The sequence below is a fragment of the Vitis vinifera genome, chromosome 4, assembly GCF_030704535.1.
Source record: "Vitis vinifera cultivar Pinot Noir 40024 chromosome 4, ASM3070453v1".
Taxonomy (NCBI): domain Eukaryota; kingdom Viridiplantae; phylum Streptophyta; class Magnoliopsida; order Vitales; family Vitaceae; genus Vitis; species Vitis vinifera.
In genome coordinates this window covers 22,862,529-22,933,579 of record NC_081808.1, presented here as the reverse complement: position 1 = coordinate 22,933,579, position 71,051 = coordinate 22,862,529, and the positions used below count along the sequence as shown (strand labels likewise).

Below are 71,051 nucleotides of genomic sequence, written 5' to 3'. Positions count from 1 at the left end.
GACTACAAGAATTGGAAAATTGCGCAATGTCACCTACATTGATGAGCATTTGGTTAAGTACATGATGCAAAAACTCTAAGAAGGGTTTGTTACCCTTTGGGTTTAGAGTTGTCTTTCTTAAGATTAATGTCCTTGAACATCTGAGGAGAAAGATTGCATTAAGGCAATATCCTATGTTTTTGTAAAAGGTAACCTTAAGTATGTTATATATGTTAAACTAGATATTTGCTTTGTTATAGAAATAATGAGTGGATATTAGTCCATTTCAGGATTAGAGTTTTGGGCAAATGTTAAGCATATACTCAAGTATCTTTGGAGAACGAGAGATTCTGTGTTTATGAATCTTTGCAATGAGTTGGTACTCTATTTGTACTAGGAGTTGGACTTTCAGTTTGATATGGACTCATACAGGCCTAACTCTAGGTATGAGTATACTTTAATTGGTTTTTGTTGCTTCTGTAGCAACAAAAGAAGCCTTTCAGCTTATGGGTAGTTCCCTTGGTTATATCGTCTAAAATCTTATTATGTAATAACAGTGTGATGGTGGTATAGTCTAAAGAACTGAAGAACCACTAGAACAAGAAACACATAGAGAGGAAGTTCTACTTTATTGTGAGATAATACGAAGAGGTGTAGTGATTGTGGAACAAAATCTTTTTGTGGTGCCTAGTCTGCTTTTGGGGCTAGTGGGAGTTTGTTGAGATTAAGCCCTTAAAAGTAAGACATGATATAATAAAGTTAGAATTCATTGTCTCCTTACTATCGTTTTGATGTATTGACATTGATTTGAGTATTCAACTCTTGTCTCTTACATTATACATCACTTAGGTGCATTGGGAGTTATATAAAAGATACAAGTCATGAGTTTCTTGTAAGTAGATAAATTGTCCATAGTCGGTTCATAGATTTGGGCACTCTAATAGAAACTATAGTGTACTACTTCCTAATTCGAGGGATGGTTTGTCTTCGCCGTCAAGATGGGTTTCCCATGGTGAGTGATTTAGTATATATGATGCACACTAAGCAGGACTTATAGTAAATCATGAAGCAAAGTTATCAATTATCATGATTCACCAAGTTACTATACTACATGAACTCTCAACCTTGAGAGGATATTGATCATGTGCCAAAATCAATAGGAGGCTTTGACTTATGGGTAAGATCCTAAATTGGTCATATATCCTTATGAATTGACTCACTATTTATGAAGGCTAGTGGCAACAAGTATTCTCAATAAAGACACCATGATATCTCATGGAATTGAGACAATGTGTCCTCTTAAATGGTCTAAAGGACATGTGATCATAAAATCTATGGTGCGATGGTAATTCCTTTAATGGAATTTGATATATGCTCCTTGAAGTTAGAGTATGTCAGTTGATCACATAATAAGTGAGATCTATAACTCAAATATTGGAGAGGTGATCTTGATAGGTGATAACACTATTTTGTTATATTACATACATTGGTTCATAGGGAGTCTACATGCAATGAATAGTAGGTCATGGACTTGAGTTTCGTCTCGTTGTTATTTACATAGATTATTGGAGTACAATTGATTCTCTTTAGTGAAATGTTGAATCAACTTTAGAATTAGATTTTAAGAAAACCAGTATTCCTATGGGTTCCAATGGTCCCCATTCTAAGCTCATATATATATCATGATGACAAGGTTTATAAGGGTTGGATTGGCTCTAGGTTCATTCTTGTGCATAAAAGGGTTTTGAAAATTAGCAAGATTGCATAAGGGATAATGAACAAAGTCTCTGGATTGAGCTAATTCACTAATTAGATGACCTTCTGTAGTTAATTAATCAATTAAAAACTATTTAGGGCAATATTAAGTGACCCAAGCCTTGATAGGCTCAAGTTACTTAAGCCTAGTGGGCAACCCTATAAAAAACTCCTTATGGGTTAAGGTTTCCTAATGACTTTAGTTAGTCATCTTTCACCTCCAGAAAGAAAGAAAAAGTCAAGGTTTCCACCCTTCTAAAGCCCACACCAAGATCATGGTTTAAGTCATCGAGCGGAAGATCTTAGGTGTACAAGACTTTTAGACTATTCAAACATGTTCTTCACCGCAAGGAATTTATATGAGAACATCCAAATCCAGGTATGGGATTCAAAACTCTAAATCTTTATTCTAAAATAGTTTTTATTGTCATTTTATTTTGACACGATAGATTTAGAGATGCCTAGGAATAAATACATGCACCCTACTAGATTTAGGGTATGATAACAAAGTAATCCAGAGTTCCTAATAATGGTAACACTACCTTATTAGATTGGGAATATCAATTCATAAGGAATTTGCATACAGTAGATTAGGTCATAGACTCAAGTTTTGTTTCATTGTAATTCACATATGGTATAATGGAAAGATTCTCTTTCATCCGTAGATATAGGCATGGTTAGTTGAATCACGTTAAAACCTTATATGTCATTTGTGTGATCGTTTTATCTTTTCTATTCATAATCTAACATTGTTTGCATTAAAACTTTCATTGACACAACAGATTATACTGTATATGAAAAAGAGTTGAGTGGCAAAAAACAATTTTTCTCTACATTTTGGCTTGAGAGAGAAGAGGTGTCATGCATGACGAAGAACATGCCAAGATGGGTTTGGAAATCCAATGGTGAACTCATGCATATTTTTAGTAAAATTTGGAAGGGTCACTCTCTTCGATGTCTCAAACACTTATATAGAGTTAAAATTTCAAATTCAACGGTTGGAGTAGGTGCAAGACAATCACTGAGCAATGTGGTGTGTTCATTCATTTCCTCTATTTTAATTTTAGATATAAATATTGGTCTTGGGAGCAATGGATTGCATTTTTTTATCTTCTTATTGACTTGAGTTAACCAAAATTTGGACAATTAAATTTTTAATAAAACATTGGGTTAACTAGCTGATCGTCAACTTCAAATCAGTGTAATGCTAATGATTAAACCTTTGACTTGGAATCATGATGCGGGTTTCATGTCACCCCGAATCTGAATTGTGGCAATAGATATTTTTCTCTTAAAGAGAAAACTCTTATGAAAGCTTACAATGATAGTGATGTGCACGAGGATGAAAGACTAATTAAACCATCTACTAATCGGTTCCTCCAAAATTTCTAAATCTCGTGAGTGACTTTCATTGCGAGCTAACGTTGCATGTTGGCAGGCCCTTTCAATGATAACATCATGTCAAAAGTTTGTGGAACATCATGTTGGCAGGCCACTCTCTTCGACGTCTCAAACACTTCTACAGAGTTAAATTTCAAATTCAACAGTTGGAGTAGGTGCAAGACAATCACTAAGCAATGTGGTGTGTTCATTCATTTCCTCTATTTTAATTGGTCTTGGGAGCAATGGATTGCATTTTTTATCTTCTTATTGACTTGAGTTAACCAAAATTTGGACAATTAAATTTTTAATAAAACATTGGGTTAACTAGTTGATTGTCAACTTCAAATCAGTGTAATGCTAATGATTAAACCTTTGACTTGGAATCATGATGCGAGTTTCATGTCACCCCGAATCTGAATTGTGGCAATAGATATTTTTCTCTTAAAGAGAAAACTCTTATGAAAGCTTACAATGATAGTGATGTGAACGAGGATGAAAGACTAATTAAACCATCTACTAATGGGTTCCTCCAAAATTTCTAAAGCTCGTGAGTGACTTCCATTGCGAGCTAAGGTTGCATGTTGGGAGGCCCTTTCAATGATAACATCATGTCAAAAGTTCGTGGAACCTCAAAACATGACAACTTTTGGTGAGTGGCACATATTGCGTGCCAAGATCAAGGCGATGATGTCTCCATAAGCACAGAGACAACCTAGACTAGGGTTGCCACCTCCGACGGTGTTTATGCATGATCCAAGTTGATAGATGGACCAGCTCATCACTCCACATATGCTACTGTGGTGCCTCATCAGTCTCACAGCTCAAAAGACCTATTCCCCTTTCCCCTTTTTCTTTTATAAAAAAACCTGCTCCCTCGTTTCCCTCATATTTAGATATTTTCTTTTCATAGAAACTCATTTCCACATGTATAGATATTGTGGATATAGAGTTTAATAATTAGTCTCATGCAAAAAGAGTTTACCATATATGAAGTACTACAATAACAACCTACACCTCCATTGTGTTGATTTTATTCACAACCTGCTTTTTATCACACTATGTTTTGTATACCTTCCTTCTCTTGCTCCCCATGAATGGAAAATTCTCACATGTGACAACAAAGTCAAAATTCCCAAGGAAAAAAACAAAGATGGATCTCTTTCATCAAGCAGTAGAGCACCAATATCCTAGAAATAATTCTAAATAAAGTGGAGCACTTAAAAGGCATTTGATAAAATATAATACTTATTATTTAATAATTTAAATTGATTTTAAATTAAATTATTAACTTAAAACTTATTATAAATATATTTTATAAAACATATTTAATTAATATAATAACTTAAATTAAATTATTAAATAATTTTAAATTATTAAATAATTTTAAGTTATTAAGTTGATTTATCAAACACCCACTTAAAATCATGATTTCAGTTAAATCCTAGCAGATCAGCATAGTCCCCAAATAGCATATGGAACCATGAAAAAACGGTGAAAGAAGTGGCAGATAGCTTGATCGGTGAGAGATGGAAGACATTAGCTAGAAGAAAAGAGGTATACAAAGAATGAAAGAAACCCTTTGCATCATTCTTGCGAACAACAATGTGGTGGGTGTGGAATGCTTCACACGACTGATTTATGGCAGTCTTCTAAGTAAGCATTTACTCATTTACAGATCCAAGTCTTAGCTTCATGTTCTTGCATTCACAAAGTGCCAATCCATTGGATGCTGAACAGTTAAAATTTTTGAAGGGAGGACTCAAAATTACTTGATAATAAGTAGCCTCTCAGATGAAGAAAGCAAAACTCATTCATAACAAATGAAAAGGTTTATTGGGATGAGTGTGATATTGTTTTAGAAATATAGATATTGGTATATACTATGTATATACCATTCCCATCTTTAAACGAGTCACGATGAGCAATCATAGAGAATGAGAGAGAGAACGAGAATTATACCAGAAAGCCTCTGAAAAAGGCAGAGCGTAGAAAGCGTTGTCAGGAATGCATTTTCAGAGAACAAAAACAGAGCACACCAGAACAATATGATAAGTATTTGTAAAATCTGTGGTTTAATGGTTGGAAGGATAACTCCTTTTCTAATTTGGGAATTGGGATGTTGGTTAAATAACAGGCTTATACTACTATTAAACGTGTCCAAAAATCTCTGGTCATTCCATAAATTTATGAAATTTGCTGCCTTTGACTTGTTGGCAACAGGCCCCACATTTCCCTTGAAAAGTCAGCAACGGCCCAACCACCATCATCTACCATACTATGCCAAAATCAACATATACAGAAGGAGCAAGATCAAAAATTTGTAATGAAAACAAAAGCAACTTCAACAATAATGTGGGTGAGGAGTCTGCGAAACAAGAGAACTATCAGAATCTAGAGATCATTCTTTTTCAACCAAAGGCAAAATGTAACAAGCTGATGAGGAGTCTGCGAAACATGAGAACTATCCAAAATAATGTGGGTGTGCTCCATTGTCTAGCCAGAAAGCCAGTTCATCGTTATCATCAACATACAAAGTGTACAACTGTCCTCAATCAGGTGCAGTATATATTTCCATGATTAGACGCTAGTGCTTTACTCCAATATCTACTAGCCCAGCCCAACAGCCTCAATCTGAGATTGGGAAAGCCCCCTGATCACTGACATGACTTAGAAGTTAGAACTAAAATATCAATGATGGACAAAAGGAGGGTCATCCTGACATGCTGTAGTCTTCTGTCTGCTGATATGGATTATAGCTCCCTGGAACTTCCATCTTCCCAATTTGGTGATCATTTCCTGCATTTATCAATTAGGAAGGCAATCAAGGCTTTCATATTGGTGGTTCACAATTACAAAGCAATAATAATACCATCAATATAACAGTATATTTTTGTTTCCTAGTTATGAACCATTTTTTGATAGGTTTCCTAGTTATAAACCATGTGACCTCAAAAGTAGATGGTTTGAAAATCTGTTAATACTGACAGAATATGGATATATGCTACAAATGGCACTAGACATGAATTTTCCTAAAGATGACCTTTTTGTGAATAAACAATCTATTTAATGGTCCACTTATTTTGAGCACATATAGAAAAAATCATACAACAGAAAAGATTAAATGAGACATGGCAGCAAAGCCTAATGACTGCATTTGTAAATGCTGATTTTTGGTACAAATACAAGAGGATGGTAAAAAAAATTGGGGAGGAAGGTAAAAAAAAATTGGGGTTGAAGGTGTGGGAAAAAATGATTTTTTCAAAACTATGACTTATGCAAAAAATGATAAAACATAGAGTAGGATGGGCAAAAAAAATCATGTAGCCAAACCCTAATAAATGGATAAAGCATTCTAGGATTGAGTCATTGAAAATATAATGATAATGCCATGGATGGGAACAAGGGCCATTTTTTCATTTTTGTGCAAAATTGGGGGCAAACTGTGACATTAACCATGCATCATTAATTATTATTGAATGATATTAGATAGACAGGTCAAAACTGCTAAGTGGTAACAAGTAACATTCTTTTGTTGTACATCAAAAACACTAAAATCATCCCCGCTAAGGAAAAACACCCTCTTTGAATTAATTTCCCAAAAAGTTTATCTATTATATTTTCTCTAATGTTTCTACAGCTGCATTCAAATAGTTACTGGTATGAAAATTTAAACCATGTATCTACATGGGTTTGATCGAGTACCTGCATAGAAAGCTACTGGGCTCAGATTTCCAGAAGGTTTTATTCCTCCATCTGATGGAAATATGGCTTCTTCTTTATGGGTCTGTTGGTCTAAGAAATCCAATCTGGAGCCTAGCTCGGGGTTCTGAAAGCAGAGATCCTCAGGCCTTGAAGCTGAGTTCTGTTGGGGGAGGAAATTCTCAGACTTTGTTTTCTTATCCTTAGGTGACTCAACTTCTGTCTCCACTTCTGAGTCAGCATTGTTAGGTGCTGTAACCAATTGCTTCCTTTTTGACCGTGCACGCCTATTCTGGAACCAATTATAGACATTTGTTTCAGAAATTTGGCCATGCTGGCTCAAATCAGAGGTTATCTCTTTGATCTTCTGCTTGCTTGGAGTGCCATATCCTTGATCAAAAATACGCTCAAGAATTTGAAGCTGCACTGGTGTCGGTGTCCACCGCTGTCTGGCAGTAATTTTGTGACCAGTAGATGTCATTAATGGGTCACAATATAGATTTCCCAGTCTGACTCCTGAGAGGGCAAAGATATGTTAAAGTCAAAAATGGAGTCTTAACAAATGATGCAAACCAATAATTATTAAAAAAATTTAAGTCTAAAGAACATTCATGATTATAGTTTGTTGGTTTTTTAACTTTGAATCAATCAATCAATCAAATCTTGAAATGAAAAACTTGACAAGGTTTAAAAGAGAAAGTGTTCATAATACATATGACAAATGGATCAAACATTAGTTGCAAACAAAAAACAGAATTGCATGAAGTATTCATCCCTCTGTGAGGGCCAACAGACAAAACAAATTAGCTGAAGATGTTTCGGACATGTGACATGTTTCCACCAATGAAAGTCTGTAGGACAAAACAATTGAAACAACCAGAGGAAAGGGCCAATTGCAATTGGCAATGATGGCACTATATACAAGCCATGAGATTATTGGCAAGTTTTTGGGTACATCTTGTGCAATTCCTTTTTGCACCACATAGGATAATGGGTATATCGTCCATTCCAATGATTCCAGTGTTGGTTGATTATCACATGGATACCCATCAAATGAAACAAAAGACTCCAGACATCCAACAATGATAAACCAATCTGCATCTCCCACTATAATTAATTTTCATGGCAGGTGGAAAAAATTAAAATCCCAGTCCTAAAAGAGAAAGAATAATTCATCAACTTGCCCAAATTGGCTATTGCACATTGAGCCAATCAAATTATCATCCCTTCCATAATAGAAAATCGAACTTTTCTTTAAATATACTGATTCAGAATTCAACATTTGCTCAACTAACATAAAGAAGAAGCAGCAATAGACTCAAGGGAGTTTCTCCCTTTGGTATTTGATGCCGTACAAGTGCTGCTTGAATGCCAAGTAATGTGCTAGATCGAGTTAAAGCAAATAAAAAACAGAGTTGTACAGTCAAAATGAAACCAAATTCAAGCAAAACTTTTCATAGACACTAAATCCACAAAACCCAACTGAAGAACAGAAAAGGTATAAGAAGAAAGACAGGATCCTCATGGCCAATTTTACCAAACTATTATGAGCACAAGACCCAAATCTTTGATAACAGAAATAATTTCTCCAGACAAGTCCAAAGTCTCTGGGTCAAATGCGAGATCAAACTTAAAAGGCCAAACAGAAATATGCAATAGATAATTAATTATGTAGAATTAACCCATAAATGAGATACAAAACTACCCTGAAATATTTCCAGGAAAAAGAAAACCATGAACATACAATATATGTTGATTTTTCTTTCAAAAAAATAATATCAAAGCGACAATAACCCAGAAGAAAAATAAAGAGATAACCAAAGCAAACCCTAAAAGAAATCAGAAGAAAAAGAAACCTGGTAAAGTAGGCATCATAGAAAGGATATAGAGAGAGAGACAGAGAAAAGAGAGGGGGAGACCTGCAAGATCTTGGTGAGAAGTGAGTGATTTATGCATCTCAACGAGCTGTTCACATATGGTGGCATACACAGATATCTGCTTCCTCAGAATTTCCATTTGGGCGTCTGTCATCACCTTCATGTACAACACACCCCCATTTCCGTTTCCATTTCCACTTACATTTGCATTCTGCTCCAGTTCTTCTTGTTGTTGGTGGTGGCGGCGGTGGTGGTGGTGGTGGTGTTGTTCTTGCTTCTCCCACTCCATACTCTCTTCTTCTCCTCCTCTCTCGCTCTCGTTACTCTCTCTCCATCTCTCTAACAAAGTCAGCACTGAGTAGTGTTTACACACACCAAAAGGTAAAAAGGAAACCACGAAAAAGATGGTGTATGTTAGTGTACTCTCCTCCTGGGGCGTACTTTAGCATGGGCATGTGTCTCATGCGCGTTTTCACACGTCCATTTTCTCGGTTCATGATAAAACAACCCACATCAATCTTCCAAAAAAAACACACACGCACTCACGCTTAACCTACCATATATTAATTTTTATTATTTTTTTATTTTTAGTTTTTTATTTCTCAAATTCTCAAAAAATAAAATAAAATTAAATTAAATTAAAAATAAAAACAACACATAAGCTTTAATATTTATTTATAAGGGCTTTGAGAACTTAGATTACACTTTTGCCATGCAGCTGGACCATTCTTGATTGCAGAACTCAAAATATCACGATATTATGCAAGTAATATTCAAAGATACACAGGGCTTGTGTCTTTGTAAAATTGGCCTGGATACGATGGGACACCACGCCTTCCCATGTCTCTCAATCAAAACCTCATCCTCTGCTCCTCACCACCACCCCACTCCATGTACCCTCGTTTTAGTTCATTGGCCCCCATTCAAAGCAAAGCGTCCCATCATGTCCATGTGGGGTTTAGGAAATAAAAAAATATACATACTGAATGATATGTGGAAGTAGTGGGGCATGGAGAGGGGGCGGAGCAGGTGATTAATGGGGTTGCGTGAGAATGGATCATGGCTGAATGGATGTTTGGGGCAGTGGGTGTCTGACAATCTACATAAATGGGAAAAACTTCAGATTCAGGTGCTGTTGGGAGCACCATTCTGGCGTTATTACCAGGATTTTAATGGCGCCTGCTTTCATTCTTCCATTTCCACCCTACCCACGTGCACGTGCCTCTCACCCTTGCTAAATTTCAAACCTACACTTTTAATATACAAGATTTGTTATATTACTTAATTAAGAGTTTGAATTTTGGCCGAATTAAGGTTCCCATGTTGACATTTCATGTACATGAGCTACTGAGCTACTGAGTGGGTATCCAATGTATGTATCCAGTGTATTGTAGATTGATTTGAAGCGGGTCAAGAGTACAAAATTCTTGGCATGGAATCATAAACTCACATGGGAAGATGCAACTTTCCACCTTGTACAAAGTGAGAAATCTTTAAAGAAGAAAGAGTTTAATAAGAAAGTTGTCATTTAGAAACAAGAAGAGATGCCCTTGACTTACATGCATTTGGCAGATGAGACGAAGAGGAGAGTGATTAATGAACAGGGTCCTTGACCTAATGATGTGTTTATACTATTGGGGTGGGTCATGGGGTGGGTCATTGATTAGACTAAATGTGATTAAACCCCTTTTGAAATTAGAATGGGGGGAGGGGAGTTGGTCTCTGACGCGTCTGCAGGGCTCACAAGTGTTCTGGTTTCAAGTTTCAACTATAGCTATTCACCTTATTCTGATTAATCATTATATTGTTTTGAAAGTGAAGATGTGGAACATGACGCACATGGGCATGGGCATGTGCAGATGTACTCCTCCATCCTCACCAGCCACCCTCAATAACTCGGTCTGTCTCTGAGCCCAACTCGTGTTTTTCTGAATCTTCTTATTACACAGTTTGGCCACAGTAGGATTCCTGCTAAGGGTTTGGAGAAGGAAGTGTTGATTGTGAGGGGGACTACAGTGGGGGTGGGGATGGTGGTGATACACCATTCAAAATGGGATATGTGGCGTCAGTATGTCTTGTTTTTCTTCCTTGGATTGGACAATTTGGTGTACCTAACATGACTCCTAACGCCCAATCTACACAATTAGAGACGGGCATGTTGAGCCTCAAATAGCTATCCCAATAGTCCGAAGTGGGACAATTTTTCTACGATTTCTTGCGGATTCCACAAGATTTCTAAAGCTAGTGGCAGATCTTCAAAAGATGTTTCTTTTCAATATCTTTTTTGTCTCTAGCTTTTCCACCTACTTTCCACTGTTTCTTTGGATCTAGAGCTGCTAATTCACTCTTTTAGCCTGCTTCAGTCAAATTGCGGTGAAGTGACATCCACCTTCTATTAGTGCTTCACTAAAGGTTAGGCCTGCATCATGACTGAAACCACACATGAAGATCCATGCCCAAATCTCTAGATTAGACATTCAATCAAGCTACTATGTCTAAAGCTGTGCAAAGACGCTGGCCTCTGTGGCCCAACCCTATCCGTGTAGCCCATTACAATAGTTGGGTAAATGTGGTGGCAACTTGGACATGCTATACATCAGCAAGGCAACTAAAAGTAATTGGACCGAATCTATGCTGTCATTGACTCATCGTCGTAACTACAAACTGTAACCGCCCAATCCAACTGCAACCTAAATTAATTCAATACTGGGGCCTTAGAGATTGGATTGGATTTGAGGTCACTTGAAACCCTATTCAACCTCCCGTGAAGCACGCTAAAGGGAGGCGGACATGGTAGAATTATATTAAACTCAAATCAAATTATTCTCACATCAGATGGCATAAGAGCCAGGTGCTAAATTTCCTGAATATTAAAACCTCCCAGTCAACAAAGCAGGATTAGTCGCGTTTATTTACATATCCAAATTTCCACTTGGCTTTCTTATGATGTCCACCAGCCCAGACTAACAAATTCGAAATAAATGATAGATTAAATTATGAAAAAAATATATATATCATCTAATAATACATGAAATTCATGTACGACTTCACCTGTAACCCTGATTCAATCCAAAACCTATATCACAAAAATCCACAAACAATATATATATATACACGCACGTTTAATCTCCCATCTCTGTCAGAAAATGTGGCAATTCCCATTCTGGATTTTTCTTTTTTGTTATCGTGTACAGGCCGCCGCCTCCATACACAGCCACACCATTAAGAACTGAATTCCCTCGGTCTCTCTCTGCCGACACTGGATCAAGTGACCATGAGAATGGTCACATCCAAGGATGTTAAGAGTCTCTCTTGCTCACACATCATTATAACAGCATATCCTTCACAATTTCATCAACCAGACCTCCAATAATCATAGATTCCATATCTCTTCCCAGAGCATTCATCTCATCATCAATCAGTCCGGACCAGGGAATTGAACCCAGATCCCTAGCCACCATACTATCAAGCGAGTAACAAGATTTGTCAGCTGGAGGGTACACATGCACACGGATAATCTCCCATACACAATCCAGTAATTTCTTTCCATGTGGAGCAGACAACATAGTAGAACCCATAAATTTTCTTCTGAATCTGGACATGCCCACGGGCGGTCCAAGAACAGTCGAAAGTGCTTCATTCAATAAATCAAGTAACACTTTGTGATCTACCTTCTTCTCACCGTCAGCCTCTGGGGACCCTTCGCTATCCTTAGCCAATTTTTTGTAGGACTCTTCCACCTTGTCAAAGACCCGGTTGCTGATAGGCCTTGCAAGTGGGTCCCATCTTGATAAAACTGTATCAGATGATCCACCATAGAAACCAGAAGCAACAAGCAGATCTCTTATGTAAGCCTCTGCCTGGTCCTCCAATTCAATTATTTCAACCTCTGGTGGTTCCTCGTCAATTGTTGTGTCCTCAGACCCATTGGATCCAAGTTGGTCTAGTTGCCTCCGAAGCTCTGAGTAGTCAACAAACAGCAAAGGCTATCAGATAGGATCTTTGCATATCAGTTAACAATTGTATATAATTGTGCTTTTAAGTGTAACATTCAGAATGGACCTAACATAACATTCAGAGGGCATCAGCAACGTGGTCAAGTCCATTCCCGATATTGCAAACTTTAGTAAAATAACAAGCACAATCCAACACATGTGAGAAGCAATTCATGTGCATGTATCTCCAAATACAAACATTCTGGCACAGGACACTGGGATATTTCCAAGCCCTGCCTTCATAAGTCTTGACACCTTCTGGATAAGTGCATGTTCAGTACATGAGTACACTCTGCTATCTGGTGCACAATACTAGTGGGGCCCTAGTGGGACAAAATGGCATTGGAGATAATTTGTATCATGTAGCGTATGAAAACAAAAGGTGTTAAAAAGTCTTTTGTATCACCAGTTTACATGTAGCAAATTCCTGCATGCAAGTGCCAAATACAGCAAAGGACAAGTGCCTAAGATTGTGCCTCGAAAGAATATAATCATGCAATCAAGTCAAGACAGACACATATAATCACATCCATGCATACTCTGCATTTACAATATCAATGCATCCCCAGAGACATGTTATTCATATCAAAACCCTTCAAGAAAACAATTACTATCTTACCATTAAGGTTAGAGCTGATCTCCCTAAAAAGATGTGGTACTGGGTAATCTTCTACCAAAGGTAAATCCGGTGTTGATACTGGACTGACATAATCACCAGGTCTGAAGAATTCTTCATGAGCACTGCTGCACACTGATGCAGGGCTTGGAGGCACCTCAGTGGAGTTCTCCTAAGTAAACATGACACCAGATATGTTGATTAGAGAATAACCAGAGATAGAAAGCCATTGCATCCAAATAACCATTTTATGGATAACAAGCAAATAAATAACATTCTTACATGCCGGTCACCCAAATTCATAATAACCGTTGGTCCGCTCATGATGTCTTTCATGGGATCATGTTCGATTCCACATGATTCCACTGCTGACTGAATCTTTCTGCCAAATAACCTCCCTCTAAATGTGAAACTATATTTGAAATTCGAAACCTTTTCTTTTAGATTAAATTTTTCTTTGCTCCCTTTCTTCACATCCACTGACAAGTTTTCAGTGACTTCATGCTTCCTCCTTATATGAGCACCAGTTAAAATGCGGCGGTCCTCTAGAAGGAGCTTCCCAAATGATGTTCCAGATACTGGGGCTGATAAAGATCTAATGAGGTTCCTAGGAGACGATTCTCTGTGGATAACTGCATCATCATCTGGCCCATGTCTGAAAGATCTAGTTTGCATTTCTGCTTCATTGTTGACATTCTCCCAGTGGTTCATCCTGTTTCCAGCCTTCAAGTTATCCCCTGTCTGTTCTAGTCTGTTCCTTTCATAATCTAACATTGACGGCCTTGAGCTGCCGTTGACAACTATGGGGATATCCTGATGTGTTTCTCTCTTTAGAACATTCCTCAACCTCTCTGACAAGAATTTCCTAGTATCTCTGTTGATGAACTCTGGGGAACCTGATCCATTTAACTGAATTTCACTTCTATATGATCTAGTTGATTCCGATCGAAGCAAATTCATTCCAAGGTCCCTGGTAACACTTTCTCGAACCTGTTTTGCTATATGCTGAGCTATTTGTTTTGGTTCTGATGGCCTTTCACTAAAAGGGGTCTCAATTCCACCTCCTCTGACCAATGTAACCCTCTTACGAGTTTTCCCTTGGAGTTCATGTTTCAACCTTTCCTTCACCTCCTCAAGAAAATCTTCTATGCTATCTCTCTCCTCTAAAGTACCTGAGGAACTGGCCCAAGACTCATCAGTGTTGCCAATCCTATCAGGACCAGGCTTTAGGATCACTATCCTTGTGGGGGCAGAAGATTTTTCCAGTTTCTTATCACAATTCATCATGGGGGACTGATCAAAGTCTCTGCTTGTGGATCTACTTAAAGAAAAATATTCCTTCTGCTCATCTGGGTATAGTTCCAGTTTATGTCCATTATGTTGCAGACCACTTCTTCCATGATACCTTGCTTTAATGTCATTACCCTTAAGTTCTACAGGCTTCTCATTTGCTATTATTCCAGAATTAGAATAAATAGCCCTCTTTTCCTTGTTGAGGTTCTCTTGAGCAAGCAGCTTCCTAGGAATGCTGTCAAGCTCCACAACACTTGCACATTCCCTAAACCTGGCTGCTTGCCATGCTTCAAACTCTTTCTTGAACTTCTGTAGTTCCTCCTCCTGTGGATGTTCACGAGGCCTTGGTTTTCCCAACTTCTGGTTCCTGCTTGATCGATCAGGATCTCTGTCTTTATTGCGGTGAAATGAGTTGCACTCCATCTGCCTGGAAGAATTTGGGTTAAGAGGGGCATGGCCAATGGAGCCATTTTCAGTCCGTTCCCGTCCCTTCTTTGAAAAATTGATTTCAGCTACATTCCTTTTTTCAATTGGCTGAACTACCGATTTTGTATCCAGTGGTAACATGTCCATTCCCATCAGCCGGGCCACAATACTTGGTGTGTTGTGTCTGGTGTTTGATCGTTTGGACATCTCCTGATTGATCAACTTCTTCATTGAAGCCTCAGTTGGATGACAGTTCTTTCCTGCCCAGTCCTGTTGCACTTGGTAAGAGTTCTGTTCAAAGAAAGTGCATTTAAGATGTTAATAGAGATATAGAGAATGACATAGAGAGAGAGAGAGAGAGAGTATTTCTAGAAACATGCAAACTCTTTTCCTGACAGAAGGTTGGGGAGGGAGATATGTAGAATTTCATACAATCCAATTTGGGAGGAGAGCAATTGCTAGAACTAAAACTTGAGCTATTTGACTTATCATACAAAAAGAAAATATTAAAGCCCAAACCATAACATAGGATTCATGTAGTTCACCTACAATATGGCACAACCTTCACAAAGATGGTCAATGATCTTCACAGTAATGAAAATTATAATAGAAAAAAACTTCTAAAATCCAGAAAAATGATCCCAAGGATAAACCCAAACTGTCCACCTCTAGACGTCATGCAGCCCAATAAGAATCAGGTTTCAACTAAAGTGATATCCATAACCTTGAGAGCTTGCTCTTACAAGAGCCATGCCAACTATGTTAACAAGAGCCACATTCTAATAACCCCAAGAGCACAGTCACCACAAGATAAAAATACCTTACGGTCTTAGAAATCTATAAAGAACATGTGAAGAAAAATTACCGGCACACTGTCTCCTACAGCATAATAGCCCTGAGAAGTTTCTATTGGCAACTCCAAGCTGTTTCGAGGAGCTTCCAAGCCTGCAAAATTACTTGAATTAGTAGCATTACAGTTCTAAGTTAAGAAGGAAGATAGCAATATGGTTAGGCACATCTCAAACTTGTTCTCTTATCACTTTATCAATGAACAAAGTTCCTAACGGTGGCATCTATAATACCTGGATCCTTCAATTTCACCCAAAATATCCATGCCGACACAACATGACATGGGTGCGGATATGGGATCCTTGTCAAACACTCCTATTTTACTTTGGCTGTGGCTGTTTTATCTTTCATTGAAATCCTTATATGCTTTCAACTTTCTTAGTAAAAATTACATTAGAGAAATAGAAGAGTTAGCTGAAAGTGAATTTTTGTAAGAATATTTAGGGATAAGAAGAAAAAAAATGGATTAGAGGGAAAAAATGAGAGCTTTTAAAAAGGATATCTTCACTTCCAATTTATTTTTAATAGATTTTCTTTTATTGTGTTGTACCCCACTATCTGTGTCTGTCTTTTGGATCCTTTTTAGCTGAGTTCTTGTATCCTAAAATTTGAGTTATGAAGGATAAGACACCTAGACACATATGCACTTCAGACACTCATAACTGAACCCATGCAACATAGGGTGGCATCATAAAATCTTGCTAAAATACACTATCCATCAGAGTCAAAATGTAAGAATCTTCTCTATTTGCCAATAAACTAGAAATTCCTTCACCAAGCCACTAAGAACTATATGACCTTTTGGCCAGAGTCCAAGATCATAATATAACTCTTATGACTCTCTTTTCTCAAAATCTAAATGGAATGGACCTCTTTCAGGAGCTTTACCTGAACCACCAAGAGAACCTAGTTATTACCATCACCATGAAAATGATAGCAATTGGTACTGGCTATATCTAGTAACACAAACATGAAAATCAACAATATCCTCTGTAACTAGGTTTTGCAGTAACAGAATTGAGATATTGTAAAGAGTAAGGGATTCAAGGACCTCAATAAGAAGTGCCTCAACCTGGAAGCCACATGTTATTTCTGAAAATGGCCCCTTTTTCTCCACAAGTTAAATAAGTTAAGCAATAATACTTTTTCCCTCACAATACATATGAAATAAGCAATAATACTTACCGCCCACATGCCTCTTATGTGCAAGAACTTTTCTGGCCATGCTGCTTTGATTGAAATCAAAAAGATGAAATAGGCCTCCCATGCAGACAGCAGGTCCACCCAAAAGCTGCAACTGCTCTAATATTCCATTTATGTCTTACTCCATGGAATTCCAACGTTGCACTGTCCGCAAAAGATACAGCCATATAGTTGGTTCATATCCTGCAGAGCCACATAAGATATATCGATCAAAGTGTTATTGGGATCAATTGAATTAAGCAATGAAGAAATTTTTTTATGGAAAGATATTCTGATATATATGTGAAATAGCATGCCTAAGCAGAGGCCCAGAGTCTGAGGCATGTGGCTTTGGTGTATTGGATCTTAAACAAGTGTTTCTGCATTCATTCCTGTAACATGCACCTCAGATGTTCTACATAAAGCTTGCCTTGAGGCTCACCAAGAATTGTAAGATCAAATTTTTTTTTTAGAACTATGCCTCCATGATCTTGATTTGGTTGTTAAATATGTTACTATAATATGTAGTCAGTAATCTTCCTATGGACCCTACCAGCCAGACAGGTTTCTGGGCTTCAGAACTATAGATAACAGATGCAGGCATCTTCAAAAGAAGAGCTAAAAGCCAACTTTACACCCTGGAAAATTCCCAAAAATTTCAAGTGGCTGCAAAAATTGCATAAAGTGCTTACTAGGGCAAAGTAGGAAATAGAAACTACAAAAGCATTAAGACAATTTTCTAGTACATAAATAAAAGAAAGAAAGAATACGATAGAAGCAAGAAATTCAATTTTCATATGAAACATTTCTTTTTACAAATAAACTCAAATTGAGGAAATAAAAATAAATAAATAAAAGACAAATGAGTAGAACACAATTTACATTTGATACTAGACAACAATTGAGCTCCAATCCAAATGCTAAACTGATTGAACTTTAAGTATTAAAAAAAAGTTGCAGAAAATTTAATAGAACATAAATCAATTAAGACAAAACAACATGCATAGCAAGCCATTCAAGAACTAAAAAAATATTAGCAAACACCTAAAAGCCCAAATCGAAAAATGAAACCATGGACATGTTCATTCATGCTAATCAATAAAAGAAAAGGAAAAAATAAAAAATGAACTATTACCCAAATAATAAAAAAGGAATTTCAAATTTTACAAAACCAATTCACTCAAACAACTCTCCATGAGACGAGAAGAAATAAATATATGATTCGAAGGAAGGAAACTTTCCAGCCTCAAAACTAAAATTAGAAATGATATTAGAATTCAGGTTAAAAGAAAAAGGAAAAAGGAAAACTTATACCATAAATGACAAAAAGGGCACAAACACCAAAACAAACTTAGAGAAAAACATGATAATCCATCCTAATTCTTCCAAATTAAGATATGAGAAAGTTCACACTCGTAAAAACTCCCAAATGAACTCACATTACATACCCAAAACTATCTGAATTCGGATATTTCCTTAACCCTGACCTAAATAACATCAAGTTTCATATTCCACTTCACAGAAATCTCGTGAAATTAAAACTAACACAAACAGCTTGAAATTGTGTGAACACAATATCACTAAAAATCAGTTCCACCGACGTTTCAACGACCTGAAATACACTAGAATTTTCAAACTCCATGGAATGCGCAGCACATGAGGGAAAAAAATATTTTAAAAAACGCCGTAATTCAAACTCACCGTCGAGACTTGATAGAAACTAGACGTGAATATCGAAGTCAAACACATATCGTCGTCGTCGTCGTCATCATCATCCACCGCACTGCAGAGTCGCACAAACAGAAATGAGAGAAGGATGAAAGAGATCGAGTGAAGAAGATCTTCGATCAAATCGCTGAAAGTTGAAAATTCAAAGAAGTGATTTGTACAGCTCTGAAGCCCTAGAAAAAAATTTAATAATAACCACAACAATAGTAATGAAGAAAAAGCTACGCTTTTTGTAGGAGATGAGTCCATGGCTGGAATAAACGACCAGAAAGCGAAGGTTCTCTCCCCTATTTTCTTTTCATTTATTTATTCCATTCGCCTCTTTTTTCTGTAATATTCAGGTGGTACATGTACCACCGGTTGGCAAAAATGCTTTCACGTGCGAGGAGCTCAATGCCCCATCAACCATTCCCATCAAGCCACGTGGCTAACTTCATGAGTTTGTGTAATTATATGCACGTGTCACGAGACGAAGGATAAGAAAAAGCGCGGCGCGGAGTAGGCGATCTTGAGGGTGTCGTCCGCCGTCCACGTAGCGACAGAAGCGGGGCGGATAGATCGGCATGATTACATTTTTACCCTTTTTGAAATTATATCGGTAATGTGATGATGACATAAAAAAGAACAGGTCATGGACAGTTGCTGCGCACGACATTCCCATTTGGCGGCATAGTAAACGGGATACGGAATGTGTGGAGGATTATATTTGTTTTTGTTCCGCGCCGTGGCTTGTGGGATTGGTTTCGAGGTTGGATTTTACTGCGCAGTTCAATTCGATTCAACAGTAAAAGAGGGTAAAAGGAGAGAGTGGACGTTGAGAGATGCATAGGAAGAAAAGGGAGAAAAAGTGGGTAAGGGGTGTCGCTTACAACTCATGATCATTCGAGGAAGGGAATAATGGGTGGGGTTGGAAGTTGTAAAGCTAACCTTATCTAATGATGTTGAGAGCGTGTGGCATGTGCTTTGGAGCCAGCAACGTGAGATTTTTATTCAGTGATGATTCCATTATAGAGCCTTCGGTACTTTCTGGGCCTTTTGTGAGGGACCGAGGCCCGGAAAACTTCGAACTTGACAACGTGGCACCATCACCCCCCGACAATTTCTTTATTGGCGAAATTCAAGTGTGTCCCTCAAACTCTTCGAAGTTTGGGAAAAGGAAGTGCCTGGTGGGCTCTGTTTTGTAAAAATCTTCTTCTCTTTCTCTGGCTGGGCTTTCCTTTTGTTCTGGGCTTGTGATCATTGAAGTAAGCCGCCCGTAAGCACATGCACGCTTGCTTTTTCTCATGGGTTTGATGGTCTCCGGCTGCAAATCATCAAATAATCGAATATAAACAGTGACCGAGACAGGAATTCAACTGAGGAATCTAACAAAATTTCTTTTATAAGTACTCATATTTTGAAACTCTTCAATCATAGCCTCACTGTCAATCAACAAATTGCATATGTTTAAATTTAAATACAAAAAATAAAAACATATTTGATAACTGTTTTCAAAAATAATTCAAAAAAATAGTTTCTCTCTATTCTCCTTTATAAAAGATTAATAGCTTGTTTTTAGTTTTATAACATGTTATCAATTCGAGTTGTTATAAAGGTCATTTTTTATTCTTAGCTCGAGATTATTAATATAAGATGTTACATGTTTCTATTCGTATTTTTTTTTGTTGTATATAATCAAAAGGTTATTATGGCCAAAAGTTACGTTCAATTCATTATTTAATACCATCATTACTAGAATATAAAAATCATTCTTGTAGTCGAAAGCTATGTACAAATCATTCTTATATTTGCAAATTATCACTTATATCACATATTATTTTGTTTAGTCATGACCAAAATCTATGTACATATCTCATTTAATACCATTATTGCTAGATGCTATGTGCAAATTATTATTTAACCAAAAGCTATGTAAAAATCATTCTTATATCTCTAGACTATTTGTAAATTATAACAAAAAATTATACAAAATTATTTTAAAGTAATTTACTTATAGCCAAAAGCTATATAAAAATAATTTATATTTTCTTCACAACTAGAAACTATCTAAAGAAAAAATTTCATATATTAGTATAGCCCAAAGCTATATAAGATAGCAATTTCATTCCTTAAAGTGAATGTAATGTTATTATCAAAAGTGAATAGAAATCTCTCTCCTTGATTATTAGTATTAAAGTGAAAGTTGACATAACAAAATAAACCACAAAATATCATCAAAAGTAAAACAATATAGATAATTATTATAAGTATGATATAAAAGAGCATTGGTTACGTACCTGTCGTACATCAAAATATTTAATCAACTTTTACCAAGTGTCAATAAAAGAAAAAAAAAGATATGAAAATAAATTTCACTAATAATAATGTATTAGATCAAAGTTACTTTGATGTATATTGATTTATTTGAATGTCCTAATGAAAAATTAATCTTCTAGCAAATGATCGAAATATTCGTATTGATTAATAATCCATCATATGTTGTCATTATATTTGTTTTTTTATGTATCATGTCTTTTAATCAAATTTTATTCATATATGAAAATTGTATATTTTGTTTCATGATAAACAAGAAAGTTGAATGTCTCATAAATTGTGCAATAATTAACACTTATACAATCCTTCGAGATAAAATATTGTTTTCTATTTGACATCAGCAAAAGTTAATTTTAGTACCATATTAGGAATTGCAAACTTGATTGAAGGCTTTGAAAGAGCAAATATTATGTTACTAAATGGAACTAGATTTCATATAAATGATATTTTATATTCAAGCAAATCTAGAAAATGGTTTCTCAATTTTAAAGATATTTGTGGAAACGAGTATCCTATTGAATCTATGAACAAAGTTAGTGTAGAATATCTTTACATTTCTATTATTTCTAACCAAAAGCTTATTGAGTCATACATTGTTGTGAACCAAGAGTTTAAGGACCCAAAATTCTTTTATGTTTTGGCATGACCGATTAAGCCACCCCAATTCTTCAATGATGTGTCGAATAATAGAATATTCACAAGGGCATCCATTAAAGAACAAGAAGATTTTTTTTTCCAATAAATATTCATGTACTACTTGCTTACAAGGCAAATTAATCCTTAAATCATCTTTATTAAAGTTGTATCCAAGTCACTAGTCTTTTAATAAAGAATACATAGGGACATATTTGTGTCTATTCACCCTTATGATCTTAATAGATGTCTTTACTAGGTAGTCACGTGTTTGTCTCCTTTCTACACGAAATGTTGCCTTTTGTAGGCTCAGTGCATAAATAATTAGATTACAAGCATAATTTTGAAATTACCCAAATCAGGACAATATGTCTTAATAAGGCTAATAAATTTACTTCTCAAACATTTATTGGCTATTGCATGTCAATTGAGATTGATATTGAGCATCCTATTGCTCATACTCATACCCCTAAATGGTTTAGTAGAATCTCTCATAAACATCTCCAATTAATTACTTGACCATTACTAATGAAAAACAAATTACTTACTTCTTCTTGGGGACATGCTATTATGTATGTTGTAGCTTTAGTCTGTATTCAACCTATAACTTACCATGAATATGTTAAGATAGATCCTTAAAAGCATAAGTGATGTAAAAAATTCAAATTTATTATTTATTTAATATTATTTTAGTTTCACTTTTATCTATCCTTATTCATACATTATATCTTATGAGTATTCTAACCTAGCATATTTTACATTATACATGACTTGGGTACATTAGAAATTGCACACAAGATTCAAGTCATAGGTTCTTTATAAGTAACTAATTTCTTCATAGTTGGTTTGTAGATTTAACCAATTCATTTGAGGTTATAGTACATTACCTCCTAATTAGAAGGATGACTAGTTTTAGTCATTAGGATAGGATTCTTATGGTAAGTACACTATTGTGTACAGTTACACATTGAACAAGACTTACGATGAGTTATAATGTAAGGCTATTGAGTAGTCATGATTTTATCAAGCAACTATATTGTATTATCTTTTAACCTTGAGAGAATACTAAGCTTGTGATAAAGTTAACAGTAGCTTTGAGTTATGACAAAGATCCTAAAGTGATCATATATTCCCTATAAATTCAGTAAATGTTAATGAAAGTTAATAGTAATAGGTATTTTTAATAGAAGCACCATGATATCTCATGAAGTTTAAGATAATGAGTCACTTGGATGATTTTAAGGAAGTGTGCTCATGTAAACTATGGTCATAGTAATTCTTAAGTAGAACTAGGCATAAGTTCTTTTTTAGCTTGGACATGCCAATTAATCACATAAAAGGAAAATCTATAAATTAAATATGGTAAAGGTAATCTTAAGAGATTGATAGCATTCACCTTGTTAGATTACAGACATCAATTAATGAGTAGACTATATACAATGGATAGTTGATCAAAACCACGAACACCTTGTCTTTCATTGTTATTTACATAAGGTACTAGAGTGTAGTTGACTCATTATAATGAGATGTTAAGTCAACTTCAAAATTTGATTATAAGATAACTATCATTGTCTTATGGGCTTTAGTGGTTGATTGGAGCCAAAATATGTGCTCTAATGACATATATATATTTGATATGATTTATGCACCATATGACACTCAAATCATTTAACTTGATCAAAATTGTTGCTAAGGCCTTAGTCATGAGTTTAACTTACATTTTAAATATTTATCTCAGGTTTAAAGAAAGAAAATTGTGCAAGTTGAATCACTTTAGATTTTGAAATATCAAAAAAGTATTTAAATGAGAAAATTGGCAAGTCAAGACTCATGGACCATGAGGAAAGGCAAGTGAACATGGATAATGAGGCATGAAGCAACTTCATCAAGTTGAAACGAAAAATATAGTGGCAACATGTACTCTGGTTTTGAAGTGAAATTTGAAATACTTCCTAAAGTCTATTTTAGTCAAGCTATATATCGTTCTAAAGCTCTAGAAGTAAAAAATCTAACAATTTAAATAGTGTACAAATCAGAGCTGAAACGAAGAAGTTATGACCATTTGAAAATAACTATACAGAATTGAAGGACCATTTCGAAATGATTTCGGAATTCAACTTATGGATTTGAATTCCAATTCAAAATTACCCCAATTTTGAATTCACACACTGCCACAGTGATATTTCACCTCCTTTACTTTGTGAATTGCATCTTGGCCACTTCATCCGCCCTAAGTGAGCCCCACATAACTAGAAATCACAATTTTATTATTATTTTTAGTCATTTTAGGTAATTATTTGTAAAATAAGTGGTCAATAGGAACATATCACGTGTTAGGTTTTTTGGTGGAAATTGTAAAAACTCGACATTTAGGTTTTCTAAGGAATTCTTGATGTTTTTTTTTAGGAGTAGAGATGACTTGACGATTCTTAAGAGGAGAGAAGAAAAACTTGAAGGTTTTTCTTGGTTTGTTTTCTTTCTTCTTTTTATTATTAAATAAATTATTGTTTTTAATTTCTTTGAAATCAAGAATGATTTTTTTTAATTCTTTTATAGCTTATATATGTGAGGACATGCTCATACAAGGCTAAAAAGCCATCTTGGGGTGAAACATGAAAACCTAGGGTCGGATCCAAAGGGAAACAATGGTTGAAATCATATTAATAATGGAATGAATAAAAGGTTAAGGCACTGGTATTGAGATCAAAATACCCTCTAAAGTTAACTTAACTTAGGTGATGATACAATCACTTATTCCTTAATACTAGGGATTCTTGGTAATTTTTTTTCTCTAGTTATTAAAAGTTTTGTCATTGTTATCTACCATAAGACAAATCTACATAGAGTGATAAAAGCCTAAAAACCTTAGAACTAAACCTAGATTCTATGTCCATTCATTTATTAGATAATTCAATGGAATAAAATATTAAAAGTTAGGATACGGATCAACTCTAAGGTGTGGAACTCAAGTTAATCTCGTTAAACCATGCATTTTGATTACCCTAAGATTATTAAATTATATACCCTTATTTCGCCTAAAGGTTTATACTCGAAGTTGGATTGTGGACCCCTAATATTAATTAATTGAATTTAAAATCAATAATTATTCTATAATTTAAATAGGTTTATTTAGGAATTTTTCATCCATATTTTATTCTAATTTCTTTGAATTAGATATTTTTTTTACCTTTAGTAAATAATTAACCCTTTGAATCTAAGAACAAATAAACATATAAGAGCTGATCTCAGAGGACAACAACTCAGAATACTACAATACTATGGTAACTCTATTTCTAATTTTTCTTGGCCAAAGTTATCATGTATTTAGGCTTTAGTATTTTATTTACAACAAGGATTTACAGTCAGTGGTCCCCACTCAAGTTCATATTCCTTAGTAACATAGTTTATGAGGGTTGGGTTGGTTCTTGGTTCACTTATATACATAATGGCATTTTGGTAAATATGAAAAGTTTCATGTGGGTCAATGAATGGTATCCCTACACTTGTCTAATTGATTGATTAGAGTCCAATTAAGTTAATTAATCAATTAGGACATTTATTCTTAGGCTAGATTAAGTGACTCAAGTTCAAAGTAATCAATTAGCATGTTATTTGGTCTCAGACAAAATCACCTTTGTTTTTTTCTTGGTATCCCTAATCTATTGATTAATTGTCACACTTTCTTCAACCTAGCCAGTAGAAATCTTTTTAGAGCTTAGAGGGGTGTTATCTTTTTAAGATACCTTCCTAATAAGTAACCTAATCCCTAGGTCTAGACTCGAGTTTTTCAAAGATACATTTTTCAAACAATTTAAGGAGTTATTTTTTTTAGCATTTTAGTTTTTTATTTTTTATTTTAATTTTTTTTAAATAAAAATAAGTGATTACTCTAGTTTTTATAAAATACAATTTTTTTACAAAGAAAACGAGTCTCGTCATCGACTGGGAACGTACGTGAAAAATATAGATCCACAATAAGTGGTTCACCTAAGATTAGCATAAACTTAACGACTAGTATCAAAGCTTAGCCTCTAGTATTAAGTTTAAACACCTTAGAAGAACAGCCAATCAACCTTGCACATTAGTTATGGAAGCAATTTCTATACTCTCATTCTTCTTCAGACATGATTAAGCTTATTGGAAAATAAGAATAACTTGGTTTTTTAAGTCTATTGATTTGATTTATGGTAAGTCATTCAAAATGGATCTTATATCCCAACTAAAATTGAAAATGGGGTGTCCATTCAAAAATCTAATCATAATGCATGAGTGGGATGAGCTAGAGAAAATAAATGCATAATTAAGTACTAAAGCTACATGTTTTTTGAATGTGCATTAAATAGTATTGGCAGATCGAAGGTTGGTCGCGTCTATCAACCTCCCTTGTATTCGAATGTCGTGGGTGCTTAGGTGAATGCACTATAAGGGTAGGGTATGTGTCTTTCTTGACAACAATTGCTTTTAGGAAAGTTGGTAATGCCTAAAATCCTACAAATGGTATCAGAGTCGAGGTCACAAGTTTGAACCCTAAGGGTGTTGCTAAGGAGGAAACTGTTGGCAAATCGGAGGTTGACCACGTCCATCAATTCCCCTTATTAATTAGGTTAGGTGCATGTAATTCTCCCTAGGCTTATCTAGATCCTAAGCATAGCGGAAAACATGCATTTAATACCATTTCAGCATCTAGAACAAGAGATTAGAGAACTTACCTAGATTTGGATGTTCTTAGATCTAATCCTAGACCTATGATCTTCCACCCAATGGTTCTACCTAGATGTTAGGCACTCAAATGGTGGAAGTTTAGAGGGTAGAGGTTAAAGGTATCTCTCTAGAATGTAGAGAATGGAGTTGAAGAAAATGACACAACCCTAACCCCCAATAAGGAATGTATAAGATTTGGTGTCACCATCTTACCAGTAACGGGAAGTTTTGTCCTAATTGATTCATATAACTAAAAGATTGTGTAGGTGGGATCACTGAACATAGATGATCACATACCTTTGTAGGAGATAGGTTGTTTTTCTTATGAAAGCCTAGTCATCTAATTAATAAACTTGTAGGAAGAATGCGTATGTGTGTGTATGTGAAAGTGTGTTTTAAAGTGAAAAAAAAAATGTAAAGTGCCAATCCCACAAATGGATGACACATTTTAGCAGGCATATATCTTGTCTCATTTTCTTAACCTCATGAGCTTATGGAGATGTGAGTGGGAGCCTTGCACCATACCTGAACACTATTGCATTCTAATTGTAATATTTATTTATCCAAACTTCATTCTTGAAGAATTTCTTTAAGCTCAAGCTATATTGTTCCCTATTGAAAGGTCTACACCTAAAGTAAAGTATTTGGTTGTTGAATCCTAAAGATAGGATGTCGATTCCCTATTGCACCTAGTTTGATATGTAAGGAGGACGGATCTACTTGAAGGACATTATTTGTCACACCTCAGCCAAGTTTGATAAGCGTCTTAATTTGAATTTCTTTTCCTATTTGTTTTGTTTAGGCTTGGTCAACTCTAGTTTAATCCCATTTTTTGAGACCTAATTTTTTCAACAAAGATTGTCTAGAATATACATAGATAATAACAATAAGCTCTAGAGCACAGGATAGTGTAAAAGCATAACCAAGAAATGTATTTAAAGATGAAAAACCGTAATGCTAAGGCAAATTATAATAATACAAAAAGAAATTTGGAGAGTTGAACAAAATAAGAAATATGCATTAAAAAAAAAGCACAAATGCAATAAGCACTAAGACTGGTTGATGCCCTTTGTTAATTTTGGTTTTTCCAACTTAGTTTCAAGCTCTTTATGAATTCAAGCTCATAATATGACTTATGTATGAAATTATACTCCAAACAACCCAATCACACTTACTTGAACAACCTTGTAGGTGAATCAATAAGGATCAAGTATATTCAGGGTCAATATAAAAACTCAAAAAGTATATAAAGTCGAATCCAAGAATGTTAGAAGAAAATTATTAACTTAAATTAACCAATATAATTCACTAAAAGAATTCTTTAACCTGCAACCTATTCATAGAATACAATCAAGTACAACCTTACAAATAGTTGTATTACAAATAATTGAAATATTTGTTTAAAGTTTAGTTATCTCAATTGTTTCATTGATTCACAAATAATGTATAACAAATGACTCTCCAAATGGGCTTATCTAAAGGACAAGGAGTCTTGTTTGTTTCTAATTAAAGTAGTTCGGAGTTCCGTGCAATTTAACCTTAGCTTTTTTAGGTAATGTTTGATTTTTGGTTGAATAGAAAAAATCAATTATTTTAATTTTTTTTATTCATCTAAAAGTATCTTGTTAATATTAATCAATATAATTAAAGTGAACTCGTTATCAATAAGTTTAGTTTAATTATGTTAGTTGATTTTAATAAGTTATTTTTAATTTAATAAAAAAAAGCTAAATAATTTAACTTTTTTTATTTAGCCAAAAAACAAATATCACCTAAATTTAGGGACGGTAAGGAACGATTGATCAAACTTATTAGGACTAAGTAGGGCAAGATGTTTAGTTAAATCTGTGCTGCCTTTCCAATCTAGGAGTTGCAAGCCCACATTCTTTTTTCTCTGTGAGTTAGATTCTAGCTTTTGGTCTTTGTTTTCCTCATTATTTGAGGTGACTTGACTTTGTCCTTATCAGCTTAGTGGGTTTTACAAAGTTGGGAAGGAGCTTTTGTTGGATCTTTCAGCGAAACAATTCTGAAATTAATCCCTACGTTAAACAAAACTTAATGTTATGTTCAGTTATAAAAAAATAAAATATAATTAAATTAATTAGAAATTTATTTATTTTTAAATTATTTAATTATTTATATAATAGAAAAATAAATAAATAAAAATAATCTACTTTATTTTAGCACCTCCCCATAATACAATAATTCTCTTACTTACCAAAAAAAAAAAAAGTCACCTGTTGCTACCGTTAGAGGAGAAAATTTTATTTTAAGAATAATAATAAATATAAAGCTACTTTAGGAAGAAAAATCATTTGATTTGATATTCGATTATTACCTTTCAAGCTAAGCTCAAATGAAAAATAGTGTTCAAATCATTAAAATTGATTCAGTGTTTAATAATATGATTTGTTACCTTTCAAGTTAAGCTCACATGAAAAATAGTGTTCATATCGTTAAAATTGATTCAGTGTTTAATAATATGATTTGTTATTTTCTCTTTTTAGTCATTTTAGGGTACTATATACCGATTATTTATTTATACCTTCATCTATAGGTTTCATCCCATACATTCAATCAATACCAACAATTTGAGGATTTGCAAAAGTTAGAAAACAAAACTTGAAATCACCTATGAACTTCTAGTAGACCTATTGTTTGGGATTCTATTTTATTTTATTTTTATTTAAAACTTGTATTTTATAAAATTGTTTAAAAATTTATTCTTTATTACTTTATATATATTAGCTATTTTTCAATAACTTTATTTTTATTTTTTTTAAGATGAAAAAATTAAAATGATAAATATGAAACAAATAAAAAGTGAACACTATACAACTTTTTTTGTGTAATCTAATTAATGTGATAAATATAGAAAAATTAATGTGATTAACTTTTATAATTTTTAAACTAAAATTAATAAATAAATATGGATATATATCTATATATACACACATAAATTATGGATTTTTAGTAACATCAACAAGAAAATCGGATTGGAAAAATTCTTAATTTTTTGTTATTATTTAAAATAAAATTTTAATGTGATAAATATATAAAAAAAAAATAACAAGAATAAATCACATGCTTTGGTAAAAATGGTAAAAAAAAAACTAATTAATTTTATTTTAAAAGTGGTCGAAATTATACATTTATCATGTTAATTTGTTCATATTAATAACATCAATTAAATTACAAAAAAGAAAAAAAATGAGCCTTCATTTGTTTTTTGTTTTTTTCATACATTTGTCATTTTAATTTTTAAATTTGAAATTTTTTGCATTTATAAGAAAAGTTATTTCAAAACTAGAAAACTAATTTCAAAAAAAATATTATTATAAAATATATTTTTTCTATTCCATAAATACTGATGAATTATTATTTTCCGTTATTTTAACTACTCAAACAAGTTACTAAAAAGCTCCAACTCATCTGGTTTTAGTATAAATAGAATCAAATCATAGCCAAATCGGATTCTGAGGCTCTGAGCCTTGCTGCTTTGCATCGCCATCAAAGCTTTGCTTTGCTGGCTTTGCTTTTGTCGTTTTCCACAGTGGCTGTGAGGTCAAATCGTCAAACCCCCTTATTTCTCGCGAACGTTAGGAATCGAACCACCAAATCGCCCTCCACGTGTACGCATCCGATGTTCCCTTTCTATAAAACCAAAAAAAACCGCTCATTTTGTCTGTGCTTCCAACATCAAACTGCGATGAACCGTTCTCTTCACTCACTACAGGCTCCCTTCTAGCGATTTTCACAAAGCACTTCACGTCTTCTTCTCCATCGTTTCGCACCTTTGATTCAAGCGAATCTTCTCTGACCACAGATTCGAAGACGCTTCAGGCTATGTTCGTCAAGAAGCTTGTTGAGAAGGCTTCCAAGAAGGTAAGTTCAAGTTCAAGTTCAAGTTCAAATTCACTTATCTTCAATCGCTTTCTTTGATTCATCAAGCATTACTCTGTTAGGATTGTTTGTTTATCTATATTCAATCTCATTCGGTGAAATCTCGAATTTGAATCGACTCTGCACAAGAACCGATGTTTTCTGGAATAGAAAATGAATTTGGCGTCATTTTTAATCATTTTAGGTGGATTCCGAAATTTAAATTTTTTTAATAATTGACTGTACGATCTGTGGATCTTCATTTCTGACGATTCAAAAAAAGAAAAAAAAAAGTTTCATTTTGTTTTAATGGCTATGGATCCTGGTTTGTATAAGAAAGTAGAATACATGGCAATTAAGTTCTAAAATTTCTGAAAATGGAAAGAAATCATGACAACAAATTGGGCCATGAACAATCGCAAGTTAGCATGATTCGTAATAGATATAGTTGGTGGGAAAGTGATCCTCATTCAATGTGTTTCAGTACAAACGTTTACTGTGACTGACTAGTGGAGCCATGAGGTTCTCCATAAGCATGAGGGGTTTCCGTGTGGTTGAAGTTAGCGGAAATGATTCATGTGTTGTCATTACGGTTGCTTTATATGGATTTGGATTGCATTCTGGCCTTTTCCTTTTTCTTTTTTTCTTTTTTCTCTTTGCTTTCAATTGGTCGATCTTCCATCTATAATGTTCATCACTTTGGTGAGAGCCATTTCTGAGTTGATAGAACTATGGAAAGATGTATGTGAGAGGAAAAAGGATTTGAAGGTAAGGAAGACTAGGATAGACATATGGACCATATATAAAGTTTGTTTGGATTTGAGCTAAATCATAAAAGAAGAAAAAGGTTCGATGAGTACGATGTGATGTCAGTCTCTGATTTCAATGGTTTTATTTCAGATTGTTGGACTGAATTAAGCTGAACCCATGATTCATTCTTAGAACTTATTAGTTTGTAATTATCGATCACATTTAGTTGTCATTGTGACCTCTTTTGACAAATTGTATCAAGGATCCTACCTACTATAGTTTTTAATCTCTGCTTTTCCGTTAAAACTTTAATAAAGACTTTAAACAGAAACCTGTCAATCTAAGAAGCTGACACGTAAGTCTAGAGAGTCATAAGACGTTTTAAAGCATCCAAGACCCTAAAGAAAAGAGGCCATTCTAATATTTGGTGCACCGACCAAAGAAAAGAAAAAGACACAGAAGCAGGGCGTCTTATCCACTAGACATTGACGAAGCGTGTCCGTTGCCATTGTCTCTTTCAGCTGATGGCAGGCCATTATATTAATGTGTACTCGATTCGGATTCAATAATGACAGTCAACATGGCCATGTGTTGGACGGTGGTAATTGAATAGGTGGAGATGGAATGGGCCCATGGGCCCATGTTTATAATTCATATCCAAACGGACCCAAAAACCGAAATTCGGATTTGCTCATTATGGGCCCACTTGCATGGGATCGGCTCTTCTGCTGCCAGATGCCCTGCAGTATTTGTACCTCTGATGACAACAATCAGCCACATGTCACCTCTCACGCAATTGCTCATCGCCAATAATATTAAACTATTTTACCTTCCTCGATTCAATCTCTTCTATTGTCTTCTGAGCTTCTCCCTCTTTCTTCTTTAATTAAATTTAAACTTTTTTCATATATCTTCATCCTAGTCACATGATATTGAACTACAAATCCTAGAGTACGATATTCGAGGTTGGGGGCCTTTTTGATAAAATATTGATGTTTCTGAAATAATTATGAATTTTAAGAATAAATTTTGTTCAAAATTTGGATTAAATAATATTTTTTTTCAATTTCGAACAGTACTCTACACTTATGTACAGCATAAAAATTCTTAAAATATTTTTCAAATTATTTTATAAAAATACCCCAAATTTGTTTCTAATAAAGAACAAATTCTTTTTTGAGATTAATCTTATATTTGTTAACTTTTTTATTTTTCCAAATGAAAATTTTAATCTCTTTGTAAAATATAAAAGAATTGAGTGCATGTCACTGTGCCCCGAGAGAATGTTTCTTTTTTCCTTTCTTTTTTTCTTTTTTTTTTAAAAATTATTTTGTTTTCATTTTCAATTTAAATTCATCACGCTGACCACTTTGAGGGAGAACGTTCCCATTAATTAACGCAAAAGATTAACTCAATCTAACCAAGATGAACTCTTCCTCTACTATGTATGTATGAAGGACGTTAGTTGTTGCTTGATCATTCACTGCTCCTGATGCAAATTGCAAAATTTGAATGCAGAACCATTGTAAAAGCCGATATCATTGAATTCTCAGATAGTTGTTAAGCTTAAAACTAATTTGCAATCTTTCCTTCTTCCAATTGCTTTATGATAATGCTTTCTTTGGACCTACTTGTATACTTATCAAATTTTTCTTGGTTCTGTCAACTCTGGCAATATACCACAAATTTTGTCTTTGAGTTCAAGGCAAGGATTGTTCAACTTGGGTTTTCCTGTTTTGATAATGTTACTTGGTTCTGTTGCAGCCTGGAGGAAGTTTGGATGGTTTGAAATCTCAAGATGTAGACCCACGCCTGGTTTTCCATTATGGAATTCCAGGGGGTTCTATCTTATTTGCTTATGATTCGATTCAGAAGATACTTGCAATTGCTACAAGGTAAGTTCCTTTACTTTTGCCATCTATTGTCAAGTAAAGTTTTTAAGTTCTTTTAGGGCAGATGTTCTATGCAAGTTGCTTTTATCTCTTTTACATAGCATTTGAAGGTAGAACTCATTTAGAGACCCAATCAACTGGAGAAAACGGGTGCCATCAGATGGTTTAGGATGCTTTCTAGCGTTCATGAAATAGCCTTTTCAAGTTCATTATAATTTGCGAAGATTAGTGGCGTTTCTTCTAATGGTACAATTCAGTTATAATTTCATACAAGAAAATAGATAGAAAACAATAAAAGGGAAATCTAATTTCCAACGTGTGCTTAATGTCTCTTTGCTATGTAAAGTCATTGATATCAGTTCAATATCTTGGAATGTAATATTATGGAGTGATGAATTTTCATTTAGGGGAAACTTTGATTCATACATTCTAATGTTGGTTGCCATTGAAAGCATCTCACACAGTTTTACCAAAATGAATACTTTTTAAATATATTTCTGTTAATGTTTTCTTTTTCCTACTTTTGAATTTTCTTTGATGTTGATTTCTATATTTGGTACATAAATCTATGTAGTTGTATGGTTTTGTTTGATGCAATACACTGTATATCACCTGGTCATGATGTTTCATACTTAGCTTCGTTTTTGATATATCATATGTTATTTATATGGATAGATGTATTTCAGAAGTTCATTCTGTTAAATTTTGTAGTTCTTGTTGTCAATGCATTCTGTTACGTATGCCTCCATTATCTCGAGCACATTTTGGAGTTAATTATATAAACAGTGATGAACCTATAAGACGAAAGCTGTTTCTGACTCATATTTTTCCTCAGAGATGGTCGAATTAAATTATTTGGCAAAGACAACACTCAAGCTCTACTTGAATCCAATGAGACAGTTCCAAGCAAGTTTTTACAGGTTTTGTCTCCTCCATGTCCTCTTATATTTTACAGTTTCTGCTTCCATGTCTTATGTGATGTTGTTTCTTCTTTTTACCATGAGAAATTGAATTCCATTAGCATTGCTTTAATTATCTTCAGAACTTTAAATTTATTGGTAAATTAACATATTCCATTTTCTTCTTCTTTTTTTTTTCCTTCAGTTTATTGAGAACCAAGGCATTCTTCTAAATGTAACTGCTGAGAATCACATTGAGGCAAGTCATTTTCACTAGACTAATTGCTGAATTTTTAGCTTGGCTCTTTTAATTGCTTCTTTTTTTCTCTAATGTTTGATGAGAGATTATATGTCAAGAGTCCTGATTGGGAATTATCAGGACACAGATAATGGGAACGTGATTTTCTTTCCCTTTCTTCCTTTTTGTGTGCTAAAAATTCTAAAAACTGAATGGTACACACACTGTGACCTCAACATCCCCATTCTAATGTATTTAATAGGTTTTAATGAATTTTATCCACCAAATAGGCATGATTTTTATAGTTATTGTGTTTTTATTGATCTTAAAGCCATCAACAATAGAAATATTATTTTATTATTATCTTTTCAGTACTTCCATAAACATACTTGAAAATGAAATTGAAAATAATGAATGTGGCCAGATACACAATTGTTTAATAAACTTGGCGATGCCTAGTATTTTTCATGTATTGATTTTAAAATGAGTATAAACTTGGTATTATTAAAATGTTTCATACTTCAATGAGACAAATCTAAATTCAATAAGAGTTTTCAATCATGGACTGGAACTTCTTTTTTTTCTAACAAAAAAAACACTTATAAGTAGTATTTCAGACTTAGATAATGCATTCATGAGGTTTTCAAGTTGAAATGCTTTAAATAAAAATGGGAAAGGGGCTTTAAAACCGTCTTACATGACTTATTATTATTATTATTTTGCAGACTGTTTTTTTTTTTTCTTATCTATGTATTATTTTGATAATTGATTTTCGTCTGGGACATAGACAAGAAGCTGTTGTCTCATGTGCATGTTTTTATTTTTTATTTTTCTTATCTATGTATTATTTTGATAATTGATTTTCCAAGGAAATTATAACTTAGGTCTGGGACATAGACAAGAAGCTGTTGTCTCATGTGCATGTTTTTAAAGAAGAAATTACCTCTTTTATGGTCATGCAACGAAGTTTCTTCATGTAAGTATCTCTTCGCCAAAATGGGCACTAACAACAAGACATGCATGCAACTGCCCTCAAATATGTGATGGGTGTGTTATGTGCATTGGCAGGTATCTTGGAGACTCTTCTGGTAATATTTCTGTTTTGAAGCTTGAACAAGAACCATGTCATATGGTGCAAATGAAATACACTATACCTTCAACAGCCTCTCATGGTGAGATAGATTCCTATCCAATTATGTCTCATTGTTATGCTATTTGTTGTGACAAATGTTGCATGAGTTCTTTTACACCTTTCACATTGACCCCCACAGGTGAACTTTTAGAAATTAGAATCTCATATATGCTAGCTAGTTTTTATTTTTTTATTTTTTTTCTGGAAGCAGTGAACCATGGCTAAGGTTATAATAGCAATAGCATTAATGTTAAAAGAACAGTATATTGGACTGGTGGAAATCTGTAAATCTTGGCAATCATGGCCTCAGATTTGTAGCATGAATAAGGCTGAGGAACTTAAAGCCAAGCACATGAATCCATGTTGAAAGAGATGCCATTACCAAATTTTTACTAAATTTAGTATGATTACTCATTGATCATACAACACTTTATGCCCATAAATTGTCACTATTTTTTCATCTTTTAGTTTTACTAAAATGGCATTTTGTATCACAATAATTCATGGACAAAGTAATTAAGCCCATCAATCAGAATATTAACTTGCAGTTGTCCTTTTTTATTGCTGAAAATAATTTTTAAGGACAAGCTTATTTGAGACTTTAGAGGATTTTTACATTAAAATGAAGTCAATGCATGATCTTATTTTTTTTAGTTTAAATGTGACAATGAGCTGCAGACCAGGGTAGCCCTGCCTCATTCCAGAAAATCAGGCAAAATTCCATCCCAGCCCTTTGTTATGGCAGGATAGCTGACACCTTCTAATCCTTTCTTAATGTTAATACTGCACCTGCTATCTGTGGTATAACAGGATAGCTCTTACCTCTTTTGAATGTTAATACCTGCACATATGCTTCTTAATTTATTTTTGTGCTATTTGCACCTTTATTTCCATATTTAGCTTGATAAATCATCTTCCTCTAGGGAATCCAACTGAAGTTGCAGGTGGCACTGCTGTAATGCATATTCTGCCCCAACCAACTGCTGAAAGTAAAAGGTAATCTCCATGTTGATGTTTTTCCATTTCAGTAGTTTTCCTTGATGAGATCCATATCTAGAATCAACAATGATGAGCATATTCTTACACATCTGGATGCACATAACATTTTAATTTAACACATTTTATATGGTCTAACTTTAGGAAAAACTAGCAAACAGGCATCAAAGGGCATTTATTTTAGCCTAGAAAATATAGTATGCACCCTTCATGAATAGGGGTTGGCTTCACTTGCATGGTATATGCATATAGTATTGTAATGTAATCTACATTTGCCCTGTTGACAATTTGAAAAGTTCAGAGACTGATCAGATAGATCCTGAATGAACCCTTGCTGCCAATACCGGTGGTTCATATTTGGAAAAAGAAAATTATGGTTTGTCTGAACAAAGACGATATAGGAAATGTAAGGCCAGTATTAGTTACTTTGCTTGGCCTGCCTTTGCTGGCCTATTTTCACCTTTTCTAAGCTGCTATCGTTAGGAGGTTCACAATTGGTGTTTCTTCTTATATTTGTGCAAGGCCTGAAAACTTACATCCCTCTTGTGATTTTTGATCAAATATAGGGTTCTTATAATATTTAGAGATGGTCTGATTGTGTTATGGGATATACGAGAAAGCAAGGTTATTTTCAAGACTGGTGTAAATATGTTGCAACCATTAAGTCATGACACAAAGACAGTAACTTCTGCATGCTGGGCGTGTCCTTTTGGAGGTAAAGTTGTGGTTGGGTACAGCAATGGAGATGTTTTCATATGGAATGTTCTTCATATTCCAGATCCAAGTAATGGAGCAGCAGCAGATAAAGATTTATATTCTTCTCAAAGTGCTCCTATTTACAAACTCAATCTTGGATATAAGTTGGAAAAAATTCCTATAGCATCATTAAAATGGGCCTATGCAGATGGGAAGGCAACTCGACTATATGTTATGGGTGGCTCTGACATTCAATCCACAAACTTATTGCAGGTATTTGGACATTAATTTTATCATTATCTACCCATTCTCATGTAGCAGATTGCATAGCTTCGGTTTCTAGTTTCACTAATAAAATATCCTTGTATTTCATAAACTTCAGATCTCAACTTCTGCTGCTTCCATCTTTCCTTGAAAGTGTACTACATCTTCTCCTAGTTGAGAATTATGAACCAAACAGTATCCCACTTTGCATAGTTCCATCTTATATAGCTAGGAGGGTAGCAGTTGGGTCATGTTTTGTTTCCAAAAAAGCTAGCCTTGTGGGTTTGTCAAGCTGGCTGCTTCCCAACCTAATCCTACCTTGATATTGAGATAATAAAACCAAATAGTGGGTTGGATCTGATTGGTTGGGCTGCTTGGTTATAGTGGAATGTTATGTTTCATGCAAATATTTCATATTTTATCCTTTCTTAATGCCTATATGACAATGATTATTGTTAAGTCATACCTAAGAGGATATTTTCAGAACATGATATCAATGGAGATTCAAAGTGACTAACCAGATCATCCTACTTATTTAACAAGGGAAGAAACATTTGAAACCAGTTGTGGTTAGGTCTTCTTCCAATGATAATTTTTTATAAATCTTAAAATATTTAAAATTAATTCAGACAACACTATATTCACATTTGGTTAAAAACCTCCTAGGCTTACATTTTTAAACATAATTATAATATGTGATTTTTGTATATTGATGGAATGTAATATTAAGCCTGATTAGTGTTTGGTGACATGAGACATCAGTGCCTGATCCGTACTGGGATGGTTGGGAATTTTCAACTCAATTCCAATCCTAAGCCTAAAATCATCTCCCCAAGCTTAGCCAGTCATTATGTCAGTTCAGGTTCAACCCTCTCAAGTTGCTGACCTCGCCTTAAGCCTTAGCCATCAGAAGATGTGGATAGAAACAACTAATCCAACATTTGAGCATGAGTTTTGAGGATATATCTTCAACGTCCACAGTTTTGGATATTGAATTTTTTATATGAAATTCTGATCACTCTTCTTAACTCAAGGTTGACTCTGATGTGGCAGGTGATCTTATTGAATGAGCAGACTGAATCACGCACAATTAAATTGGGGATTCATCTGCCTGAGCCTTGTGTTGACATGGTGATCGTTTCAAGCTCCAGTGAGCAAAGCAAGCATAAACAAGATTCTTTCCTTCTTCTGGGAAAATCTGGTTGCATGTATGCCTACGATGATTATGTGATAGAAAAGTATCTCTTACAATGCCAATCAAGGTCCTCACCCTCCCTCCCAAAGGAGATAATGGTAAAGCTGCCTTTTTCTGATTCAAGCATCACTATAGCAAAATTCATCACAGAGAATCCAAATTTCTTAAATTCTTCTGATGAGGTAATATTATATTGTAAAAGTTATTACCATTGAATCAAATGTTTTACTGTCTTAGGCATTTGATTATCAAAAATAAAATTGATGTGGTGTACCTTATGATTTCTCTGGTCTTGTAGGATTATGTTTCGCTGGCAAAAAGCATTCCACCATTTCTTCCATCTGAAGCAAAACCAAAAGATGAAACACGGTTGAACTCTACCAACTTTGGTGGATTTGCAAAGATTAAAAACTTGTACATTACAGGACACAGTAATGGAGCCATATATTTTTGGGATTTATCGTGTCCATTTTTGCTCCCAATCTTATCATTAAAACAACAGGTATATTTCTAGTGACACTATCCAATTTCTGTTCACATGTTGTATAATTCATGGAGAGAAATGAACACCTTGTTACTTATCATTTGGCTTTGTCAACTCAATTTCATCATTGCCCTGGTTTTATTAGTGCCACTGTCTGCAGGGTCCATACATCTTCTTTTCAATGATTTTCATTACTCTTTGGATCATAAGACTAAAGCAATACAGAAAAGGGACATTCCAAATGAGCTTAGAGAAAGCCTTGCTTTCTTGTTTTCTAGTTAATACCTTGAAATCTGGTTGATTGTACTGGGATATGTTGACATGCCTCAATTGGGAATGTAGGACTATAAAAAAGATTGTTATAAAGGGATTTTTATTTTTTTTTCCATCTTCAATTTATTAGCTTTCTTTGCTAGATTATTGGCATTTTCGATGTCTTCAATTTGTTGGTTTTCTTTGCTAGATTATTAGCATTTTCAATGCATTAACTATTTTCATTTGTGCTTGTCCTACTGTGTTCTTATGCAGAGCGAGGATGACTTATCTTTAAGTGGTATAGCATTAACTGCATTGTATTTTGACGGCCATTCTCGCTATCTTATTTCTGGTGACCAAAATGGAATGGTAAAGCAACCATGTTGATGTACTTGTGTGATATGATCAATTTCTTTGTAAAAATCAGGAAATTTTATGGTGCTTTATTGTTTATATGTTCCACAGGTTCGCATCTTCAAATTCAAAACTGAGGCGTATGCCACAGCCACCAGTTTTATGCCTCTGCAAGGTACCATTAGGCACATGATTTCATTATAAATTTCAAGCTGAATATTGCATGACCATAGTTGCAGGAATTATTTGGGTGGACTCTGCTCCTCAACAACTGCCTGCTTTGTACACTTCAGCTGCTAAGAATTGCAGTAACCCCATTATCTTAGGACCATACTGATTCTAGTAATTATTCTGTATTGGCAGTTACTAATTTGTCTATTATACCCATGATGTACACTCAGGGCCATGATCGTTATACCCACTTACCCATGATGTAGGACTTTAGATAAACTTTTGTTATGTGAAACTCTTAAATGGTCCTACTCATCTCAACTTAGTGCAATAAAGTTTCCCAGAAGTGGCTACCTAAGGAAGCTTCTTCATTATTCATACGTTCCTTGTTGGCAGGAAGTACAAAGAAAGGAAGCAACCATATCATCCAGAGTGTCAAACTTATAAAGGTCAATGGTTCTGTGCTTTCTATAGACATAAGCCGTGGCTCAAGACATCTTGCAATTGGATCTGATCAAGGATATGTGAGAAAGCTTATTTTATTTGCTCTTGTGTTTTTTCCTTTTCCTTTTAGCTATTTTTCCCATTTATCTTTTCTATTAGCATGTTATCTTGTTAATCCCTTGGTAAGCCTGATTTGTGTTTGAGACTTGATTTCTCTATTAGAATTTGGTATTGCTCTATTCAAAGAAGAAAGTATCTATAGCATATTGCCATTAGTTGTTTATTTAGTGAACATGAGGCTCCTTCATTTAGTTGAGCTTAAATGATCATAAATGGTATAACTTAAGAAAACTATTGGATAGAAAGCATATGGTTTGAGTTTCAGCACTATACTAGTTATGTTTTAGATAAAATTTATGGAGTTGATAAATGGTGTTTTTTGTGAATATGGCTAGTCCTTAAAATTTACTAATGAGAATAGGCTGTCAAGGAAAAAAAGGGTCCTCTTCTCATTTATTTGAGAATCAGGTATAACTAACTGAACACTTTTTTTTCTTTATATTTTTTAATCCTCCTCCTTAGAGAGATAGTAGGATTTCTTTTGTTTTTTTTTTTTCAACACATGGGTCACTAAAACCAGACTAATTTGACATTGTCCTAGATTGTATAGATCCTCTTAAGAATATGTTTTAATCTTTTTAAATTTTTAAATTTTGGGAATGAAAATTATAGGTTTTATGATATCTATGCATAAACCTAAAATATGCCAAGCCTTTTATTTACAGGTTTCACTAATTGATATGGAAAGTCCCTCTCTATTGTATCAAAAACTTATCGAAAGTGAATTGAGCACTGGTGTCATCTCCGTGTGGTTTGAAACCTGCATTCTGCATGGTTTTGAGAAGAATATTTTAGCGGTAGCAACAAAGGATTCATCAATTTTGGCTCTTGATAGTGACACTGGAAACACACTTAGTACCAGCATGATCCATCCCAAGAAACCCTCTAAAGCTCTATTCATGCAGATTTTGGGTAATCACTCCTTTTGTCTTCCTAAGATTTTCATGTTGACCTTGAGACGAATCAATAAATAATAAATTTCATGCACATGGGTACCCTAAAGTACTATCTCATGGAGGATCATCTACTATGACAACATTGAAGATTCTAACCGAGAGAATAATCTAATAATAATGTGCAGATGGGCATGATGCATTTGGTAAAAGATCATATACATCAGAGAATTTGGACTTGAACAAAGGGAACTATATTGAGGATTCAAAGCAGTTGTCACTATTGCTATGTTCTGAGAAAGCTGCATATGTCTATTCCTTAACACATGTAATTCAGGTAACAAGTACCCTAGCTGTGCAGGAACTTATGATATGTGGAACGACTTTCATAGATAACTATAATTTCCTTCTTTTTCTCTCAGGGAATTAAGAAGGTACACTACAAGAAGAAGTTCAATTCCTCTTGTTGCTGCTGGGCATCAACATTCTACACTCCCTCTGATGCTGGGCTTGTACTCATTTTTACTAATGGAAAAATTGAAATAAGGTGAGAAAATCTCTCTCATGTTTTGCCCATTTCCATTCATAATGAGATGCCATAAAAGTCTGCTTCCTACATGAATTTTGTCTTCGTGGTAAGATATAAAACTCCACCTTCACTATTGCATTTATTTTAACTAGCAAAGAGTCTCCCAGATTCACTCTGTGCCATGTAATTAACATCATTCCTTGAACCATGCTATGTAGTACATCTGACAACTCTGGATCCTATTCCATAAACATACCATGTGCTCTGTATAGTATGCCTATCTTGGACATGAACAATGCAACTTTTATGAAGGAAGGCATCACTGGGCATGGTTTAAGATATTTGAACAGAATCTACTTATCTGGATAGACTGGATTGAGTTTGGCTAACCTGAAGGTTGAATTATAAGGAACTACTGCAAGTGATTCCATCTTGTACTACATATTTGTATATTATTCAAGAAAAGGACAAATAACCATGAACCACACATGAAATTCAACAATTCTATTTCATTATTTGTGTTACAGATGTGGGCTGAAATTGATTTGTTGCATATTAACCTGAATATCACTCGTAAAAGTTTAGGTCCCTTCCAGAGTTATCCCTGTTAAAGGAAACTTCAATAAAAGGTCTTGCATTTTCAACTTCCAAATCAAACTCATTGTCAAACAGTTCAGTATGCTCTTCAAGGGATGGAGAAATTATTGTGGTATGACAGCTTAACTTATATTCCATATCAATGTGTTTACAAAGGAGAGATGATTTTCATCGTGCTGATTTTCATGTAACTTCCATATTACTCCTGTACAGGTGAATGGTGACCAGGAAATGTTTGCTCTCTCAAGTTTGCTTCAAAATGAAATTTATAGGTGAGTATATGCTCTATGTCAATAATTCTTCTCTCATATCACTAGTTTATGGCCTCCAAGGGATAGTTCACATTTTTGGGAAAGGATGCACACAAGTGGGAATCAGGTATATCTTTATTAGCTTACAGCTATTAATCAAAACCTATGAAGACGAGTCTACCAGCTTTCTTCCTATAAAGGGAAAACTGCATTGATAGTCATGGGTATGTGTGAGAGAGAAAGAGGGAGAGGGAGAGACATAAAGAAAGAGAACATTATCTATGCAGATCTGCATCTACTTGTAAATGTTGATACAATGTTACATTATATAAATTATTCTAAAAATATGGATGATTTGTAAACAAAGGGAAAAAACAAAAGATCAGTTATGAAGTGTGGAACCAAGCTGATACTGGTAGAATATTGTATACTAGATTTTGTCAAGAATTTGGTCATAAATGGTGGAGATTAGTATAATGTGGCTCTATGATGATGCACATTTGTAGGCCTTTGGACTCAGCTCGCCAAGTCTACAGGAAAGATCTGGTGGTTTCACAAGAAGGGCTTATTTCTGGACCCCTTGTCCATAAGGAAAAGAAAAAGGTAAATAGCATGTTGAAACTGTTTGAGCTCTACCTTAGACCTAGTATCATGAAACTAAAGGTTTTAGTTCTGGATTCTAGGGCATATTTAGCTCTGTTATTAAAGGCAGCAAAACAAAGCATGTGCCTGATATGGAAGCAGAAGATGCGAAAGAAAGTATTGAAGAACTTTCATCAATCTTTTCAGTTGCCAACTTCCCATTATATGCTGGGAAAGGAGACAATCTAGACATGGATGAAGAGGAGGTTGAATTAGATATAGGTATGTACATCCCTCAAATTTATGTATTTTTACTGGATACTTCAATTCTAAAATGCCCACAGGACCACAGTAGATACAAGAAAATTTATGTTTTACTTTTGTCTAGCAACATTCCTGTTCAACTCAATCTGGGTTTTAACTTTTATACCCTTTTTTTTATTGAATGGATTGTTTAGTTAGGCAAACACGTGATTTTCTTTCCTTTCTTTTGGTTTTTTTAAAGATGATATTGACCTTGAAGATCCTGGCGAAAAGCCCAAGGGACAGAATATGATGGCAGCCCTAAATAAGCAGAAGCTCACAAGCAAATTTCAGGCTCTTAAAGGTCAGAAGAAGACCATAGATTATCACATCATTGAACAATTAAACTTCACCTCTTTACTTTCTATGAAGTTCAGCTATTCCTTTGATGACCCCTTACTGTTTTTTATTGTGTTTGTAATGTGTTCTCTGATTTCTGTTTCTTTTGATTAAGAATAATAATAATAATAATAATCTACAGGTAAATTAAAACATGTGAAGTTAAAAAATGAAAAAAGTTCCACGAAGGAAGAGCCACAAGATGAGAAGGCTGGTGCAGTTGATCAGATCAAGAAGAAATATGGGTTTCCTATATCTGGTGTAAGTTTACATCCAAGATGCACATCCCATAGAATCTTTAACTTGAATCATGCTGTATTTCTTAGGATAAACCTTTTTGCAATCCAAAAATCAACAAATTGTCGAGTTGGCTAATTAGATTTTTCATTGTCTTAACAACTGTGAAACAGTCAAACCTGAACAGACATTACTCAAACATTAACAATGATTTGAAAATGACATATTGAGCTATTATATGCAAGCAACAATATCTGCTGCTCAGATGATTTTTCTAGCAAAATGAATGTTCTCTATCAACATTTTTGTTAGTGGGGTGCTTTGCATTTCTGCATCTTAGGCGGATAAAAACAGTCAAATTCTTTTCCTTGCTTTGGGTGTAGGAATCAAGTGTCATTAAAATGGCAGAAAGCAAGCTGAACGAGAATTTGAAGAAGTTGCAGGTACCTCTGGACATTGCCTTGTGCTCAATTTGTGATTATGTTTATAGGCAATTATTGATGATGGGCAACAGAAAAGAAGAAAAGGGTCGATTGTTGATACTTCCATTAACTTTGTTTTTACTCAACTTTTAGGGTATCAACATAAAAACGACAGAGATGCAGGACACGGCTAAATCATTTTCATTCATGGCAAAGCAGGTCCTGCGAGCTGAGCAAGATAAGCAAAGCTCATAATCCTCCATTGCCTTCATACACATGAATTGGTTGTTAATTACGTTGCTCTGTGTGTGTGTGTGTGTGTTTTCATTTTTTCATTTAATTTATTTTGCATGTATATTCATTATGTATGTAAGTGGCATAAAATGTGTGGCAGCATAAGCAGGTATATTTTGTAAAGGATTGCTTTTGGTTGTGAATGGGGATCATATTCTTAATGGAATATGTTCTTTTCTGTATCTCTTTCAGCTTCTTCTTTAATGTGCTTTTCTGCATCTCTTACTTTTAATCATGAATAACAAAATATGTGCCTGCTTTGCCAGAAACTTGTTTGACTTAGAATTAATGCAACTTCAATTAGGCAATAATGGCATACTTTCAAGGGTTGCAGAAAGGATATTCCCCTTTTCCAATTGATCCTTTTGACATCATCAACCAACCGCCGCCAACTATTTTGTAAATTATGTAAAAGAGAGTGTGAGAGAGACTGTTTTGAGGACGACATTTCAACAATTCATGTGTATGGATATTATAAAATAACAAATACATGTAACCAGTAACAAATCCAAAGTAAAGATATTATAAAACATATTTCAAATCTATCAACATCTACTTTAAAAACCAGCCACAAAGTCAAATATAATATCAGACTCAAAACACAAAATTACAAAAACAGAGAAGGTATTTTGAATTTCAATATTGACTTTCTTTCAAGTGGATAGGAGTGAAATTTGTGAGTAGACAAGCAACAACCACTGATGGAGAGAGAAGCATCAAGTAAGAGTATGAAAGAAGTAAGATGATGACAGTAAGAAAATGCTAAGATGAAACAATAAGAGGAGAAAAAAATTTGACAGTTGAAAAGCCTCTTTTTTATTAATCATTACTTTTGACAGAGTTTCATTATGTAAATTTGACATTTTGGGTCCCTTTTTTGAAAAAAAAAATAATAATCAGCTGAACAAAAGTGTGCTGATTCAGTTAGTTCCCCACAGGGGGGAAGTGCCAAAGTTGAAGCAGAAGTAGTCAAACAGGAGAGTTGAAACCCTGACCAGCCATAAAGGCTATCTTTTAAAGCCCAAGATAAAAACAATTACATGAGCTGCCAATACATCTCTTAAAAGGACACATGTGTAAAGAACATAAAATTTTATCAAGCCATGAAGGATTGTCCTTGACTTTGCGGAAGAGCCACAGCAAACACAATTTTAAAGCACACCTGAGCAACACCTAATGCTTCTGTAGTAAGTCTCTGAGTTGGGAGTAAATCTGTTCTTTAACAAAATCCCTGTTGCCGGTGTTCAAAGTGAAAATTGTTGCTCCTGGATGATTCCTCAACCGTGCAACTGTAGAATTTCAGACATCCTAGTTATAGGTAAATCCAGAACATAAGGCAAGTAACAGACAGCTTTAAGTAAATTATCCTAGAAACTGTTGAACCAAACTTTAGGATAGACCAATATAGACCCTTTTGTTGCATACCCTCCATCCTCTGTCTTATAGAATGGAGAGGACACAACAAATGAGGGGATTTCTAAGGAGAAAAAGGGTACATGTCAAACTTCTTTTACAAGCACATTTTGCATTTGCCAAAGCCTTTTCAGGTGATTATGAATATATGGTAATCGGATACATGTTGGACAAATGTACCTCCAGGTATATCTCGGCTGAATTTTGGAATTGGGATGGAGGCCAAAACTGGAATATTTGATTCCAGAACTCTTAGAACAGCAGGAAAGAATGATGAACTGAACAGCTCCATTTTACCAACCTCGTCGATGATGAAAAGATCAGTGTCTTCTTTCACCTGGTTTCTAAAATGCACAATTCTTAAAACCACTTCCACAATAATAAAATGTAAAAATAACAATAATAAATATAATAAAGAGAACTGAAATGACAAATCAAGAATTTTGACCATTTAACAGTTGAAATATTTGGAACTTGCCAATCCAGTAAGAAACTTCGAACTTATGGAAATTTAGGCATCTAGAAACTCTAATTTTAGTCTATGCTCCACCACTGATTTATCATACACATGTGAGTCAGGAGGGCTTCAACATGTAGAAAGTCCCCTTGCCTGCCTCCCTTCTCTCTGGTACTATAATAGAATCACTGACATTAAAGATTATTCCTCAGAAACACTTTAAAGATAAAAGAAAACAGCCCACCTGCAACTCGGGCAACGCTAATGCCTCAAAGGATGCTATATCCACTCTGTACTTCCCAACACTAGGCCATCTTAGAGACTCTGGGCTGCAATTGCAAAATACACTTCAGTTGCAGATGGAAAACATGACTAAGAACCCATTTGGTAGTGATTTAATTTTCATTCAAACACTTTTAGTTTGTAGCACTTCTCAAAAGTGATTTCTGGAAGAATAGCCCACAAAGTGACTCTCTATGAATCACTGCAAACAATTCTTCAGGTTTTTAAAAAGTGATTTTCAAAAGTTTGATAAACACTAAATTTCTACAAGGTAACACTTCCAAGCATTATGAAGAACTTTTAACTCTCTCAAAATCACTCCCAAATGTGTTCTAAGAAAAGTAGTTTCTATTCAATATAAAAAGCTCTGGCAGGAAACGGCCTTCAGAGTTAACATAACCATGCAATTTGGTAGAAGTCGTATAATTAAGAATGTAGAAAAAATTTAACATTAGAAAAATTGTAATGCCTATTACATGTAGACAGATATGGTCTAAGAAGCAGTCAATGAATACAGTATTTGAATTAGTCATTCCTCCGTTTTGGTGCTTTCAGTAATAGATCAGCTAATTATACCATAATTTCCTTTCCTTACTACTGTTATGATCAAGAAATAAACAAAAGCTTGAATCCTCAATTGGAATGATAGTGAAATTTTCGAAATTGGATTGATAATCTGGATTACAATTATATGTAAAAGGTTAAGATAAATACAAATAGAGAGAGAGAAGGAAGAAATTGAATTGATAGTCTGTTTACCTGACCCAAGATTTGGTTGTGGGGGTATTCCATACCCACCATCAAATAACTTGGTGAAATGCAAATGAATGAAATTAATGCATAGAAATGGGCATGAGATGGGAACATGTAAGATAAGATGGGTCGGTAAGATTGAGCATAGAGAAAGGGTGTTATAGGATAGTAAGGCAGGTAAGAAAGAAGCAAAGAGTACCTGGAAATAGAAGAGGCGAGAGGTCCCTTGCGACCATCTAATGTAACCACTTGGAACCCAACTCTTTCACTGGCTTCTCTCACCTCGCCTATGCATTCATAATTTAAAATATCATCGGCTATCATCAAATATTCAAACAGAGACAGAGAGAAACTTACTAGTGTAGAAACCCTGAACCTTCAAATTAGGGTTTGAGATTTTGAGAGTCTCCAGCACCCTCATGATCAGAGTGGTCTTACCCACGCCCTGACAAAATCCATTCCTTTTTAATCACATATTCATTTTGAATGACAAGAGGATTGAGTTTCGAGATTTTACAACTTACAGGAGGGCCAGTAACGAGGAAGCATTTACCGGGACCTGCCATTCTCACCGTCTCCAAGCATCAACTCTCACTTCCCTCCGCCTTTTCTAAGGATAATACCGGCAACCGCTTCATAACCGACTGATTTAATGATTAATAATATGGGCGTTATTTCAACCCTCTTAACCAAATAACCCCAAGTAATATCTATATGTCAATGGTGTCGCTAATCTACATTCCTCCAATAATTATTTTTTGTCTACGTCCCCCATCCACCCCCACCCTCCGTTAGAGATAAAAATGGTTCATCAAACTTGAAAACTCATTTTGCCCAAAATATCAGATATGATATAGACCTCTCCACTTCAAAAAATATTAATTCTCCAAGTTATTCCGTAATAGCCACCAGTTGTTTAGGGTGTAAGACGTCTAACATTTTAAGTTGTCCGATATGTGATAAACAATTTCAGCGTTTTCCATATCACATTAGATAATATAAAATATGACTTGGACTGAATCACAAGCCCCATGAGACGCCACGATCATATTTGGTGGATTAGTGAGACAGATTGACTTGGAGGCCGACGCGCTCACAAGACACAATCAGGGTTGCCAAAAGCCAAGATTTCATCCATTATGTTTTGCGTGTTTTGGTAACTGATCCAAACTGCTTAACCGCAAATGGTATGACTCGCGTTGAAATTGCAAGTCTTGATTTTGACACCTTGAAAAAAATACTGCTACCAATCATCTGTTAAACCCCAATCTCACAGTGCGGCCAAACCAATAAACAAATAAAAATCAAACAATTAAAAGAACTTAACAAACACAAACTAAGAAAACTTTTGGTGAAATGAAAGGTCACATTCGTATGCCATCTAAGCTTCAAAACATAAATGGAACCAGTGAAAATTCCAGCAGATGAATTTCGCAATTCTCACGCAAGGATATAACTGCTGCTTAAAATTGTGTTCTTCCTCTTTTATGATAAAAAATGTGACAATGAAAAATTTAGGCAATGCAGAACTCTCTTATTATATGGAGGCGTCTGGTGACAACTATAAAAATATCACCACATGCGCACTTGCTCCATCCTGATTTCGAATTTTAAACACCAAAATTACAATGCTCAACCTGATTTTTCAAGATCTGAAAAATAAAAGCTTGTTGTCCACGGAAGAGGCACACGTGAAGATGACGTACAAATTATCTTCCATTGTTTTCAGCTCAGATAGACAGACCACAAAAGTCAAGAGCAATAACATATAGCGTAGAGGCCAAATAAATGACTAAACCACCAAATCTGTGGTTGCAGGTAAACCTGTGCCTAGCACATTTACCACGTTTCACATTCGCCCGGGGACCAGACCTAATACCACGTGACAGGATGCGAGTGAGACTGACAAGGCACAACAAAAACCACCGTTTCAGATATTTTAGAGACCCCAAAACCAAGAACAAACTATTCACTCTTTAACCATCAATGAAGGACACAGACTCATCGGGCGAAATAACCACATTAGTACCCATGGGTCTTAATGACAGTAATGGTAAAAAAACCAACAATATAATGAAGCATTCACACCACAAAGCGATTAATAAAGCGAAATTCAAGGAGACAGAAAAACCTAGCTGAATCATTGAGCATTAAGAAAAGGTGAGTACATGGCCATATGAACGAGGCCGCTCCTGAAACTAAGCTTTCACCTAAAATGGGAGCAGCCGAAATTTCATAAAAAAAAAAAGAACAAAAAAAAGAGAACTATTTATCTTGATAGAGTTATCAGAAATGGGAGTCATGATATCCTAGCGATCCTACACAACTGGCAGATCTCCCTTGTTGACATCCTTCACTGCTGGTTCCCTACTCTTCATCATCTTCTTCCTGCAAACACAAAGAAATCACCATCTTAGTACAACTAATTTTAATTAACCACACCATACTTTTCTCAGAATAGTTTTAATTAACCTCTCCACTCTCATCCTCGTCTTCCTCGTCGTCGTTCACCTCAGACCTAGATTTGTCAGACTCTTCCTCCTCAGCAGCAGTCGGTCCCTCAGCCTATTGAGGGAATTCAATAGTCGCGAGTCAACTTAGGAATTCTACTTATAAAACATTTATAAAACAAATAACTTTTGGAATTAACATGAATAAAATAAATAAATTTAAAAAGAAGAGAAATGCCCACCATTCTCTTGTTGTAGGCCTGCATGCTCTTGTTGTATTCAGTTTTCCTTTTCTCTGCCTTTGCTACATAGGGCGCTTTCTCCTGAATTTTTCCAAATTTTGAAGAAAATAAACGAAAAATTAACAAATTAGATTCAATTTGTCTCCAAACAAATAAATGAAATTGGTTCTGTTTTAATACTCACAGCTTCTGACAACGATTTCCATTTATCACCACCAGCTTTACCGACCTATTTCGGTCCAACAATTATCACAGAATAAAATAAATAAGTGAATAAAATCGAAAAATATATCAAAATTATTTCTCCAGGAATTAGTAGATCTAAAGAAATAAGTTTACTTACAACAGACACAGATTTGTTGGCTGGATGCTTTTCTTTGTACTGCTTCCTAAACTCCTCCCTTCATTCAACGAAGGATAAAGAGATTCTCACATCAGAATGGATTAAATAAAAAACCTAAAAATCGGAAGGAAAAAATGACAGATCTGGTCAACGTTTCTAGCGAGATTCAGTACATGAAAACGAAGAAGGCACTAGCAGGCCTCTTCGGCTTGTTTGGATCCTTTACAGCCTTCTCCTTCTTAGCCGTCTTTTTTCCGACGGCAGCGGCACCTTTCTTCTTCACAGAAAGCCTAGCGCTAAAATAAAGGGGGAAAACACACACACACACAAATCAATCAATCTCTTTCGCATATACAAATGGAATAAGAAAAAATCCAACTATTCTAACAAATACGCAGGAGATCTCAGATCCGAGATCAGAATCAGAAGAAATTTTTAGACAGAGACAAAAACACGAAAATGACGAAAAAAAACAACTCACTTGCTATCAGCTCTCTTCACCTCAGCGGCCTTCGATTTACCTCCCTTCATAGCGAATCCTGCAACGCAACACCGCCGAACCCGCCGAAACCGATGAGAATCGGCCGAGAATCGGCGAAAACCGGTAAAAACGGACTGAGTTAGAGGGGGAGGAGGCGAGTTACCTGGTGGAGTTAGGGCTTCGTAGAGAGATAAGGGGACAGGAATAATAGAGATATACGCTGGCCTTGGTGTGATGTGTGTGGGGAAAGGGAGAGATAAGAAGAGGGGTTGGAAAGAAAATTAAAATTGAATCAGGAAACAATTGAAGTCCGGGTTTAGGCGGGATTTCAAAAATCTTTGCCACGTCATCGATCCGTGTGCTCTCACTCTATTGGCTCCACCCCCTTCTACCGCCTTTGTGCTTTCCTTTGTGTTTCTTCTTCCCCTTCCTCGCTCTCCCCCACCTACTCCTCCGAAGAGACGTGGCCTTAAACTGTTTCTCCCGACCGCCTCCTTGCCCACCACGTTGGTATTTATTCTCACGGTACTAACACCCCCAAATACCAATAAAATTCTCCCATTTCAAGCAAAAGTTAAAAAAAATTAAAATAAATAACAAAGCAAAATGATAGGTATAGGTGGATGATAATATTAAGAGCATGATGAAGTAAGTAGATACATTGAATATCGATCACATGGACCGTCGTAATTTCAGAGATGAAAGGGAGCCTTCCCTTTTTGGCAACTTATGGCATGGAAGAAATACCTTCCAAATGCTCACAAACTTAGCATCTTCATCACAATTTTACAAAGAGGTTGTATCTAATTTTTGGAAGCCACCCATGATTCCTAGGCAGCTTTGTCAACTTGGCTTTGATAAGATGTCCAAACTAATGGTTGATTAAAATCTAACGATAGTGGCCTACTAATGATTTAATAATAATTTTTTATTTTATAATTTTGATTAGGAGTTGTTATATAGAAATGGGGATACTTTTTGAGTGAATAATTATAAAATATTTTCACATGTTTTTAAAAACAAAAGAAAAGAAGGAGAAATAAAAATAAAATTTAAAAACAAGAATACAATGTCTTTTTTTTTCTTATTTTCTTTCCACCAATTGATAAAAATATATGTATATGATTTTTCTCTTAATTACATTTTTTTATTTCTTTAAAATTTTTCAATAAGTACATAGATTTCAAATCAAATAATATTAAAATTGAAAAAAAAAACATGGAGGAAAATTGATCATGAATGATTTTGTTACTTTCTTCTTACATATAATTATTTATTTTAAAAAAAAATCAAATCAAATAAGATATGATATGTTTGATTTATTAAAAAAAGCTAATAAATATTAAAAATAATTTAGTACTTAAATACTTATCAAATTAAAAAATCTAAGTACAAAAATTGATCTTTTGTGTAAAATTATATTTTTCTAAATTTTTTTATTAGATAAATAGACTTAAAATCAAACAAGATTTTAATGTATTTGATTTGGTGAAGCTTAGTAATTTTTAAAAAATAATTTGAAACTCAAAAAACAACAAATCTTATAATTTGAAAATTAAAAATAAATCCAATTAACCAAAAAAATATAATAAAGCAAAATTAACCCAAAATAAGTCTTGACTCTAATGTTTTTTTTTTTTTTAATTTTTTCATCGAGTAAATAGATTCTAAATCAAGTAAAAACCAATTAAATGAGATTTAATACTTTAAATTCTTTATAAACTTACTAATGTTTAAGAATGATTTGTAACTCAAAATATCTGCTCAATCGATTGTAAACTAAATCAAAATTAGTCCAAAATACGTCCTTTGAATAGATGTGATTGGAAAAAATTGACTAATTTACATATTAAAAAAGTAAACATTATTTGTTTCTAAATTTATTTTAAATAAAAATATTATTAGTAATTATTATTTCTTAATTATAATAATAATAATAAAAAGTTGATTGCATCTTTATGATGTTAATACACATATTTTATAATATATAATAATTATGATCAATTTTAATAAATAAAAAATGTAACTTATGATTTTATTATATTAGTACCCATATTTAATTAAAAATATTTTTTATTTTCAATAAAACTTGAATTAAATTTAATTAATTAATTAATATTATATAATTTGAATTTGAATTTGAATTTTTAACAAAATCAAAATCGAAAATGTATTTTTTTTTAAATTAAAATAATTTATTAAATGAAATTTTAATTTTTTTGTTTATAGTAAAATTTATTAAAAAAATAACTTGTCAAACAATTTACTTTTAGAAAATCAAAAGGTTAATTTTTTATTTTTTTTAAAAACATGACCGAAGTAACGTTAAGATAAATTAATATGTCAATGAACACAAGCTATATAAATTAAAAAGAGGTTAAATTTATTTATCAAATGTGTGAAATCGAAATTGACTTATTCATTGTGAATTAAATTTAAGGGCTATTCTAAAATATCTAGTTAGTAAAGAAAAAGACCCCTTGTCATGGCTCGGTTTTATTAGGCTATGTATGTTTCCGAAAAGTACTAAATAAAGTTTTTTATTTGGTTTGATTATGAAAAATGTGAAAAAAAATAAAATATAATTAAAATTAATTGAAATTTTTTATATTTTAAAATTATTTAATCTTAATATCATCAAAGAAAATAAATAAAATGAATGTGAAGAAAAATATAAAAATAATTATTGATTAAATTTTTATTTTTTTTTTACATTTTAATTTATCAATTTGTCAAAATGCATCTGTCTTTTCCTTTTTTTCAATTTTCAAATCCAATTTTTGACTGTTTCAATCCAAATTAATCATGGAAGATTTTTCCAAAGCTGTTTTTTTTTTTTTTAAACTTAAATCTAAATGAAATTTAATTTAACTTAACTTAATTCCAAATATAACTTACTAGCATTAAGTATTAAATTGTGTATTTTATATTATTTTATTATGGTTAAATATTAATTATTAATATGGTGAAAAACATATTAAAATTATGTTTTCAGTTGTTTTAAAAATTTATTTTTAACATTTAGCCAAAAATCAAATATTTTGATTTTTTTTTTATTTAATAAAAGAAAATATCAAATATTATATCAAATATTTTGATTTTTTTTTACTCAATAAAATTTTAAAAAAACAATAATAAGTAAAAATAAAATAAAATAAACCTTTAAATTTTGAAAATAAATTACATTTAATATTAAATTTTAAAAATAAAATAAAATAAAAACAAACAAACAAACACTACCTCAGATTTAGAAATCCTGTTTCATTGACTTGATTTCATTTGAAGTTTTAAGATCAGCAAGTATTGGTGTCGTTCTCAGTGGTAAGGTTGCAGCTCTGAACTGCTACTTTAGACTATACTGACTGAACCAACCCACATGGTTAGCTGGGCATACTAAAGTGTCGAAATATACCTTTTAGGGGCTTGTTCACACGACGTGATCATGATCATGAATGAAGCTTTTGCAATCATGTCAGAAAAAAAATACTATTGATTTGGTCAATCTTGTACACATTTAACTTTCTTGTATAGCTCTCTGTCTATACATGAAGCCTTTTCACATGCCATATATTGATTTGGTTACTCTTGAAACAAATATGTCTCTAGGGTCCTATATGTCAACTTTGAGTGTAGATAGGCTCTATTTTTTAGTATGCAAATCCGATGCCGGATTTTGGATTCAAATTGTAGGTTTAAGTTGAGTATAATCGTATTTACATCAAATTCATATTGACTTATAAAACTTGTTTAATAATTATATTGTTTTTAGGGACTTACTCCGAAGTTTGGGATCAAATTAGACTTGGAATCGAAGAATATGAATAAAAAGAATGAAGTAGCTTACCTAAAAGAAGAAGAACGACCTCCATAAGAGAAACTGCTCTTTACTTTGATACAAAAAGAGTTTTATAAAGAAAGATGCCCCACTAATCTTATTTTATTGATCACTAGCCCTTACTCTTTGTCACTGATTCAAGAACAAATATCGAGCGTTCCTTTGTTGGTCTATTGCTTGATGGCTTTACATCTGCATCATACGAATTTGAATCAAATTGACTTATTTAATAATCATGTTGATTAATCTAATTATTTAATTTATATTTGACTTATTTTAATTTTAATTTTATTTTTAAATAAATTAGTCGATTGAATAATAAACATGTCTGATTACGATATTGAGTATATAGAATCATACAAAATATAATTTAACTTGATTTTAAAATAAGAAATATATAATTATTAAATGAGTTATACAAAGTATTTCTTGTTTAGTGATTAGTTAGTATTTGAATTTATGTTTTAAACGCCATGAAGATGAATTCCCATATCTAGTTCTCCCGAACTTCTTTTTCCTCTTTCAGTCTTCATACTTGAGTCTTTCTCTTGGATGCAGAAGGCTCAGGTAGTCTAGAGATCGAAATGATGTCTTCATATTCATAATCTTGGTTGGACCTTGGACCATGATTCTAACACATATATTGCTTTGAGATTTGGAAATTTCCATGGCTAGGGGCAGAAAGAGTTCATTACTTGAACAATTAAGACAATCCAATCAGCATCAGGCTTTTCCAAATGAATGACGCCCCAGATTGATTTCAAAATGTAAATATCTGAATGTTAAAGTCCATTCTATTTCCTCTTTAAGCTAATTTGAATTTCCATTCCTGTAGTTCAAATCTGTTCAAGGAGGCTATTTGTAGAGTCAAATTTGTGGTGTAAGCTGCCATATAGAATCATGTCTAGGAGTGAAATGACCACGTTTGTGCTTGTTTCTGCCCCTTGAGGAAACCCCATCTCTGACCATCTCTTATATCTCAATTCCTTCTCTCTGTCTCAGTTTCAAACTCTGCATATATTGAAGTTTGCATCCCAAATCTTTCCTGACCATTAAGAGAGGCATGAGATCAGCATTTGCAATTACCATGCCAGAGCTTACATCATGAGCCATTCTTTCCTATGAAGCTGCATTATTACAAACCTATGAACATATGTTAAGCAATTCACATTTTCATGCACGTACTTGGTATTTTGTCTTTCACAGTGTCTCCCAGAGTAGAATTAAACAGACTTCTTGCAAATGCTTTCACATAAACAATGGTCACGATTTTGTAAAATTGCTTGGAACATCTATCACAATGTATTGGAATTACTATGTTAAATGTTTCACTGAAATCTTGAACTAAATATTTTCTTCATTAAGCTCCATCCTTTGTTCCTTGCGCTTCGTCCATAGAACACAATATAGCCCTGCACCAACAACATCCCACCTAAGATACCACATAAGAAAATAGAGATGTAATGGATAGTCATAATTGAAAGGCTAGGAGGGTTCTTGTGAGAGCAAGTTACCTTCTCAAACTAATTACCTCCCCCAAGAAAATTGCAAAACATAAGATGGTAATGAGGGGGGTCAATGGTGTACCACATGGATAGAAAAACAAGCCCTGTCTTCTCAGTCACCCATGTCTGCAAGTAAATGTAATGCCAGTCACAACAACTCCCTACAAAAGGTTGCCATTAGCTTAGCCATCTCTAAATATGCATGAATAAGAGGTATCAAGCAGGCAGAGGAGAGCATTTGAAATGGATCTCTTGTTTGGTTACTTTGTAGGCTACAACAATGAGTCTGATGATGTTCCAACCCAGATTCCACTCATGAGGGTCTCTTTCTAAAGCGATAGCAATGAAAAAAAGATTGAATTGAGCTCAAAAGGCACTGAAGAGTGGTCAGCAGAAGCTTTGCAGGGTAACTTTTCATTACTTCAACCTGTCTCCAGATCAAAGATCAACAACTCACTTATTAGACCATGTCTCAACCTACCATAAAAATGGATTTACTCTGAAGATCAAATTCTTATAGCAATTGAAAGTATGTAATCAATATACTTGAAGGGAGTCATGACAGCATACTCAAAGACTATCTAAAACACAAAAGGCTCTAAGTTCATTATTAGCCTTTTTTTCCCCACATTTTCTCCTAAATAAAAAGGAGCATGAATGCATATATAATAGAAGAGGTTACCTGCAATACAAGCCACAAACCCCAAAAAGTGTTAGCTGTGAGCATGAGGAAGCATCCCTTTACCCAAGTTGCACCATAGCTTCTTGGATGGTATGGTGTAAGGGACGCCAATGGGGACCCTTTTAAAAAGCAATTGTTGCAGCACCTGCAACCTTTGCCATGCCAAGGGATGTCCTCAATTTCACCATTTCCATCCTGTAATACGATATTTGCATTCTGTTTTGAGAAGATATTTGCATGTGCCAGTCTTTCTAAACTGGCAATGCTAATTAACAAACCTTAACATAAGTACTATCATAAGGTTAAACTTAGCTAAGTCATGTTCCTCGGTTCTCATGTATAAATTGGCGTTTTATGACATTATGAGCCTGTTTTGCTTCAAAATTCTGCTCATTTAATTCTCTTGTTTTGTTCATCTACAGATTAACTTGTTTGAGCAATGGGGCTCTTGCATTGTGATGACACACTATGTAATGTTGTTTCTTGTTGGGGATTCTTCATTGTAGTGCTTTTAAGGTAGTGGAGGAATGGGAAAGTTGTTATATTGGGAGATTGTAATGACCCGCACCCAATCGTGTAGATATTGTCCGCTTTAGACCCAAAGGGGTCCTTACGACTTTAAAACACGTCTACAAGGTTAAGAGGGACCTATACTTATATAGTGTGAAGAACTTTCTTCCCTATTTGATGAAGGATATCACAAGCACCTTTCATGCAAATACAACATCCTTGTTGTGTCCTATGGGATTATGAAGCCAAACAGAGAAACACCCCTTATGCAGCCAAACAAACTCCTACATCGGAGTCAAGTATCGACTTTGATACCATTTTGTCATGACTTGTTCCTAATCATGTAAATATTGTTTGCTCTAGGCCCAAAGGGGCTCTCATAGTTTTAAAATGCGTTTACAAGGTTAAGAGAGATCTATACTTATATGGTATCAGGAACTTTCTTCTTTATCCGATGTAGGATATTACAAATACCTCCATGTAAACACAATGTCTTCGTTGTGTCCCATGGGATTACGGGGCCACAAACACTCCTCATAGGGCCAAACAAACCCCCACATCGGGGTTGAAGATCAGTTTTGATACCATTTTGTAATGACTTATACCTAATTGTGTAGATATTGTCTGTTTTAGGCTCAAATGGGCACTCACGGCTTTAAAAAGTGCTTACATGGTTAAAAGTGACCTATACTTATATAGTACTAGGAACTTTATCCTTTATCCAATGTGGGATATGACAAACACCCGTCATGCAAACATAATTCCTCATTGTGTCTCTAGGATTGTGGGGCCAAATAGACAAAACATCCCTCATAAGGCCCTCACATCGAGGTCAAACATCAACTCTAATACCATTTTGTAATAACCTATACCTAATCATGTAGATATTGTTTGCACAAAGCCTAAAGGGACTTTCACAACTTTAAAATGCATTTACATGGTTATGAGGGATCCATACTTATATAATACTATAAACTTTCTCTCATATCCAATGTGTGATATCACAAACACCCCCATGTAGACACAACGTCTTTGTTGCATGGGATTGCGGGACCAAATAGACAAACATCTCTCATGGGGCTAAAGAGACATCCACATCGGGGTTGAGGATCGACTTTGATACCATTTGTAACGATCCACACCGAACTGTGTAGATATTATTTGCTTTGAATCCAAATGGGCTCTTACAACTTTAGAATGTGTTTATAAGATTAAGAGAGACTCGTATTTATATAATGACAAAAACTTTCTTCCCTATCTGATGTGGGATATCACAAAGGTTTTTAATGTAGGAATCCAAGCAGTTGTAAAACTGGCTTAGAATGAGCTTATTACAATTACAAGTGTTTCAAACTTTTTCTTTTTAACTTTTTTTTTTAAAAAAAAATAGCCAACACTAAACTTATATATTTTAGGAGGACCAAAATTTCTAATTTCCAAATCTTAAAGCATATTTATTTTATTTTCATTTTTTGGGAATTTTGAAGGGGCTATGTGCCCCATAGTTTATATTGGCTTCGTAAGTGATATCAATAGTGTGATTTAGGAGATAAATGTAGTCACTTGGGAATGTAAGAGTAAAGTGTATTATTATTATTATTATTATTATGTCTTAAATTGCACACGTGCATAGAGAAATAGCTTTAATTCTTTCTTGTGAAAATTACATTTCCATTGAAACAATTAGTAATAGATGGTTTGATTTAAAAATCCAAACTAAAAAATTTAATCAAACTCAAAGTTTAATTTCTCACCAAACAAATATTTCTTAGTTCACTAACCAACATTTATACATTCTTCAAAATAAATTGAATAAAATAAAATAAAATAAAAATTATCAAAAGACCTAGGCACTTGAATAAAACTACCAATAAAAAGGTAATGACTAAAAGACAATTTGTGGTTATAGTAGCCAAAGTTGCAGACCTATAAATAAGGGAACACCATTCATATCCAAACTTAAAGTAATCTGAAAATTTTTTGGAAGGAAAAACCTTAAAACATAAAATTCCCCTTTCTATTGAATTCAACGAACAAGATTCAAAAGTCGTTATATCTTTCTCAGTCGAGTATTGGTCAAGGTCTAGTCGAGGATCGATCGAAGTTTAAAAAGGACCAACAGTCACCTATAGTGCATTAAATTGTTAGGAACTTTAGATTGCTCAATTTTGTGGCCTTGGATCTCATATGGTGCATGCATTTATCTAAAGCTTCTCTAAATGTAATGCAACAGAAACCTATGACTACAAAAACCATAAAAATACTAGATATAGAGGTTAGAACTCATACTTGCAATTTTAATGTTCCCATATTGTTTATAAACCAATAAAAATATAAAAAATGTCCTGTAACTCATCTACCTAGTGTTCTTCCACCCGATTTCTCTTCAAATGAGTCTTGGCACAAGAAAATGGTGGACCTCTCTCTCTCTCTCTCTCTCATTAGGGTGGCTAAGGCCCTTCTCTTGAATCTAAAAAAACTGAATAGAAAGTAGTGAAGCCCTAACCCTTAAAGGGGTTTATACAAGCTTTCTTATGGGCTTAAGTGACTTGAGCCTAAAATGGGTTTGGGTTACCTAATCCAACCCATTTGGGTCAAAATGAATTAATTAGGCCTAATATGATCAAATTAATTAATTATCCCATTTTAGAAAGTCAATTCATAAGATCTAGTGCAACCTTGCATTCACATACCCAAAATACCTTCAAAATGTGCTACAATGAACTAGGAGGTCGAGTAAGGACCATTAAAACCCATAGAAAAATAATGGTTTCCTTATAATCCAATTTTGAATTTGACTAACACCTCAACTAAAGAGAGTCCATTGCACTCCAATATCTTATGGAATTACAACGAGTTAAAGCTCAAGTCCATCATCTACTATTCATTGCATGAAAACTTCCATGAACTGATATCCATAATCTAATAGGATAGTGCTATCAACCCATCAAGATTATCTCTCCAATCCTTAAGTTACAAATCCACCTATTATTTGATCAGCTAACGTACTTTAGCTCCAAGACGCATGTGTCAAATTCCATTAAAGAAATTGCTACGACCACAAATTTCATGATCGCATTGCTAGAATCCCGGATTGCTCTATTCCTTTACCCTAGATCATGTAGGGTGCATGCATTCTATCCTAGGCTTCTCTAGATTTATCGCAACAAAAACATATGACAAAAAAAACTAACATAGAATAAGTATCTCAAGATAGAAAGCTCAAACTTGTGAGATGGATGTTTCTAGATCGAATTCATGTATTTATAAAGACATTAATTAATATTCACATTTTATAACTATATGTATTATTTTTGTAATAAATACAATTTATGATGTTATTATAATATTAATATTCATATTATATTAAAAACTTTATATTTTAAATTTAAAAATATTTTATTTTTCATAAGACTTAAATTAAAATTTAATTAATATTATATAAATTAATTTATTTTTTTTAGAAAATAAAATTGAAAAAAATAAAAATAATTAAAATTTATTCATCCAAATGAGTCTCATGTTTTTTTTTTTGAAAAGTGTTTTTAAAAACAGTTGGTCTAGTAGCTTTATCTTAAGAAAATATAAAAAAAATAAGATACAAATTAATTTTTAAAAACATAGTAAATTTTAATTTTAATTTTTGACAAATGTTCTATTTTTAAATAATAATTTATGATTTTAAAAACAAAAAATAGAAAATATACCAAAAGTGACAGTAAATATTCTTTTGGATACACTTCTTATTTTTAAATTTTTTTTGTGTGGATATAATTTTATTTTTTGTTTTTACAAATAAGAAATAATAGTAAGTTTTATACATAAAAAAATAACCTCTTATAAATTTACCTTATATTTTTTAAAATTTTAGCTCAATTTTCAAAGTTCTTCTATCTTATGTAAAAAAAAATTATTACTATTTTTTTAATTTTAAAAATAGAAAATAAAATGTGTACCCAAAGGGTCCCTAAAGGTATGGTTTTATGGATCAGCTAAAAACGAGGAACTGCTCTGGGCCAGCCCATACACAAAGGCCCAGACCAAATTTGTATCGACCCAACTGATCCGGTCATGTGGACACCTGGTTTGATGCCTTGCGTGGTTTGCCCTTTCCCAATTCACCTCCAAGTGTTCTTCTCACAGCCCATCAATCATGCATTGTAAAGGGTAAATCAATCTTCAGGAAGAAGAAGAGGAAGAAGAAGCAATGGAGGAAAGCCTAGATCACCGAAACTCTCTTGCAGCTCCCCTAATTTTCACCGTCGTCATCTCCTTCCAATTCATTTCCGTGTGGCTAGAACTCTCCAAGAAGGTAACTCCTTTCTTCTCTCTCAATTCTTTTTAATCGAAATGTGGAACAAGGAATATGATTTTGGGTGATTGTTTCGTGTTTTTGTATGACCACATGAGAATTGATGAGACTCTTGTGTTTTTTTTTGGTTTTTATTGTGTTAAATTAGGGTTTCAAATTCTGTTTGAGTTTTTCCGTTTGTTATCACATTGAAAACCATGGGCGAGGGACCACGTTCATCAAGAACGATGCATTGTGAGATTTGGTAACCATGTAAATTGCTTTTTTGATCGCATTGAATGGTTATTATTATGGAGTTCGACACAAACAATTGAGCATAACATCACATATTTGTACTGGGAGTCTCAACCTTGTTGAAAATAACAGCACTAGAAATCTTAATCTGGGTGATTAAGTTTGTCATGAATTTGAACATCGATACTATAACAAAAAAATATGGACCCTCATGAATAATGGGTAGCCAGAATCAGTAGAATCCGGGAGCCATCACATGCTAATATCATTGTTACTTTCTTCAAGTAATGGAACTTCATTCTTTTCATTCTAATATCTTTGTTGAGATAGCGTAACAGTTGTTTTACCTCTAGTACTGAAAGATGGCTCTTTTGAAATGATTGTTCTTTTGGTTCCTCTTTTTCCTTCTAGAGAGGGTTGAGAAGTGCTGAAGATGACAAGTTGCGTGGAGAAATAAAGCAACTCTTGAAGGAGGCAAGCGCATTTTCACAGTGAGTGCTTCTAATATTTAATTGACCTCTTTCCCCTCCAATTAAAATGTATCATATGGAAGTTTAGCTCCTTTGTTTTGAATTATATGAATAGCTGTTTATTAAGTTTTATCTTATTAGACATTTCTTTTTTTTATATATATATATATTTTTCCATAAAAGCTTTATCCATATTGCCACTCTTTCATGATATGCTTTCTGGCCTTTTCCTTTTTTATCTTTGTCATTTTAATTTTTAGTATTTTAAAGAATGTGGAATTCGACAGTCTTTTATTCTTTATTAATTTCAGGCCGTCAACATTTGCACAGGCTGCAAAACTCAGAAGGATGGCAGCAGCTAAGGAGAAGGAACTTCTGAAAAGTATACAATTATATTGAAGTTCTTATATATATATATATATATATATATTTTGGCACTCATTTTTAGACATCCAATCTAAAATTCTTTGAGTTATAAAGATTTGTTCCTATACGATTTGGTGGGTCTTCTTTGGATTCTGTTTGGAGCATATGAGAAAATCAATGATTAATAATGTGGGTGAATTGTATATAACAGTAGGAATTAATTTAGAATTTAGTTTTCAGGGTTATGGGGTTACATTCTGAAGGATGACTTTGTGAACTCCTTATGATGGATGGGATAAGCGAAGAGAGTAAGGTCTTTCATTTTGAGGTAGATAGTGTGGATAAATATAGCAGGAACTTGATTCACTCAGCAAATATCTTTCATTTCAAGGTAGATGTACAAACTAAAGGAGTGGATAAATCTTGCAGAAAACTAATTCATTCAATATATATATTCATACTTCCTTTTGAGAGTTGGCTTCGATGGTCTTTCTCAACATCTTTCTCAATTTATGGATATATCTTCTGTTTAACTTTATGTCATCATGTGCTTTCTAACAGCTTGCACAGACATTCATTTTTATCATCTGCTTCCTACATTTGTTTATAACCATCAAATTAATTTTCATTTTACTTTAAGTCAAAGCTTATATTTCCTGCTGGTTAATTTGTTGCTTTTGCAATTTGGATATGTATTGCCTTATACAATTGAAAGTTTCTAACAGCTTATATTTATCACTTCTAGATCAAGAATCACTCAACAGGGAAAAGAAATCGTCTTATGATTCTTATCTGAAAGCTCTGCTTTTTTTGAAGGTGGTTCCTGGAACATTTTTTTTTAAGAACTTGAGTTGTTCCCTTCCTCGAGGTTCTAAAAGTTTATTCACATGATTGTACCATATAGGTGTTTTTTTATTTTGTGCTGGTTTGCTGGTATTGGAGCTCTCCTGTTGCTGCCATATCTAAGCAACTTGTGCAACCCTTTGGTAATACATTCTTTTAACCAATACATTGATTGATATTAAAGACTGCATGCGTTTCCTGCTTACCATTGTGATTTTATTATTCTCTACCAACTTCTGTCTGTATTCATCAACCTTAATTATGTATATCTACCTTTTTGTTTTCTTCAGGAAAGGTGTTATCTTGGAGATCTGGGGTTTCTTCGAATGACAATGTTATGGTAATTAGAACTGAAATTCTTGTTTTTCTTTGTTATTATTTTTATTTCCTGTGCTAGAGTAACCTCATTAGTGCTGGGGTCACTTATCTGAGTTCTTCATGGGGGTGGGGCAATGGGTTGCACCATGTGTCTGGTAACCACAAGCAACAGAACAATTTGATTGATGCTCAAACCTCATGTCAAGAATTGGATCTCTTATACGAGTTCTGCATCGGGGCAGGGCATTAAGATGCACTGCATGTCTTGTAATGAAATGATTTAATTGGTGGCAATCTCCTAACACTTGCTGCAGCCTGCCACTAGACTTTACTGCCAGTACTTGTTTGAGAAGTGGTTACCCATTTAAGGAATACCACAAATCAATCTGCACAACAGATAAAAGCTATGAGGAGAGGTGTACAGCATATTGTTTTGCTGCTGCTAGATGTTGGGGAAAATTACTGCTCCATATAGTTTAGGAAACTTTTGCCCATGAATGGAAAACCACAAAGCTACTTGCAAAACAAAAAATGCTGTGAGTGTGTTCTCCTGTTAATAAACTTGAGCTCTTCCCACATGGCTGTTAGATCAAACATCAGACATCAGTGTTTTCTTATCAGCACATCTCAAGGGAATTTTCTGGTCCAGTTTCCATGAGGGGAACATCTTCATAACCTTTGTAAAAAACATAAAAGGTTCATCTTAATTTCTTCCTCCAAGCCATTAAAATAAAAATAATAGTTTCTGTTGAAGGCATTTGAAAATTTTCTGTACTGAGAACAGGTGTGGGCTTCTTCTAGTGTTTGGGTCCTTGTATATTAGGCGCCAAAATAGCTCCAGATCCAATGTTCGCAGACGTTTCCTTCTTATGGAACACTTTACTAATAAAATTAGGGTCTTCAATTCACTCTTCATTATTAGCAGGGATGGCAGAGACCTTTTCATGTTGTAGACTGTGTGACCTCTATCCTTGATATTAGTTAAAAGGATGAGTGTGCTAGTACTGTTACATGTAACATAGTTAAACTATAGCTTTGGTGAAATAGGGAACTCAACTAAACCTTGAATCAACTATTTTAGAACCACTTGATGCATATGCAGCCCAATACATTCAGTATCTAAATTTAAAACTTAAGCTATTGTATTGCATCTGCGGTAGCTTGGATGGATTTGTCATCATTTATTTATTGTAATTGCAGGTTGGAATTATTCCATGGCTGATATTGTCTACCAGAGTAAGCAAATTCATCTGCCGAAAAGTCCTCAATTAAAGGAAAGAGGTATATGAGCAACCTTGTTTCTGTATTATATACTGTTTTAGCTTTGAACGTTGGGTATGTAAATTCAGTTTTGGAGCGATGAATGTTAAATAAACTGCCCGTCGACTATTTTGATTCCGTATTATGCTACATTGTTGAACCTTGCATTTCGGATATGTAAATTTTGTGGAGTGGTGAATGGAATATCAACAGTCTGTTATATCTCTCAGCCTGTGTTATGGAGGATCTGCATTGTTTTTTAATATCTGGGTTGTTGGGTTATGCCTGCAACCTAGGACCAATTCTCTGTCCGAGGAGAATTATTCACAATTTTTGTTTCTGCTATACCATGAATTATCTTTAATGCTTTTTGCCAAGCTAATTAACCATAATCAGGAGCTGATTAGCTGCTGTGTTCCACAAGCAGGCCATCTCATATCAATACACATAGAAGAATAAATTATAGGATGGATTGCTCTTTCAGGGATTGGTTTGATGGAGGGTTGGCCTTTTTTCCTTTTTTTTTTTTTTTTTTTTAAATTTCTTGGACATTTGGATCACAGTAAGTGAATAAACCACTAGAAGTTGGATCAACACTAGATTAATATAGAAACAAATATTGAATTGAATTATTATATTGAACAATTACTGGGCCATTGGTTGCATGGTTGCAACCAAAGGCAAAAGAATTCCTCACTAGGTGGACTATTTAATATTACTTTTTTTGTTTATTTAGAGTGGGTTTAATAATGTTTTTTAAGAGATTATTTTTATAAAAGCGTTTTTTCTAAAAAAGTTTTTAGGATAATCATCCATAAATGTTTCATAAAAAATATATATATATATATATATATATATAAATATATATATTTTTTTAAAAAGTTATTTTCTAAATTTTACTATTTGTTTTCTTTAAAAATATTGTCAGACGAACTCTTCTTCAGGCAAATTGTTTTCTCGAATTTTGGGTCAACATGACCTATTTTGGGTTTAAAATATTGAGTTTTGGACATATGTATATATATTTGTAAAATGAAAAAAAAGAAGGGAAAAGTGGGTTTTGATGGCTAATTTGAAAAAACATATGTATAAAAAAAAAACTATAACTTTTATAAATAAATTTTTGTTCATTTATTTAAAAATATTCTAAAATATATGTACTTTTTCATAACTTAAATAATTATTTTTTGAAATACCTTTTAACTTGATAATATTAAATAAAATTGTCCAAAATTAATATTTAATTTTAATTTGATAAAAATGTTTTATAAATAAATATATTATACTTTTTTTATTATATAATATGAGATACAAATTATTATGAAAAAAATTCTCTAGGATTCTCAAATGATAAATAGAATGTTTATAATCCTCTAGTTAATAATGATTTTATACTGTGTATTATGTAAATCTCCTTTGTTAGCCCAAGGGTTCTCATAATCATATTTTGATGATAACAAGTCATGGTTAAGTTACTAATTGATTTGAATTATAAAGAATTTCAAGTGTTAATTTGAAAATTCATCAAATAACCTAATGGATGCAAGATCAAGACTTTTGGAAGACCTTTAACCATATGAAACATATGTAAGATGAATGCATGAGTGCACTTAAGATTTACATATCATTTCATGCATCTTTGAAAAACTCGGTTTATACTTTAAAGTTACATTTCTATTAAAATCCGAGATCTATCAAATGAACCTTAGGTAAAACGTTTCAAAATTGGTATATAATTTTACCTAAAGACCTTGCCTAAGTGTTGAAAGCAAAAAGACCAGAAAAAGATAGGTTTTTGAGTCAAAAATGGTGAATTGGTTAAGGCTCTGTCCAAACCGGCTCAATCGGTCAGGGTATCGGTCGACCTGTTACAACTTTTCAGTCGAAGTTCATTCGAGAAGTGCAAAAAACACTTTCTTTCTTCCAATAGCCTTTCCTTCCCGATTGAGGGTAACGGTCACATACCAAACATTAAATGCTTCAACGACTAGTGAATCGATCAACCCCCAACTTGACCGGTTGAGGCTGTTTTTTTGTTTTCTTGGCTCCCAAGGTTAGAAACCTATAAATAGAGAGCTCTACTTCATTTATGAGCAAGAGAATACCAGCATTTATTTGTCTACCCACTAGTTCTTACTTTAAAAGCTCTCATTCTTTTGTTGGTGTATTAAATCTCCATTTGCACACTCTTTAGTGCGCCTTTGTGATTCATCCTAGCCTTGAATTGTATTTGGACCATTGTTGAGATAGGTTGAGAGATTCATATTTGTCAATTGAGTATTTAAACCTTAAAATGAGTTGAAATTTGAAGAGATTGTGTAAGAGCCCATTGGAATTGGAATTCAAGTGTGAAGGTGATTCGAAGTTTGGTTGAGGCTTCAAGTTAGTGGAACCTCACTCGATTAGGAACTTGAGAAGAGTGGACATAGGCAATGAAGTGTTGAACTACTATAAAATCTTATTTTAATTTCTCTAATTTTATATCTTTTTATTTGCTTTTCTTGTGTTTAAAAAGATTTTTTTTAATCCCAATAAAATTGAATAAAAAATTTAAAGAATAGCCTTTATTTTATCACCCTTATTTTCTCCTTTTATTTAATAAAATTGAATAAAAATTTTGTTAGTTGACATCAATAATAAAATAATAAATTTAAAAAATTTAAAATATAGTTAAAACTAAAATACATAAAAATTAATTACAATTAAAAGAAACTTAAAAATTTTAAAATAAAATATTTATTTCCATTGTATTTTCAGTTCTTTCTAGATATTTATATTTTCTACCAGGATCCTTTAATTAAGTGAAAATTTATATTTTATTCTTATATTTTTAGTTTTAAAGTTCTTTTAATTTTAATTGTATTTTTAATTTTTTTAATTTCTTATTTTATTAATCTCACATCAGTTCTCATAGTAAAAAAAAATTATTAATTGATATTATTAACTTTGAAAATGATTATTTTAAAAAAATAATTATTTGAATTATAAAAAAGTACACATATTAATTTTTTTTTAAATAGGTGAAGATAAATATGATTTATAAAAATTTAAATTCTTTTTTCTATATATTTTCAAATTAATGGGTCAAAACCCACTTTCCCCAAGAAAAAAACCTCTACATGGGTTTAACGCAATGTCCATTACATTGTATAAATGTCATTTTTTTAAAAACAAAAGAACATAGGCCATGTTTATATGCGTTTTCAATCATCGTGGCTGCTTTTGTGATGCAAGAAGAACATCGGCTACCCTGTGTTTGCGTTTTGCAACCATGTCTACTCCTCGGTTCTTCGTCGACTAAATCGGGATGAAAAAAATCTCAAATTTATAAAATTAGTCTATCTCATTTTTTAATTTGAAGGGTAACCAATTATTTATTTATATATATATATATATATATATATACATGTATTTCAAAATAAAATATTATTTTTACAGTAAAAAAGTGAGGATATTTTTATCCAAAAATGAGTTTTTTTTGGTAAAAAAAAAGTGGAAAGTTAGATTTGTAATTTCATATTTTTGTCACTTTTAGTCAAAATAATTATGAAAAATAGTTTTTGAGAACAATTCTTTTATTTTTATAGAACAAAAGTTTATATGAAAATTTTAAATATTTTTAATCTATTTTTAATATTTTTACATGTTTGAATAATTATTTTTTAAAACAATCTTAAAAAAAAAAGTGAAAATAATATAAAACAACTAAAAAAAATTATTTAAAAATAATGCATTTTTTGTTTGTAAAAACAAAAAAGAAAAAACCGTTTTTTTTATTGACAAACGTGCTTTCTATATTTTTTATTTTGATGAACATTAAACTGTTTGTTCTAGACGAGAACCTTAATCTCTTATCAAATCTCGTTATTATCTTTAATTAAGGGATAATATTAATAGATCAATTTCTTCATAAGTCATTTCCATTTTATTATTTTATCTATTTTAACTATATTATCACCCTATCGTTTTTTTTCTTTTTTTCAAAATGCATCTATATGTGCCTTTATGTTACCGATGCCTTTATAAAATTTGGTTTATCATTTTCAAATCATAAATATTTTAATTGGTCTAGATATTAATATAGTAAAATAAATTATATGGACGGTTATTTTAATGATTAGAGGGTATATATTAAATATATATGTTTATATTTAATAATTATTTATTATAAAAAACATTATAAAATGATGTTTGAAAATTAAATTATCAAATCTCTTTTGGTATACATTTTTGTAAAATAGATATGATTTATAAAACACATTTCGAAAATAAAAAACATAATAACGGAAAACTTTAATATTACCTTTTATTTATATTTGTGGCATTTGTGCTACTAAAATGATTTCCCCTAAAAGGGACTAGTCTATTATAAGATACCCAAAAAAAGGTTAATTTGTCACGAGACATAAGGAGGTACCTCCGTGATTCACTACCTCTAGGTCAAGTTAAGTACATGATCTGATCGTTAACTGTGTCACCCTAACAAACCGTGTTGCCACTTTGTCGCAAACAACCCATGATCATGCTCAACTTATTATCAATAAGTTGCTTTTATGAAATAAAATAAGTTAAATATTTTAATTTTTTGTATTCAACAAAAATACAAACATCATCTTAATATGAATTTTCAATTTTTACATTCAGACAATGGCTTTTTTCTAATTAATAAAAAAGTGTACAAGCCTTTCAGTTTTCTTATCCGGCCTTCTAATTCAGCACAAATTTGAAAAATATTTTCTTAAAGAAGCCGAATCAAAGTTGAAGATGAATTTTGTTTTTATACATGTCTTAGCAGAGAGTCATGATGGAAGCCACTTTTCCATTGCCATTAAGACAGAAAAGTAACATGTCGGCTCCACCAGAGTGCTGCCACTTTTTGTACATGGAAAAAGAACTATTCGGGAGATTGATTCAACTACTAATGATATTGAAAATCTGAGTGTGAAGACAGGCTAAAACAAGCTGTGCATCAGTTGAGAGTCATGTTGTAGATGAGATGTGTTGGGTGTTGCTTCAATTTCTCAGCCTTAGCTGGAGCCTGGAAGCAGCATGGATCTACACAAAGGGCATGTAACCTGACCCGCATCCACCCATGCGTCCAGGCAGTCCTTGTGAAACACAGGACAACAGTTGGGCAGTTCTCTGATTTCATGGCTTCTCTTGATGCGATCCAAGCAAACAGAGCATGCAGTGTCCCCATCTTCTTCCTTTGTCCCCAGTCTTTCAAGCAAACTTCCATATTCTACTACTGGAACCCTCTTCTTGATCCGTGCCATCACAACTACCAGTGAGGTGTTCCTCGGAATGAGATTACTCATGTGGATTGGACTTGGACAGACCTAGAAACCCGTGTACATATTGTCCGCTTTGCACCCAAAGGGGTCCTCACGATTTTAAAACACGTTTTCAGGGTTAAGAGAAGTCCATACTTATATAGTATCATGAATTTTCTCCTACCCGATGTGGGATGTCACAGCCAACCCCACCATTATCTGGTCAGCAGGTTCAGCAGAAATAGGTAATTTATGGACTTTGTCATCTTAATAGCAACACAGAAAAACCCCATGAGAGGAAGAAAAATGAAAGAGCTGGCGGGAGATCCTAAGGAGTCGTGTTTATTACAGAAGCTTGGGGCCTGCTATTGTCC

At 33.6% G+C, this 71,051-nt stretch overlaps 6 protein-coding genes across 16 annotated transcripts; 2 read left to right on the top strand and 4 right to left on the bottom strand.

Annotated features, from left to right (window-relative positions):
• Positions 1–5,434: 5,434 nt before the first annotated feature.
• LOC100267830 (WUSCHEL-related homeobox 13) lies at positions 5,435–9,060 on the bottom strand. Its single transcript, XM_002279906.4, has 3 exons — positions 8,736–9,060; positions 6,820–7,332; positions 5,435–5,913 (listed from the first exon to the last, which is right to left on the bottom strand). The coding sequence occupies exons 1-3, from the start codon at positions 8,980–8,982 to the stop codon at positions 5,828–5,830; spliced, it is 846 nt and encodes a 281-aa protein (XP_002279942.1). The 5' UTR covers positions 8,983–9,060; the 3' UTR covers positions 5,435–5,827.
• Positions 9,061–11,664: 2,604 nt separating this feature from the next.
• LOC100260782 (uncharacterized) lies at positions 11,665–19,119 on the bottom strand. Of its 3 annotated transcripts, none has more exons than XM_010651140.3 (7): positions 19,008–19,119; positions 18,756–18,909; positions 17,058–17,258; positions 15,889–15,968; positions 13,587–15,314; positions 13,308–13,476; positions 11,665–12,654 (listed from the first exon to the last, which is right to left on the bottom strand). In XM_010651140.3, exons 3-7 carry the CDS (start codon positions 17,137–17,139, stop codon positions 12,020–12,022), a joined length of 2,694 nt encoding a protein of 897 aa, XP_010649442.1. In that variant the 5' UTR covers positions 17,140–17,258; positions 18,756–18,909; positions 19,008–19,119; the 3' UTR covers positions 11,665–12,019. The 3 variants fall into 3 exon arrangements, with proteins under 3 accessions (XP_010649442.1, XP_010649444.1, XP_019075089.1); XM_010651142.3 differs by having other exon boundaries at positions 18,756–18,837; positions 19,008–19,116; XM_019219544.2 differs by having other exon boundaries at positions 18,756–19,085.
• Positions 19,120–29,907: 10,788 nt separating this feature from the next.
• LOC100262676 (uncharacterized) lies at positions 29,908–44,830 on the top strand. 4 transcript variants are annotated; one of them, XM_002279983.4, is made up of 24 exons: positions 29,908–30,314; positions 32,826–32,956; positions 33,789–33,873; positions 34,058–34,111; positions 34,975–35,066; positions 35,159–35,262; positions 36,146–36,218; positions 36,785–37,187; positions 38,232–38,555; positions 38,672–38,875; positions 39,386–39,481; positions 39,578–39,641; positions 40,034–40,161; positions 40,867–41,113; positions 41,283–41,431; positions 41,517–41,641; positions 42,209–42,332; positions 42,434–42,492; positions 42,978–43,074; positions 43,155–43,335; positions 43,559–43,660; positions 43,838–43,956; positions 44,316–44,375; positions 44,508–44,830. In XM_002279983.4, exons 1-24 carry the CDS (start codon positions 30,276–30,278, stop codon positions 44,607–44,609), a joined length of 3,162 nt encoding a protein of 1,053 aa, XP_002280019.1. In that variant the 5' UTR covers positions 29,908–30,275; the 3' UTR covers positions 44,610–44,830. The 4 variants fall into 4 exon arrangements, with proteins under 4 accessions (XP_002280019.1, XP_059592494.1, XP_010649445.1 ...); XM_010651143.3 differs by lacking the exon at positions 29,908–30,314 and adding an exon at positions 32,485–32,586; XM_059736511.1 differs by lacking the exons at positions 43,838–43,956; positions 44,508–44,830 and having other exon boundaries at positions 30,109–30,314; positions 44,316–44,370.
• Positions 44,831–45,440: 610 nt separating this feature from the next.
• On the bottom strand, positions 45,441–48,202 carry LOC100255709 (uncharacterized). The gene is made up of 6 exons (XM_002272973.5): positions 48,078–48,202; positions 47,911–47,998; positions 47,753–47,840; positions 46,763–46,847; positions 46,242–46,398; positions 45,441–45,937 (listed from the first exon to the last, which is right to left on the bottom strand). The coding sequence occupies exons 1-6, from the start codon at positions 48,117–48,119 to the stop codon at positions 45,822–45,824; spliced, it is 576 nt and encodes a 191-aa protein (XP_002273009.1). The 5' UTR covers positions 48,120–48,202; the 3' UTR covers positions 45,441–45,821.
• A 1,469-nt stretch (positions 48,203–49,671) lies between these two features.
• On the bottom strand, positions 49,672–51,550 carry LOC100257544 (high mobility group B2 protein-like). 6 transcript variants are annotated; one of them, XM_010651145.3, is made up of 8 exons: positions 51,233–51,550; positions 51,070–51,127; positions 50,762–50,878; positions 50,589–50,646; positions 50,430–50,474; positions 50,246–50,326; positions 50,026–50,118; positions 49,672–49,941 (listed from the first exon to the last, which is right to left on the bottom strand). In XM_010651145.3, the coding sequence occupies exons 2-8, from the start codon at positions 51,117–51,119 to the stop codon at positions 49,921–49,923; spliced, it is 465 nt and encodes a 154-aa protein (XP_010649447.1). In that variant the 5' UTR covers positions 51,120–51,127; positions 51,233–51,550; the 3' UTR covers positions 49,672–49,920. The 6 variants fall into 6 exon arrangements, with proteins under 6 accessions (XP_010649447.1, XP_010649446.1, XP_019074997.1 ...); XM_010651144.2 differs by having other exon boundaries at positions 50,762–50,884; positions 51,233–51,549; XM_019219452.2 differs by having other exon boundaries at positions 51,070–51,550.
• A 10,092-nt stretch (positions 51,551–61,642) lies between these two features.
• Positions 61,643–65,633, top strand: LOC100252414 (protein GET1). The gene is made up of 7 exons (XM_002280148.4): positions 61,643–61,913; positions 62,559–62,638; positions 62,929–62,999; positions 63,729–63,799; positions 63,888–63,969; positions 64,117–64,166; positions 65,345–65,633. The coding sequence occupies exons 1-7, from the start codon at positions 61,809–61,811 to the stop codon at positions 65,414–65,416; spliced, it is 531 nt and encodes a 176-aa protein (XP_002280184.1). The 5' UTR covers positions 61,643–61,808; the 3' UTR covers positions 65,417–65,633.
• Positions 65,634–71,051: the final 5,418 nt, after the last annotated feature.

Bases quoted from the DNA above. Each gene is read 5' to 3' on its own strand.
- LOC100267830 (XM_002279906.4), bottom strand. From the start codon at position 8,982: ATGGAGTGGGAGAAGCAAGAACAACACCACCACCACCACCACCGCCGC. The intron at 7,333-8,735 runs GTCTCCCCCTCT...TTGCCCTCTCAG, and splicing joins TTCTCACCAAGATCTTGCAG to GAGTCAGACTGGGAAATCTA. The intron at 5,914-6,819 runs GTACTCGATCAA...TGATAAATGCAG, and splicing joins CCCAGTAGCTTTCTATGCAG to GAAATGATCACCAAATTGGG.
- LOC100260782 (XM_010651140.3), bottom strand. From the start codon at position 17,139: ATGGGAGGCCTATTTCATCTTTTTGATTTCAATCAAAGCAGCATGGCC. The intron at 15,969-17,057 runs GTAAGTATTATT...GTAATTTTGCAG, and splicing joins ACATAAGAGGCATGTGGGCG to GCTTGGAAGCTCCTCGAAAC. The intron at 12,655-13,307 runs GTAAGATAGTAA...TTGACTACTCAG, and splicing joins GATCAGCTCTAACCTTAATG to AGCTTCGGAGGCAACTAGAC.
- LOC100262676 (XM_002279983.4), top strand. From the start codon at position 30,276: ATGTTCGTCAAGAAGCTTGTTGAGAAGGCTTCCAAGAAG. The intron at 41,432-41,516 runs GTAACAAGTACC...TTTTTCTCTCAG, and splicing joins CCTTAACACATGTAATTCAG to GGAATTAAGAAGGTACACTA. The intron at 43,661-43,837 runs GTCAGAAGAAGA...AATAATCTACAG, and splicing joins CAAATTTCAGGCTCTTAAAG to GTAAATTAAAACATGTGAAG.
- LOC100255709 (XM_002272973.5), bottom strand. From the start codon at position 48,119: ATGGCAGGTCCCGGTAAATGCTTCCTCGTTACTGGCCCTCCT. The intron at 46,848-47,752 runs GTACTCTTTGCT...TTGCAATTGCAG, and splicing joins CTCGCCTCTTCTATTTCCAG to CCCAGAGTCTCTAAGATGGC. The intron at 45,938-46,241 runs GTACATTTGTCC...GAAATTCTACAG, and splicing joins CAGCCGAGATATACCTGGAG to TTGCACGGTTGAGGAATCAT.
- LOC100257544 (XM_002280048.5), bottom strand. From the start codon at position 51,119: ATGAAGGGAGGTAAATCGAAGGCCGCTGAGGTGAAGAGAGCTGATAGC. The intron at 50,885-51,069 runs GTGAGTTGTTTT...CCTTTATTTTAG, and splicing joins GTGAAGAGAGCTGATAGCAA to CGCTAGGCTTTCTGTGAAGA. The intron at 49,942-50,025 runs GTTAATTAAAAC...TTGTGTTTGCAG, and splicing joins ACGAGGATGAGAGTGGAGAG to GAAGAAGATGATGAAGAGTA.
- LOC100252414 (XM_002280148.4), top strand. From the start codon at position 61,809: ATGGAGGAAAGCCTAGATCACCGAAACTCTCTTGCAGCTCCCCTAATT. The intron at 63,800-63,887 runs GTGGTTCCTGGA...TGTACCATATAG, and splicing joins AAGCTCTGCTTTTTTTGAAG to GTGTTTTTTTATTTTGTGCT. The intron at 63,970-64,116 runs GTAATACATTCT...TGTTTTCTTCAG, and splicing joins GCAACTTGTGCAACCCTTTG to GAAAGGTGTTATCTTGGAGA.